This window comes from Haemaphysalis longicornis, unplaced genomic scaffold, assembly GCF_048455015.1.
Source record: "Haemaphysalis longicornis isolate Haplotype H1 unplaced genomic scaffold, Haemaphysalis longicornis Haplotype H1 scaffold_10, whole genome shotgun sequence".
Lineage (NCBI taxonomy): Eukaryota > Metazoa > Arthropoda > Arachnida > Ixodida > Ixodidae > Haemaphysalis > Haemaphysalis longicornis.
The window spans coordinates 100,394,278-100,455,225 of record NW_027526204.1 but is presented as its reverse complement, the minus strand read 5'-3'; the positions used below and the strand labels follow the sequence as shown (position 1 = coordinate 100,455,225).

General features: G+C 45.3%; 1 protein-coding gene across 5 annotated transcripts; it reads right to left on the bottom strand.

Moving 5' to 3' along the window:
• Positions 1–7,161: 7,161 nt before the first annotated feature.
• On the bottom strand, positions 7,162–47,854 carry LOC144158958 (uncharacterized). 5 transcript variants are annotated; one of them, XR_013320211.1, is made up of 7 exons: positions 47,606–47,846; positions 43,693–43,777; positions 34,883–34,997; positions 34,254–34,409; positions 30,700–30,924; positions 10,609–10,819; positions 7,162–7,304 (listed from the first exon to the last, which is right to left on the bottom strand). XR_013320211.1 is itself a non-coding variant. In XM_077690172.1 (4 exons), exons 2-4 carry the CDS (start codon positions 43,750–43,752, stop codon positions 7,206–7,208), a joined length of 315 nt encoding a protein of 104 aa, XP_077546298.1. In that variant the 5' UTR covers positions 43,753–43,777; positions 47,606–47,854; the 3' UTR covers positions 7,162–7,205. The 5 variants fall into 5 exon arrangements, 1 of the variants encoding a protein (XP_077546298.1); XR_013320208.1 differs by having other exon boundaries at positions 10,597–10,819; positions 47,606–47,842; XR_013320209.1 differs by lacking the exon at positions 47,606–47,846 and adding an exon at positions 43,936–44,387 and having other exon boundaries at positions 10,597–10,819.
• Positions 47,855–60,948: the final 13,094 nt, after the last annotated feature.

The window sequence follows — 60,948 nt, the reverse complement described above, 5'->3', positions numbered from 1 at the left end:
ATACAATACCCAGAACTACAACTTTTTCGGAGGCTGTGTTTTTGTTCGTGAACTTCGATTTCGAGAAAGCCCTTGCTTATATCGTTCCGTCCAGGCGGAACGCCAAACAGCGTTCCCGGCTCACAACTCCCAGTGAAGGCAGTCTGTGTGCATTTTTACCATACCGCTACCGCTCACTGTTAATTAGTAAACACCCTCAATAAAAACATCGCTAATTACAGCTTCGGCGACGGGCCTCGGGGCAAGCAACCACACTGAAATGGTCCATGTGAAAAGCTTGGCATACTGCTGAAAAACAATGCGATCACAACCATTGTCACTCGAGAATGTAAACACAAGCAGCGCGCCATCGCCTCCTGTACGATGATCGCGCTCGCCCGCTGTTTATTATTATTATTTTTTTGATAACTGTACAGACACACAACACACCAGCAACAAATGAAGCCAGGACGTTCTCGGCAGGAGATAGGTGACGACGCTCCGAGTAAAAACAGCCCACCACGACTTCCTCACGTACAAATGACGACTTGGCAAGACACACACGGCGCAGACGACTTTAGAGCCTTATCGGCCTTATGATGCACTGCATTCGTAACAGTTCCTACACAAACTTCGTGGACAAATCGCACACATCAAAAGACGCCATTGTTTCTTTTTCTTTTTTTTTACGGGTGCTTTCTACCACTAGAAGGCGCTCGTGGCGCATCCGCCCCACTTTCGTTAATGCGTGAAACGTTTCGATGCAAATGCTTACACGCGCAGCAATATTTTTACTTTTTATGATTATCCTTAATGCTACTTAATGCATAGACGGCTTCTGCGTATTTGTTTTTTGTTTTTTATTTTTGTGTGACGTCACCGGAAGTTTTGGCGTTACGGCGTTTTGGAGACGGAAACACGCGCCTGCAGTGTCAGCTACATGTTCCTCACATGAGAGTCAAGCGAAACACGCCAGTGGAAGTAGCCAGATTTTTGGTTCTTGAACATTTGGAGAACACTTATCCCAATCACCTTCAAATTTTTACGGATGGCTCAGTCGATCCGCACAGAGGGGTTAGTGCAGCGGCGTATATCATTCCTGATGCCCCGGTTTCCTGTGCAGAACGCCTGGATCACGTGGTGTCCTCCACTTAATCCGAGTGCATTGCCATCGCGGCTGCTTTGAGAAAACTAAGTCGTACAAGCCGCAGGAAGTTGTAATTCTGGCTGACTCAAAAGCAGCACTACAACTTTTGCAGCGGGGGATACCCACGAAAAATGACTGTCAGCGTTCCTTACGGCTTGTGCAAGAACTCAGCAGCAAGTGTTTTAATGTGCGGTTTCAATAGAGTCCATCCCATGTTGGCGTCAAGGGCAATGAAACCGCTGATCAGATTGCACGGAGTGCGCTGCAATTTGCACCGACAGTTAAAGGTTCCCCCAATCACTGGAACGACTTCAGGCGAACAGTGGCCGAACATTTCAAGTCTCTGGGAAATCCCTACCAGCCTTGCGTCACAAAGGGGCTTACAAGGCCGGAGGGAACATTGCTGTACCGCATCCGAACGGGCTCAGCGAAGACCATAGCATGGCTATTAAAGGTGGGCCTCGTGCGATCGCCTCTGTGTTCGTCATGTGCAGTGGTAGGGGATGTACACCACTGCGTAATGTGTTGCCCAGATCATGATGTCGAGCGGACTGCAATGCTCTCAGCGATTCGAAAGCTGGCAGCAGCACACAACACTCTGGACCACATCGTCTTTCCAAGGGGACATTGGATGCTGCGAAGAGACGTGTCACGCCTTCTCCTAAGCTTCCTTGAGGAGACGGAGCTGGCAAACTCGAGGTAAAAGGACACTACCATAGACTAATTAGGAGGAGGTAATTAGGAGTAAGCTAATGAGGAGGAGGAATATGCCAGGCGTTAACCTGGGATATCCAGCCAGGTTAACGCCGCCTGATCCGACAACCACCTCCACCATCACCACCAAAAAGCACAGCAGTCAATCTTTTTTACCGTATATTTATGTTTTTTTTTAGACAAGCGATATCTCACAGATATGTTTACAAATATCTGGTCGACACAACCTATCACTTAGAAGTTGGTCAAAATTTCAGATACGAAGGTAGGGTACGTAAAAGAAAGCGACAGCCTAGCCCAAAAAAACTTTTTTTTTTCAATTTTTTTTTGTTTATGACAGAACCGAAAAATTGGCTTCACCTGTTTGTCATTTTGGTGCAGTTTTTGTTTTCACGTATACTTCCATCAGAATGATCAAACCTTGTCATGCGCAAAGCCGCAAAGCTGGAAAAAATTGCAGGCGGCGAATATCGCGCATCACCCGCCCCACTTTTTCAATTTTTTTCGCGCTACCTATTCACGCCAAAAGAAAACGGATTGCAGCTTTAAGCTATTCTCTGCCTTGTGAAAAACTCAGAAAAATATCAGAAAAAACTAAAAAAATGCGTGTGTACACGCATACTCGTTCTCTGTGGAATTGCCGTGGTACGGAAAAAGAGCGCGAAATTTGAAAGCATAATACGTGCATGTGAATGATATGGGCATTATGTAGATACCGTTAGTAAATGCCAAAGAAGACCACCTCAAAATGGCCAAGAATGCATTGGAAGTATAGGGACCACCATGTGCTGTTAACGAACCACACCCGTGCCATACCATAGTTGAAAAGCAGGAGTCATCTCTGCCTGCTTACGTGATGAACCATAGGCGCGGAGCAAGAATATATAGGAGGTGAAACAGCCCATCGCGAAAAGCGCGGGCGAGCGACCGGATAATGTCAACGAAAACAAAGGCGGACTGCAAAGCTTCGTCGCTGCGACGATGAACAAGAAGGTAGCGTCACCTGGTGGAGGAAATGATAGCGGCGGCACTTCTTTTTCCGTGGCTGTGCAGCGCAATTGCGAAAAAGGCAGCCCCGCAGTGTCTTCGCCCGCGGCAGATGCCGCTAAATTAACGCATGACGAGCTCTTGTGACATTATCTGGCCGCGTTACGATGCCTCGTTTCACTTCCTATATTTTTCTTGCTCCATGACCAGAGGTAACCAAATGCGACTTCTGCGACGCTCCTTCAAAAGAATTGCACAGACCTCAAACGAAAAGCGGCAGCCCTTTTTTAATTGGTCACCTCCGTTAATTGTCCCAGAAACGAACTGTCAATTCAAGCTTCGAGGAACAATTCTCTACGGACGCTGAGATATTATTACTGGACGTTCACGCTAATTCCTAATGCCATATCTGCCGCTACGTACGCCACCAAATAGCGGGGATGTAATCATGACCTCACCGGGCTCCTATCTGCATTAACTAAGACGTTAGGCCTTTGCGCCCTCACCATCTGCTCCCGCCCTACTGAGAAGGCCCCCGCCATTTCGTCAACAATGGTGTAACTGTGAATATAGCTGGAACCAAACCGCTTCTTAATGAGATTAACGCTGCTCATCCTCAATTTTCACCTCCTGCTTCTTAAGCACAGCGTCTAAACAACACGGATGGGATCCAGCACAGCCAGTGGTACTTCCTCAGACCTGTCGCTATTATTGGACACCCAGCATACACTATGGTTGTCAACTGAAGGTAACCTTGCATCAGACCATAATAGCGTCAAACACATCGTTCGAAATCTCAGTTACAACGACAGGACGAGAGTCACCCGTCTTACCCACGAGGATGCGTTCCGCGAGGGCACTACCTCTTTACCCATAGATCCCGAACAAACGTTTATCATAGTTGATCAATAATATTACACAAAGTGTCAGGGTAAACGCAAAATTCATCATCTCTTCCATGCCGACTCCCAGCGTGGATTCTGAACTTCTACATGTCTGGTAGGAAAGGCGGAGCCTCACAAAACGATGGCCATGCCAAAGATGCAACCACAAACGCGGCACCAGAATTGTAGCGCCTAATAAAGAAGCCACTGAATACACCAGTCAGCTCTCCAAAAAGAATTGGCTTCAATTATGTGGCAGACGCCAATATATTCTTACCACTTGCCGGATATGGTCTTTGCTCAGGCACCTAATTGAGCCATTCTCGAGCTAGAACGATACCCAACGCAACACTGATGGCATGACAGGCTTACGATTTTTGGCGACGACGGCCATACCAGTAGAAGACGCTATGCACCCACCCCTTCGTTTTTGAAAAACAGGTAACTGTTAAAGTGGTTGGTGTGTATGTGGTTTAAACGTGTTCCTTGTAAGCACATCACACGTGTTTTGTTGTCAGGCAGTGTGCCATACATGCCATCTAGATTTTTAAGCAGGCCCCTGCAGTTCTATTGCGTGATATTGTGTCTTCGAATTATGTATAGTCAAGAATGACTGGAATGTGTGTTTGCGTGTGATGTTTGGGGGCTCTAACTTTTGGAGGAAGTTTTGTTATTTTTTCTTTAGACTTGGACGTTCCCGTTTTTTTGCACTACGATGCAGGCATGAAGGAAGCGGGGTCTCTTTCATAGTCTGATGTCCGGGCAATTACCGACGAATCGGGCTCCGTCGGCTCTGTACCTTTCGGGTGGGTGTGCCTGAGGCGTAAACGCCGAGGACGTCAGCGGCGACACGTGTCGGGCAGACGATTGGGCGAGTGGGAGCCGCCACGGGTTCCCCGTGTCCATCGCCTCCATTCCTGAAGGTGCGGTGGGGGATGGTGGAGCTCAAAGGAAAGCAGGTATATCTCACGATAGTTTTGCTTTCCAACGCAGCCGCTGGAGAAGGTTAATGTGGCGCTGTGACGGTTTGTACTGCCTCAGGCTACGCGGCAGAGGCGGAGGCAGGGGGATGTCCGACTCGCGGCCCTGGGTACTTTCCGAAGCCGAAAATCTTTCCGTCCCTCGACGACCTGCGCCCGAATACTTCGCAGAAGCCAAGATGCCGAGCCGCTTGTACGCTCTTGGTTTGGACGGTTTCAGTTATTTCAGGTTTATGCTTTTCTTTTTGAATTTCACTGTTCCACACGTTATCGAGTGCGCTTGATGATGGCCATTTCAGTTTGGGTATATAATCTCGTTAGTGTTGAAATTGTCTGTGGGGTGGTTGTGCTCAAAGTATTTTGCACACGTTCTTCGTTCATGCTAGTTAAGGCTATGCCCATACCGTTGGCACCTAAAGCACCGGCTAGGGTTGGGGACGTACACTGAAGAAAGCCTGCATTAACAAATTATTGTAGGATGCTCTGTAAAAGGTGAGTCTTCTATGTTTAATGTTTACTTCCTGATTTTTCCTGTGGATTGTGATTTTTTCAATCCATTCACGGCCTGGTAACGTAAGCCCTCAAGAAGATCGATGTCCGTTTAGGCCTTTAGATCGACTTCCGATATGACAATCTATGACATGCTTAGTGTTCTATGGGGAGTGAATTTTATTGCGAGATCTCCAATTACGTTTTGTTCAAGCAGCTTTTTTGTTAGCGCTTGATTTGTCAGTTGAACGCGAATTTCCCGTGACGTTAGTTTTTTTGCATTTTAGATGCTTGCTAAATCCTTTTCAATGAATTTCGCTATGAAGAAGACATAATTCGATGCCACTGGAGTGCTCTTGTGCCATTCAATGACCAAGAACCGGGGGGGGGGGAAGTTAAGTATTTGGAACAATAGGGTAGGTAATGCAGGAAAGTTCTCTTTGGTGGGGTTTTTAAAGGGGCTAATCATTTGTTTTAGAAAATTTTTATAAACTATACGGGAATAGAAGAAAAGCATGGAAGCGGTGTACGTATTTTCCGTGATGTTCGATGAGGCCTCAGAGCTCCCTGCCTGGTAGACAGGAAGGAAGCCTATTGACCGGAGCTTGACCAGTGCTCCGACGGCCACCATTCGGAGCTTCTACTCCCCACCTCTCAACCTATCACCGCAGTTGGTTTGACCATCATTTGGTGGTGCGGGATCCGCGGTGTCGCCAATACGGTTGCCTTGAAAACTCAGGTGCCTTGTGTGAGGAGTTCTAGATTTTGGCCGGTTGCTAGGTATGGTAACATAAAAGAAGAGGAGGCTTTTGAAGCATACCTTACAGTCATCATCATCGGTCCGAGAAATGTATTTTCCATATGCTCCAGTTAGCCACTAGAGGAGCTGCAATATATGAGTTTATTTCTACGTCTGACTCCCGTTAACTTACGTTTTGCAGGCAAGATTTTGAGTTGTGCGAAGTGTGCCACAAACATGTGTTCAGATAAACAAGCGAAACTAAAAGAGGAACCTAAGCTAGCAGGTCAATAAAATTACTTTCAGTTATCCGAAAATAAGTCTACGTTAGGTGGCCAAACAAGGTTTCTCGTATTGACGGAACTGCGTTATGTATGTCAAACAAGTTTGCACCACTTGAACAATCAGTACTGTGGCTTTTCTTTTCAACAATAACTGGCTTGCAGGTGCAATGTTGGTCTAGAGCTCTTTTTTCGACTGCTTTTACGTGCGCATTTGAACGTGCTCCACGTTATCCGAATTTCAGATTACAGTGATAAGTTATGATAAACAGGTTCTCCTAATATTACCCTTTGATACCCCTTCTTTCTCCGTTTTAGTAAGCACCTCACGCATAAACCGTAAAAAGCAAAGTAGAAGCCAAAAGCCCTGCTGACTACCAGCTAAGCCTGTCAGAGTAAAGCTAACGTCAACCTTCCATCAATACGGTCATGTATCGTATATAACAAAATATTTTACGATCCCTGCCTGAAGAAGGTTGAGAAAAATGCAAAAGCTCGGTCCAGTCCAAGGAAAGTGCGTCCAATCGATCGCCAAACCGTCAAAGACCCAAATCGCAAACGAAGAACGCGCCCATGCGAAGACCTTTTTCGGGCTAGGTATACTTATCTACGAAAGATGTTAATGTATAGCAATACGTGGTTAATCAGACACGGGAATACCATTCAACTCCTTCACAGGATTGATGCCTGTGTTGTCTTATCTTCTAGAACTGTTCCTTTTTAACGATTTCCAAGTCACCGCTTTGACACAATGGAGGCCTGGTTTCAAGCACGTTCCGTTTGACGAGACACTTTATCAGAGCTTTTCCGTCTACCAACCGGTGTATGGGGAAAAAGGACGCCGTCGGTCCAACTAAGAAAGGTTGCGCTTTACAAGCTTTCTCTTTAATAACCGTCTGCTTAGATTTTACAGCCATACATAACTGGCCCTACACAAAGGAGGAGCGAAGAGGTTGAGGAATAAACATTTATTGAACTGAATCAGTTCTTTTGTGGGAGGCCTCCTTAGTCCAGGGAGCCGGGGTCCTTGGTCCCGCGGCGGGCTGTGTCCTCCAGGATTTGTTGCTTGTAAGGGCGTGAGCTGGTCAGCTTGTCCTCCCAACCCTAGAAATATACATCCCGTTCTCAATGAGTACCGAAGAACGGCTAACGTCATCACCCTCAGAAAATCCTACGGAGACAACAAACCAGCGGTCCGCTACACAGAAGCTGCCAGGTACCCTCGAAAGTCCGCGCATGCCATCAGTGTTTTCAACAACCATGGCAAAGAACTCGTATACGCCACAATCCCAATCTCCGACACAGAGTCTGCAGGGGAAAGTGCCATCGCCCTATCTGTCACCACGGGCTCAGACTGCCTCACTGTCATCTCACACTCCAAAACCACCTGTCGCAATTAACAAGTAAGTGGCGTTTCTGTTCAAGCCATTCACATGCTAAACACTCTACAAAGACCCGCCCCATACCCCATTAGTAGGGACCCCAGTCCACGCATCCCTCGAGGGGAATGACGCCGCCCACACCAGTGCCTGCGAGTATACCTTCTCGGCCTTACCCTCGTTGGAAGACCTATCGATGACCTCCAGAGACGACATTCCAAGAAGATACACGGATTTTCGCGTCCATTACCGACTGAAGCGTCGCATTTACCCCGCACCACACCCCCAGATGACCAGAGAGGACGCCATTACCCTCAGACAGCTGCGAACTAACATCTACCCCACGGAACACTACTGGTCGCCATCCCCCCAACAACACACACATTGAATTGTCAACCCTGCCTCACAACAGACACTCGTTACGGTATGTTGTGGGCGTGCCGACAATCACCATCATGAACCCCCCTACCAAAGCCCACCCAGGAACAAAGAAAAGATCCATTTATAAACGAACACAAACGATTACCTGACCGGCAAATATGAAAACTGTTCCACTACTGTTGCCAGTGGCTCTTGGGCAAGCTTCTTTAGGAGAGTGGGTGACCTTAAGTTAGCACCGCACTTGATATCGCTCGAGAGTGGGTTTATTGCAGTGTGTGGCAAGCCAGGCCTTATCAGTTGAACACGTCTGTGGTGCTATGAGCTGAGCATTAGCCTGCCCTAAATTCATATATTCACGAAAAACTGAATGCACAATGACAAATCAAACGAAAGTAGCGCTACAGTTTCTCGGCAATTCCCGCAGCACCACCCATGAATCTTAGAAAAGAATGGTTGTGATTCCAGTCACTCTTCGCATTCTTTGCTGATTATGGTATTACAGGGGTGTGAATATAATTGTTAGCAGTAAGTTGTCTGAGCTGTGTAACCTCTTGCACATGGAATAGAGGTTCAGCTACAATTGTTGTTGGACGTGTACGGCAGCGCGAATAGGTAAGTTTGTATTCTGATAATCCTACAAGAAAAAATGAATTGTTTAGACCTGAATAGGATGTACTCAAACAAGCTCCTAAGCATTGTGTAAAAAATCGTTTAAGAGCGATATCAGGTTAGTATGCGGCCGTTTGATGAGAATTAGAACCGAAGTAGGAAATGCTGCATGGTGTTCAGTTGGTCGACATGCAAGCGAAAGGTATACAGTGAAGCGCCAAGCTGTACCAAGTCGGGAGGCAAGAATGGGATGCACAAAATTGTTAATGCAAAGCTTTGAATAGTGGTCTTGGTAAAGACGATGCAACTCCTACCCGATGCAACTAGCTTCAACAAGTGCAATTATGGACAGATGAAGCGTTATAAGAAATGCACGAGCGGGGTTCATGAAATCAAAAAGTATGGTTTTTGCATGTGTATTCGATCAGTTAATGTATGTTTAGGAAGTGCTATCATCACCAGCTATTGGCTGAGGCATTTAATAATGCAACTTGCTCAGAAAAAATTCACATGGTTTGCACATCGTAGTTCATGCTTTCTTGTTCCTGTTTCATGCGCCGGTGACTGTATTTACTAACCAGTCCGCGCTGTGCTTCACTTAGGCTTCGAGTTTTCGGTGTAAAAGGACAATTTCCTGTATTTTTTAATCACAGTAACGTGTGCTTGTGTCTTTGCTGATTATTGTAACTCAGGTATCATACCGTTTTACAGCCAGGTGCTTAATCGGGATTTGCCACGCGCCGCGGTGGCTCAGTGGCTACAGCGTTCCGCTGCTGAGCACGAGGTCGCGGGTTCGATTCCCAGCCGCGGCGGCCGCTTTTCTGATGGAGGCAAACAGCAAAAACGCCCGTGTGTACGAGATTTCGGCGCACGTTAAAGATCCCCAGGTGGTATAAATTAATCCGGAGCCCGCCACTACGGCGCGCCTCATCGCCTGCGGTGCGTCGGCGCGTTAAACCCTTCAATCAATCAATCGTGATTTGCCAATAAGCAGCCGCATCTGGTAACGATGGCAGAAATGGTAACTGAGGCTTGCTGTAGAAAGTCGGTAGGCAACTGTAGTTCATAAAGACAGGAGAAGCCGTAAGTTGATGAGGGAGAACTTCAGGAATAAAATAACGTAGCGCGTGTAGAAAATATTCCCTCAGGCTTACTTACGGAGGGCAAAAGGGTAAGGGCTGGGATACAATTTTAAAAAATTTGATTTTTAAGATTCTATGGATACCTAGACTATTTTCGGCATCCATAGAATTTCTCACTTTCCTATGTAAGTGAGAAATTTAGTTTTTTTGTGAGATTGGTTTCGCCGGCGATGTGAATTACTCAAGAATTTTAACGGTTGCGCCCTAATATTATGCACTTTTTGGAGGTTGAAAATGTTCATTGGTGGTCTTTGCGCAAATGTATAGCACTACTTTTCCCAAACAGGGATGCTTGTTAACGTCAATGGGTGTGTTTTGGGTGAAACCGAGGTCGGTCGCTATTAGTATTTTTTTCCTGGCATCTTTAGCACCTTACCACGAAAATATCCAGGGGAGAACAGAACAGTTTTACTCGGTCTACCTTTGTCTTTTGAGGCTGCCCTGTGAACGAATTCGTCCTCTGATTTTGGAGCTCGATGCTCAGTTTGTTTGCAAGCATCGCAACAGTGTTCCAGCTTCTCTTTCGGAAGAAATGGTGTTCCTGTCATCTGATTGTTATGTGGCCGACAGCCCTGCTTCAGCTAAATGACGCAGCTGGCATCTCTCTTGAGTTTGTTATCTCTTTCGACGGATTCATCACCCTTACGAAGACTGAATATCATATTAGACACCCTAGAAAATTTTCTTCAAAGTGTCCAAGCTGCCACGAAAAACTTGTGATGTCTTCACACCTTGCTTAACGATGTGAAATCTTCCAACTCCAGTAGACAGATCTTGGAGACCATTTTTAAGGTATTTGACGGTAGAACGCTTTGTATCACCAATTATAAATCCTTACAGCAGGGGGCGACTCAACATTTTATACAGAATCGGTTATAATCATACCTGAAAATGTACCTCTGGTTTTTAGGGAATGGTTGTTCCTAAGCATGTCTTGAGTCACTTTCTGCAACGTAGAGCGATCACCACTGCTGGTCCTTTTTCATACGCTGTGGTGAACTGCTTTGGCTGCAGGCCTCCACTTCACGCAGTCGGATAGATAGGCGAGCACAGTCCAAAGATGACAGGGCTTTTTTTCTTCACAGCAACTGCGCCCCATTTCGTCGGCCTGGAAAAATCAAATGAGGCGCTCAGGGACAGGTTCTGCCCATGGCCGGATCTCTCGCTGCTATCAAAGTGAATGAAACCGTTATGTGGCCGCTTTAGTATAGTGCTGTAGCATTTGGGCTTGGACTAGAGATGCCTGTGCCACAAGCAAAGTCATCCGTTTCCGTCTTGGGTACGCATTTAAAGGCCGAGAAGCTGATTTTTACAGCAGAGATGCTGAAGCTTTTGGTTCCGCCGGATATCGTTACCAGAAAAAATACAAGGAAACCACCCAGCGCACATGACTGCACCTCGTGAGAAGCGGGTGACGCTGGGTAAAGGAATATAAATACTTGGGAGTGTGGATAAACGAAGGATATAATTACTTAAGAACTCAGAAGGAGCAACTTAAAGGTAATTAAGGGAAAGCGAAATGCAGCTATAATGAAGCACAGAGATCTGTGGGGGTATAACAAATATGAAGTAGTGAGAGGAATGTGGAAAGGAGTAATGGTTCCGGGTCTCACACTTGCGAATGCTGTACTCGCTCAATATCAGACGTTCTATCCGGCCTTGAAGTGAACCAGAGAACAGTAGGCCGTTTGGCCTTATGGGCGCATGGAAAAACTACTAACGAAGCAGTGCAGCGAGATATGGGCTGGGCGGCGTCGTTTGAAGTTCGGGAAGCGCAGAGTGAAATATGTTGGGAGATGAGGTTAAGTGCAATGGATCAACGTAGGTGGGCAGCTGCGGTGTTTAGGTACCTAACTTGAAAAGCGTGGACACGCAGTGGTTGAGGAAGAGTAGAAGGCTAACGATGAAATACGGAAAGAACAGTGGAGAACCCAATAGAGCCAAAGTAACCAAAAAAGAGGCAAGGAGGATAGAAACGGATAAATGGAGAGAAAAAATGGAAGCTAAAACGTCGTTAGACATGTACAGAGCGGATAAATTGGACATCAGAAAGGAAAATTTCTACGATAATTCCCAGGGCAGTGATTTGCTTTTTTTAGTCTAGAGCAGGTTGCTTGCGAAATAAGAGCTTTGTGGGGAAGTATTCACAAAATGATGGTTATGCGTGGTGTGCGCAAACGAAACAGAAACTATGCTGCACATAGTGTTAGAATGCGAGGGTATCCATCCAAATATACATGAGAAAAATGTTCGGCTTCCATAAACCCTAGGATTTAAGGGTAGCACAGAGAAAGTTAACTTTAAGGCTGTAGAGGCGACGAAAAGAAGATTACAATGCTGGTGGACGAAAAGCAGAGCGGAATATTGCCTAGGGCAATTACCACCTATAACAGGAAAAAAAGTGATTTGTGCCTACTAAGTTTTTTGTGCCTGCTTTAAGCACAGCTAGTATTAAATCAATAGTATAAAACGTAGGTATATTAGTCCTTTTTGATAAGATGACACGTTATCACCCCGCCACAAAGGGTAAACCAATAGGAATCATCATCATCATCATCGGTTTCTTTTCAGCCCGCCTCCTACTTGTATTTCTTTGTGTCGCATTTGCACGTTTTAGTCTGGCTGCCGGTGCTGGCCACTGTGGCACAACTAAAGAAAAATGGCCAAAAGTAAGTAATCATTGTTTTTGCCTCTCGTGGAAAACAGACAGCATGATGTTCGCATGAGAGGTTGTAGTTTATCGGAATCTGAATTTCTGTTCAGCCGACCATTATTGTCGGTTTTAGCTGTGCGGCCCGGAACGTTTCATAGCTGCATGTGTTGGACAAACAGGGTCTTGGGCGCTTTGCTCTCTTTTGTTAACTGTGAAGTAATTACTTATTTCTGCGCATGAACTTCGGGGTTACCTTTTTTTATACGGAGGATGGTCTAACACGCCCAAATCACGTAGTCAGTCAACGCCATACGTTCGTCGACTCGCAACCCCGTAGCGCGCGAAGCAAAGCAGTGTTCAGCTTCGCACGCACCGATACCGCTTTAAAAAAAATGGAAGCGAACGTCTTGTTTTACGGAATGCCGCCGGGACTTCGCTTGAAAACTCGTTGACCGGACACGAAGCGAGGCCTGTTATCTTATCCCCTTCGACGCTGAATAACTTTTAAAAGGTGATAACGCGGCGCGCTTGCTGGGGTCAAAGGTAGATAACTGCATATTGTGTATACCCCTAGATATATTAAAGAACTGGTTTACTACTTTGGAATGCGTTCTAGCGCATAGTAGAACGCCTGAGATAGTGGATGACTAAAAATTAAGCACAGTGGCCTGTAGGCAGATTGGGGGGGGGATGAAGGGGGTCAAATTATGTCCGGCTCACGATGTCGGTCGGCTTTGCGTGAAGAATCCCAGACGGCGTGGAGGATGCGGTTGATGTTGGTGTGTGGCGGTGGCGTTATCCAATACTTCCAAATTATATAGCACAGTTGATATTAGAGATGCTTTCTTTGTCTTAAGTGATGGCTCCAAGCGCGGTGCTAGGTTCGTCATTTGCGGTAGGTCTTTAAAATGTGTTGAGAACCCATAATATAGAAGTTATACTGTTAATACATATGCCTCCTACCCAAAATTGCAATTTTTTTGAATTTCAGAGCAGTGCACCAAATTATGATGTCATCCTGCAAAAAAAAAGATTAAAGTGGTGACCTCATTTCCAAATGGTACAAGAAGAGCAGCAAAGAGTCGGCCTGTTTCTGCATCATTTGCTCTGTACCTGTCATCTGCGCCCAGGATGGCACCACAGCGATCAAGCCCCATGCAAGCTCCAGAAGGCACATTGAAAATGCTGGAAAGCTTCGGGGCCTCCACGGAAAGCATCGAAATTCTAAGCTTATTCAGGGAACTCTCGATTTCAGTGAATAACAAACAGACACTACCCTACGAGACAGCTTCGCAAGAGCTGAAACTGTCTTTGCTTTGTCCGTTGTGGCAAACTCGATGGCCTACACCTGGGGATTCTGCCACGTTCATGTACCCGAACGTGATCCTGGACTGTGAGGTTGCAAGACACTTCCAGTGGTGACAAAAAAAGTTGTCATACTTAATTTCTGGTGGCCTTGGCCCTTTCTTTAAGTCTCAAGGGGTTGATGAGCTGGTTCGGCCTCACGTTTTTTATGCGATCATGGTACATGCAATACCAGAATCCAGAAACGATCTAGAAGCAGGATGTGCTTGTGTGGTTTTATTCTGGTATGATGGGTGTATTGTAGTTGAGCATCTACAATCGTTCAATCTCGGCCATGCTACAGCTGAAATTATGTCTTGTGTTCTAGAATCAATTGCCGAGGTGCCAAAACAGAATCTGCTTTGTTTCTTTTCTGATGGACCAAATGTGATTAAAAGCTTAAAAAAGAAGGTGAAAGAACTGAGCCCTCACCTGATGGACATAGGAGAATGCACGCTGCGCAAAGTTAACAACGCTTTTTGGCCGGTCTTCAGGCGTTCTCGAATCATCTCGAGTCGATATTAACTAACATTCACAGTTATTGTAAGTCAGCTGCAAGAAACGCAGACTTCAAAGAAGTGCAAGCAAGCTTGGGTCTACCTGCCCTCGAATTCCTGGCTAACCCTTTTGCCTGGAGGAGAGCGTATTCTTGAACAGTTCAAAGCACTTCCCACTTTCTTTTCAAACAAGCAAACAGTGGGGGCTATATCTGCCAGAAGGCATGGACACCTTGCAGCAACATTTTCTGACAAATCCCTACAAGTAAAGCTGCTGTTTGTAAAAAAGGCTGTTAAACTCTTCAAGAACTTTGAAACGCTGTTCCAAACTCAGGAACCACTGCTGCACATACTGCACAAGGAAATGGTGCTCCTGACAAAGCAAGTTCTCAGGAGGTTCATGTGGAAAGAATCGTTCAGTGAGTGCAGCGGAGATGAAGGTTCTGGACATCCGTGAATCTGCAATGTGGCTGCAGAAGCCAAAGCCAGGGCAAGACACTGAACAGGCATTACGCTCTTGGCCTGCTTGCTAAATAAAAAGCATGTACACCCTTGCACGTTCATTCTGCATTGCTTGTCCTCAACACTTGCTCTCAGGGCTGCCGTTGGACACAAAGTTCTTCAGCCCTTGGAATTCTTAAACACAACACATGGATCATCTTCAGTACCTCTTCGACACATGTCACGCGCGCAGCCACAAGTTATTGCCGCAAGCGAAGTGCCCGTCTTGATTGATGAATGGAACGGACTGGTTGGCGAAGCATGTGATTAGGACAGGGAAGGAAGTTTAACTACGTACCGGAAAAGTGCATTTTCTATGAAAAAAGACAGCTCTGAAGGCTACTATTACGAAAAGCTGGTGAGGTTGGTAACAGCCAATTTTTATTGAAATGGAACTGCAACTCATGGCACTAATCGAATTTTGCTTCATTTTCGCTTGATGGTGGTGTGCGCACGGATGGACGCGGACGAACACTGGTAGGTGCTGAGGTACTCCGCACCGTTACAGGCGAAGGACTAAGCCGTTTTACTCTCCGGTATTGACTTACGGTCGTAGCCCAATGGGAAAGAGGACTGACACCAACTCTATCTAGTCTACCAGACACAAGCTCGAATCCTGCCGGTGCCTGTGGGATTTTTTGTGATTGTAAATGCTATGTGCGCGGACGCGGACGGAAAATGTGCGTTCCTAAGGTACTTCGTACCTGAAACCATGAAGAGTGCGGAACGAAAACATGAGAGCGAGGAATCTTTTCATGAAAAGGATGAACGCACGGTGCTCATCGACGAAAAGCATGACCTCCTCGACAGGGTGTCGTCACTCCAGTCACTTCGGGGCAGTGCTCAAGAATTGATTACTGTTGGACTGAGAAACAAGGAGATGAGGGAGGTTGAAAGTGGTAATGTGCTCCTTGAAGAAGCCAACAGAACTCTTCCAAAGGTGATGAAGGGTATTGATGAAATCGATGCAATCCTCTTGGAGCAGAAGTAAGAATGGAGGAGATCTAAAGACCAGATTAGAGCAGAGGTTTCACAAGTGTTGTGACAAACTCCTTTTTTGTGTTTTATTTCATCACAGCCAAGTGCGTTTTGTACGAAAAAGTAAACTTTGTTGAGAGGGCTATTTTCTTGTTTCCAATATTGCATTGTACCAAATCACTTTTGTAGTTCTGGGGAGGTTTAACCTAGTGGAAAGCGTCCAAGATAAGCGCATATTTCTCCAGGTAGTGTACTACCCAACAGGAATGCAGACACTAGGAGACGAGCTGTGGTAAAGCAGAACAAAAAGGACAAAGTGAGCGGCCCTATTTCGTGAAGTTGAGAGCTAACCAATAAAAGGTAGCTCCCATCTTGTGTACCTAAAAACGGCTTTTGAACGATTTACCTTAGTTTTTGCTAAGCGCAGCATTGAATAATTGCTGCACCCCAAATGCTCGGAAATGGTGTTACATCTGCGCCGAACCTGCTCCAAAAAGGCCTTTTGTCTGCTCCAAGCCTGATAGAAAAGGCACTTTTGCCTGCTCCCAGGGCTACTCCCAAACCTAGGAACCCTGTTCCACCCCTGATTGCTGCGCACTTTTGTTCTGGAAGGTTACGGTTGTCAGCAACTCCTTGAAAACATGTTATGGGGAGGAACTCTGGTATACTTGGATTTTGGGGGCACACCTGAGTGTTTCCACTCACAATAAAAGGATTGCGTAGGGTGAACAGGGTGTGGGTTGGTAAGACATCTGCTGGTGTAATTTTGCTAGGCATAATTATTGCTAATGCAGAGAAGAAATGAGATGTAGTTAACCACGTTGCATTCATTCTAGAAAGGGGACACGTATTTGTGTTACTTTCGCATTTCAGACAGAAGCTTCAGTGTGATGAGACAGCCCAAGACAAGCAAAACGTGCCTCCCAGCAACCATCATATCTGTGTATACTTTTTTTCATGGTGTTCCAAACAGTTCACGTAATTTTCTGGGCGTGAATTATTTAGTCACATAAATTTGTGCTCTGTTTATAATCACCGTGCACTCATTTCTGTATATACACCCTTTCCTGCTGTTGAACATCATTAAGCAGGGCGGAATTAGGTTGTATAGATTTGGAGTGTACTCGTAACCACCAATCAATTATTTCTGCATTTCTCAGATTTTTCGTTTTATTATTACCCAATCATTTTACTAAATGCAAATTATTTAAAGTCACGTAATAACTATTCTTGTAACCATCATTTGATCACCTCTGTGCTTCCAAGCTTTTTTTGTGTACTTGTGTTCAAACATTTATATAGGTGTGAATTTTTAGTCATTGAAATTTCTCTTGTCCTTGTATCTACCATTCAGTCATTTCTGTGTTTGCACATTTTTTCTTGCATTGTTGCTAAAGCCTTTCACTTTGTGTGAAATATTGAAGTAAAACTCTTTACTGTTGTCGCAACCACCATTGAATCATGTCTGTGTTTCCAAGCTTTTTTTGGTTATTGTTCTCCTACCATTTCACTAGGGGTGAAATATTTAACGTGTAAATTTCTGCTGTTCTTGTAACAACCATTGAATCATTTCTGTTCTTCCCAGCGCTGTTTTGTTTTATTGTTCCCCATTAATTTCAATAGGCGTCAATTAAGTAGTCATGTAAATTTGTCTAGTTGTAACTACTATTGAATCGTTTCTGTGTTTCTACATTTTTTTCTTTTGTTCCCAAAGCATATCACTTTCTGTGAAATATTTAGGTAGTGTAACTTTGTGCTGTATTTCTAACCACAATTCAATAATTTTTGTTTCTAAAGATTTTTTTCCTTTATTTTTGTCCTCCCGTTTCACTATGATTGAATTATTTGGTCGTGTAAATTTCTACAGCTCTTGTAAGCACTCTACAACCATTTCCGTATAACTCCTTTTTTCTAGGGTTAATAATCATTTTCCTAGATGTGAGTTTATTTAAAGTAGTTTATAATTGTGCGGCACTCGCAACCGCCTCTCAATCGCTTCTGTGTTTCCAAGCTGCTTTTGTTTTATTGTTCGCCAATATTTTCGCTGGATGTGAATTAGTTAGAGTTAAACTGTGAAAAAGCTCTTAAAACGGGGACAGCGAGAGAAGAAGACATAGACACGAGCGCTGTCTCTCACTGTCCTCGTTTAAGCGCTGTTTCAGTTTAATTTTGAACCAACTAGCCCAAACCCAAAGGTTGGTTAGATAGAGTGACGTAAATTTGTCTTGTTCCCGCAAACACCATTGAAATATTTCCGTGTCCACACTTTTCTTGCGTTGTTGTCCACCATTTAACTTAGTGTAAGATATTTCAAGTTGCATAACCGTCTTGCTCTTGTAACCTGGAATTACATGTTTTCTTTCTTATTTTTGCCAATCTTTGGGCTGTTTGTGACTTATTTAATGTCAAGCAAAGTTGTACTGTTCTTGTAATTATCTGTACCCTTTAAGAGAAGGCAGATAGGCATCAAAACTAAAGCTTTGGTGTTGGTGTTGCGAAAGTGTATCACATAATTTTGAAGTCAATATATACTGTTTTACCTAAACCCTTTTGTGTTTTATGTGTATATTGAAAGCTTTTTCTTCCCTGCGGTACTTATTTACAGCTAGCATGACAAGACTGTCATTTTAATTAGTTTAATGCTTGAATTGTTTCTCTGATAATTTATTAGCGGAAGGACTGTACAGCGTGCTATGTGGTCCAAACCTGGCATTCGATGACACTGGTGAGGTGCCTTAGTGTCAAGGTGAATTGTGCTGATCAGGACTGGTTTGCCGTTACCTACTGCTCCTTGTTTTGCGATGTGACATTTCTTGTGTGGAGTTGTGCTCCTCGTTCTTCTTCAAGAGTCTGGTCAGCTTGGCGCTTCACATATAAAATTTCATGTAGTAGGCAGCACTTCAAAAATTCGAACACATTACTCTAGAAAACAGGTGCCAAGTAACAACAAACAGTGCTTAATAGCTAGCAAGACTTGCAATTAAAGTGGAAGTGCCCACGACACGTTGGCAACCTCACAAAAGGGCTGGGAGAGGTCCCAAACAATGTATAAAGAATGTAAATTTAATGCATACATGTTCATCTCAACAGTAGCATATTAAGGTTGACTAGACATGGATTTAACAAACTAGTGTTTGTGCCAAAGACAGCAAAACAACGTATAGTCAAATCTCTACGTCTTGCATGGGTACCACTACAATATCCATAAGCTGTACCACTAAGGTAACGTCCCGTAAAAGGCATTTAAAAGTACCATGACAGGTGCATTCTACGATATCCTTCACGTGATTTGGACGGTTTTTTTGTAGTTGTAGCAACAGGAAATATGCGTAATTTTGACCCCAGCACTACGGATCCTGGACACCTTCAATGTCGACTGCTGACATCTGCAGGATACATGCAGCACGTAACACGGCATCTGCAGCACATACTGCCACGAAGCCAAAGACGACGAGTTGTGTTGAAGGAAAAAACAAGTTTTTTGGAGCGAACTTGTGCTCCCTAACTCATAAATACACAGGTGGCGAAACAGCAGTTAACAAAGTGACGTGTGAAAGCGAGGGTCGGCGAATCGAATGCCGCGGCGTCAGGCCGGCTGGTGTTTCGGCGCGAGTGTTTCTCGAACCGTCGAATTACATCGAGAACACTGTAGATCAAAGAAGATTATTCTAGGCTAGTGGCGTTAGGGCAAAACACTCTCCCTATGAGACAATCCGTGCGGCATAAAAAATAAAGAATGAAACAAGTGCTTCACTTGGCACACAGATAACAAATCCCGGCGCGGTCGGGTGGCAAAAACTAAACATAATGAAACAAACCCAATGCATTGTTCGTTTCAGTATCTGCAGCACATACGATAACGCGTGTAACCGACGAGGACGTACTCAGTGATCATTTAACTTTTGACAAGAAGAATGTACTACTCTCAAAGGCTTCCAGCACTCAAAAAAGAACACAAGTGGAAACACTTGTGGACCGATAACTTTCACATAAAAACCCCGAAATTACACGACCCAATAGCTTATTGTATTTCCCCCAAGTCCAATCTGCGAGTACTCAAGTATTGCATTGAAAATATTTTCTTCCCTCTTCCCATAAGTAAGGTCGCGTGCACGCTTATTTCAGGGCCTTCTTCACCTAAAAACCGTAAAAGTTCACCTCGCAAATAAAAGTCGTTCCCTCATTCCCTTAAAAACCCATAGTCTTCATAAGAATGCATATGCCAATATTAAGTTTAATCTTGGGTTCAGCATGCCTTCACATTCGTTTGCATACCAGAGACTTGATTTTGTGACCCCGACAAGTTAAGTGGTTTTCCACCTTACCAATCTGAGTATTGTCATTGCCAAACTGTTAGCCATGGAGGTACTGTGATTTTAGGTGCGGAGTACCTTAGGACCGCAATATGTCTGTCCGCGTCCGTGCGCATAGCATTTACAATCTCAAAAAAATCACACAGGCACAAGCAGGGTTCGAGCCTGCGTCCGGTAGACCACACAGAGTTGGTGTCAGACGTCTTACCCATTGGGATACGACCGCGAGTTGGTACTCGAGAGTTAAACGGCTTAATCCCCCGCCTGTAATGGTGCGGAGTACCTAAGGACCTCCCAATGCCCGTCCGCGTCCATCCGTCTGCACACCACCATCAAGCGAAAATCAAGCGAAATTTGATTTGATCCTTGAGTTGCAGTTTCATGTAGGGAATAATCAAGTTGCAACTCATGGCTCAAACCAACACGTTCCCCCACCCGACCAAACTCCACTTATTCTGGCCAACAATATACTACCCACAGTGCCAATTCTGCAACGCGCCCTGCACCTTGTATCACATGGTGTGGGAGTGCCAGCTTAACCCCTCACTTTCCCCGATATCTAATCCCTCGATTGAGCAGTGGGAGGAAGTGCTGGCCAGCTCTAGCCTCGAAGAGCAGCTTCGGCTGATCCGCCGAGCTGAGGCGGCTGGACGCTCCAACGGGGTCCTGAACTGAGGAAACCGCCCGCTTGACTCGTCTCATTAAATAAAGTTTATTCTCTCTCTCTCTCAAATCGAATGACGGTCGGAGCGCAAATCGGATGTCACTCGGGGCGCAACTTGGATGTCATTTGGAGTCCCCGTACTCGCACTCTCGCCATTATCTACGGAGTGGAGATGTTGCCATTTTTCTTTCCCAAGATGTCGCTTAGATGACCAGACTCGTTCTGACAGTTAATGTGAACCATTGCTAGTTTTGACCACCAATCCCTAATAATTAAATAACTTAATTCTTGGTTACAATCAATAAAACGTCAATATAGTGAAGTCACTCAGACCGTAAAAAGGCTCAGTGTATCCGTGTCTTCTTTCTGTCAGTATAGGCTCTGTTCCCATTGCTTCATTGTTGTAAATACCTTTTCGTTAGGAGTAAGTAGTTTTCCCTTGAATCGCAACACGGAACTGTTTTTAATGGTGGCATTAAAGTTCAACAGAATCGACAGCTGGGCTAGTTGGTATCCGTCCATCTCCTAAACAGCACTTAACCACACAACGTCGAGGGAGAGGGGACACAAGACGGCACTGACTCTCAACTAAATCTTTATTCGGAAGAAAACACACATGTGTACAACCTTACACCACACGTGTCGCTAAACGTCGCCACTACACAGCGGTGCGCCAACATTAGAAGTGCAGTGTTCGGAAGGCCTGCAGGCTCGCAGTTTGCACATATGCTCGATCAGGCCCTGTTAAAAGTGTCTTAATGCGGACGAAGGCTTGACAATCATCCCGGTATGTCTGTCTAGTGTCCAGTGCTGTTCTTATGATGCCACGTTCATATGACTGCACCTCTGCTTCAGGCATCATTACTTCATCATCAGACATTTTTTCAGGAGTGTTTTTGGTGTGGCAATCTTGTGTGGGATGGAATTGCACATTTTATTGTCTGTCAAGACATCGGAGGGTGACGCCTCACTATCACATTGCGCGAAATCTTCCGTCCTCTATGCTTAGCCTGTTGGATAACGACTGCCCTTCTTGTGCATCGCTTTTCCATTCACCTTCACAGTCTCTGTTCCCGGAAACGAAAACTGAAAATAAAATGGTACGGCTTTCGGGGAGCAACATGGAAGTACTCACCACTCCGTAGGCGGTAGTCCTGCTTCTGGCGGCTAGACTAAGCTCATTATCTTTCAACACCCGCCACTCTTTAACGAGGAGATCATTGCTGAGTTTCTTGCTTCAGTATAGTGAATTCTTGATTTTTTACCTTTGTTATAAGGGTTTTTTCATATAACCATCTTCACTATACAGGGAAAATACACCGAAGGTTATGAATGTAATATTGCAACCGCGTTTTGCTTTCACAATATTCATATGTTCATTATATGCAAGCTCATTCTGTCAAGGTTCTACTGTATCGCTCACCATCGTCTTCCCTCAGCGATTTCTTGCATCGTCTGAATGAGGCATTATCAATGCTAACTTTTGAAAATGAGCATGTTCCGATTGTAGGTTATTTTGTTTTTAACATACTTGACACTGATAGGACGTCTTGTAAAAATTACCCTGATTGCTTTACAGAATGTGGTTCCGAATCGCTGGTTTCGTGTTTAATTAGAGTTGCATCTCACGGAACCGGTACATATATTGATCACGTGTTTTCCAACGTATTGCAATGACCTTCTCCTTCGCTTCTTGACAACGACATAAGCGCTTATTTGTCTGTTTTTCTTACGTTTAAAAATATAACCTGCACAAAAATACCCGTTGCTGTAGTTCTGTTATCATTTCACATTCCTTTGTTGAGGCTATCAGTACAACTGATTCGGGGGGCAACTATGTCTATGTGCAATCCCGAAGCTGCATTAAGGAACTATTGCTCGTTGATGTTATGGCCGTTTCGCTGAACTGGCGTACTGCCAAATGTAAAAAAAACAGACGTATCCTCACAATCAATGCATGACAAAAGGTGTTTTAGAATGTTTAATGAAGAAAGTTAACACAAACAAAAGAATTAAGGGCAGACCCAACTCGGTTCTGTGTAAATGTTATAAGATGTACTGCAGCCTCTAAATACATCGCTTAAGCAAGCGAGAAAAGGTATGTCAAAAATGATTATGAGAACAATAAGAATAACCACGAAACGCAATGGTGGATCCCCAACTCTTTTATAAACAAGTCATCTGTTGATGCTCCTACAACCAAAATCGACTACAATAGTTCTACCCTCTTCAAGCCCAGACAAATTGGTAATGCTTTCTCAAGGTACTTCTGTTTCGTTTATACTAATCTCCACCCCCATGCGCAGTCTTATATTCCTCTGGGTCGTATAATGCAGTCAATCTTTTCTTCCCCAACCCAAAAACGCAAAATGAAGGGTTTTCAATGGTTGCTAATCTTATAAATAGAGGGCCTGGGTAAGATGAAATTTGTGTATGGCATTTATATTTGGTTTCAAATTTATTTTACGCCAAGCTGTGTCATATTATCAAGTATATATTTAAAGAATGGTCATTCCCTTCATATATAAAAGCTAAAGAGAGAGAGAGAGAGAGAATAAACGTTTACTAGAGCAAACGGTGGTCATTGACCGTCACTCGGTGGGGTGGGTTCGCCTCAGTCATGGTACCCTTGGGCCTTGGTTGCAGCCCTGGCACGGGTGACCAGCAAGATCTGGTCAGCGTGACGGGAGCTGGTCAGCAGGCGGCCCACTCACTCTTCTGGGGAAGGGTTTGGAGTGGGGGTGAGCGATGGAGTGTTTTATGAGACCCACACCATGTGCTAGGTAGTATTGAAAGAGGGACAGAAGTGACAGGTGAGTGTGTATTGGGTAGGGGAAAGAGCCTGGAGGAAGGGTGCGTTGTAATAGGTGTTTGTTTGTAATCGACGCCAGGTGATTGCTTCCTCCTTCGTTAGTTGAGGGTGAGGTTGAGGTAAGGTGAGGCAAAGGTTGCAGTTATGGTTGAGGATACATGTTATAGTGATGGGACAGCGGATATGGAGGAGGCTGGACCGTGGGTTCTGTCCCTGAGGGAAATGACCGGTGTGGAACAGCAGCGTGAGCCATCTCTTTCCAATTGAAGAACGAATGGCCGGGGGTCCAGACGATGAAGAGCTTGCGGAGGGTATTGATTGATGCGAGTATGGGTAAGGCGGGGAGCGAGATGCATCTACGTAGAATGTTATGGCGGGCTTGCCCGTAATCTGTTATAACTGTAAAGTATTCGGCGCCAGTAGTTGTGGCGACAGCGATGACAATTTCTTCGGCAGCGCTGGTTGATGTGGAGAGAATTTTGAGGGAGGTGAGAAGTGTGTCTTTTGTGTTCCCAACCGCCAGGGCATGAGCCTGGCGTGAGGGGTGGAGGGTGGCGTCGGTATAGCGAGTTTTGGGGTGAAAGTGGAATTGAGATCGAAGGTGTTTAACCCGGGAGAGTCGTCGTCGTCGTCATCATCATCATCATCATTATTACCAGCCTATCTATGCCCACTGTAGGGCAAAGGCGTCTCCCATTAATCTCCAATTATCCCAGTCCTGTGCTGAGACCAATTTATCCCTGCAAACTTCTTGATCTCATCTGACCATCTAAGTTCAGCCGCCCCCTGCAACGCCTGCCTTCTCTAGGGATCCAATCTGTTACCCTTAGTGGCCAACGGTTATCTTGCCTTCGCAATACATGCCCAGCCCACGTCCATTTCTTGTTAATTTCTACTAATATATCCTTAACACGCGTTTCTTCCCCAACCCACTCCGCTCTCATCTTCTCCCTTAATGTTACACCTATCATCTTCCGCTCCATTGCCCGTTGAGTTGTTCTCAATTTAGGTTGAACCCTCTTAGTGAACCTCCAAGTTTCTGCCCCGTAGGTGAGTACCGGTAAGATGCAGCTGTTATACACTTTCTTCTTCGGGGACAATGGTAGGCTTCCATTCATTATCTGAGAATGCCTGCCGAATGCACTCCAACCCATTCTTCTTTTTCTAATTATGTCTGCTTTATGGTTGGGATCCGGTGTCACAACTTGTCCTAAGTAGATATATCCGCTTACCACTTCCACTGCTTCGCCACCTATCTCCAACCGCTGTGCTGTCCCGAGGTTATTGATCATTACTTTAGTTCTTTGCATTGTAATTTTCAGGCCCACGGTTCTACTCCATTTGTCCAGTGCGGTAAGCATTCTTTGAAATTCACCCCCGTGTTACTTAGCAAGGCAACGTCATCACCAAATCTGAGGTTACTGAGGTATTCCCCGTTAACCCTTACTCCCACCTGTTGCCAGTATAATGTGATTACTTTTTGTAAACATGCCGGGAATAACATTGGGGAGATTGTGTCTTCTTTTCTGACGCCCTTCCTTAGAGGTATTTTACTGCTCTCCTAATAGAGGATGATGGTAGCTGTGGACCCATTGTAGATATCCTCTATAGTATTCTTACATAATGCTCATGCACCCCCTGGTTCCGTAATGCCTGGATGACTTCTGAGGTTTCGACCGAGTCAAATGCTTTCTCATAATCTATGAAGGCTATATATAGGGGTTAAGTATACTCAGCGCACTTCTCTATCACCTGATTGATCATGTGAATATGGTCCATTGTTGAAAAGCCTTTACAGGAGCCTGCTTGCTCTTTAGGCTGACTGAAATCTAAGGTGGCAGAAATTCTGTTGGCGATTACCTTGGTAAGTACCTTGTAGACGACTGACAGTAAGCTGATTGGCCTGTAATTTGTGAAGTCCTTCATTTCACCTTTCTTATGGACTAGGATGATGTTCGCGTTCTTCAAAGGTTCCGGGACACTCACAGTCATTGTCCATTGAGTGTACAGGTTTGCTAGTTTTACTAGTACAATTTTCTGGCCATCCTAAAGAGGCCTGCTGTTATCTTATCTTCCCCAGGGGCTTTGCCCCCTTTCATTTCTTTCAAAGCCTTCCATACTTCGTCTGTCATTACTGGTGGGATATCTATCTCCTCTGAACTACTTTCTAGTTCAACATTATCTTGGATGTCCCGGCTATTGTACAGATCTCTATAGAACTCCTCGGCTATTATGACTGTTTTATTCCTATTAGTGATGACATTGCCTTGCTCGTCTTTAGGTGCATACATCCGATTTTTCTCCATGCCTAGACGCCTCTTCACTGCTTTCATGGTGCATCCGCTCTTTACAGCCTATTCGATCATCTCCATATTATTTTTCCGTATGTCAGATGTCTTGCGCTTGATTAACTTCGAAAGCTCCGCTAGATCTATTCTAATAGTCAGCTGGAGTGCAGATTGAGATGGTTTGACGTTTCCTAATTAGATCGTTGGTCTCCTGAGAAAGTTTACGAGTATCTTCTCTAGCCATCGTGCCCCCGAGTGCTCACTCCATGATAATGCGTGTAAGATTGTCGCTGGCTTCCTGTGTCGTAAACTCTGCTTCATCGGTAAGAGCTGAATATCCGTTCTGCAGCGCGATCCTGAATTCTTCAACTTTACATCTAACTGTTAGCTAATTAATCGGCTTCTTTCGTACTAGCTTGCTGCGGTCGCTCCTCAATTCTAGCCTAATTCGAGATCTTATTATACGGTGGTCACTACACCTTACCCTTCCGAGCACTTACATATCCTGCACGACGCCAGGTTTATCGCATAATATGAAGTCGATTTCATTTTCATGCTCCCCATTCCGGCTCTTCCACGCCCACTTTTGGCTCTACCGTTTGCAGAAGAAGGTATTCATGATGCGTGGATTATTCCGTTCGGCGAACTCGACTAGTAGGTTCCCCCTGCTATTTCTACACCCCAGACCATAGGTCCCAACTGCCTTGTCTCCAGCCTGATTCTTGCCTACTTTAGCATTGAAGTCTCCCATAACTACAGTATACTGTGTTTTTACTTTAGACATTGCCCATTCCACAACTTCATACAAGCGTTCAACTAGCTGGTCGTCGTGGCTGGATGTGAGTGCTTAGCCCTGTAGCACCTTGAGCTTGTACCTCTTATTGAGCCGAATTACAAGACCTGCTGCCCTTTTGTTAATGCTATAATATTCTTCTATGTTGCCAGGTATGCTTTTATTGACTAGAAATCCCACTCCCAGTTCTTCTGTCCACTACATCACGGTAACATAGGACGTGTACTTTTTTCAGAACCGTAAAGGTTTCACTTGTCCTCTTTACCTCATTAATCCTTATGACATCCCATTAATGCCCTCTAATTCCTTGAACAACCCCTCTAGCCTCCTCAGTCTCTGGGTACCCAAATGGGTACCACAACCATAAAGGCAAAAGCTTTCCCCCATTCAAAACTCGCGCGTCAAAACTCGCACGCAAAAAGCATGCCGTGCTTTCACTAAGCCCCGCCAGGTGGCGCGATGTCTCCAGGCATTTCTGAAGAGTCAGGCTGCAAAAATGGCTTTCAACGGCGCGAGCGCTCGAATGCGTCCCCAGGGTAAGCAAAACCCAGAGTATCCAAATGAGTACCATCAAATTTCATTAGTTTTGTTTGCTTTTTTTCTTTTTTATTTTTTGCGCTTATTTCGATTAATAATGAACCGAATAAAAGTGTGCTGTAGCATTTTTGTAGCATTTTTGAAACATTGTAACATTTTTGTAAATATTTGTCCTTGCCTTCCACACGCAGTGAAACCCAGAGTATCCAAATGGGTGCCATCAAATTCTATTACTTTCCTTTGCTTTTTGCAATTGTAATTTTTTGTATTTATTTCTTTCGATAATGAACCGTAGAAAAGTGTGTTACAAAAGAGTTTTGCATTTGTGCGTTCCTGGGACTGCAGAGGCTAGACTCACTTCGCTAGATAAAGTTCTCGTGTTAAACTTTGCCAGGTTAGTATCTAAGGGCAGCTAGACCGGCTCCAGGGATTCATAGCACCCTCTGCTCTGCTCTGCTGAGAGTCGTCTACATTGGTTGAATTCTGGCTGCATACTATTAGGAATTTTGGATGCAGTGATATGGGACCGGATTGAAGACTGGTTGTGTTGAAGGGCTTGTGAAGCAGGTGGGGTCGGGTATCCGACGGCCTGAACGACGGGTCGGCCGCTAGTGGTAAGGAGGAATTTGGTTAGTTGGCTGTTGCATTGAGCTTCTAGGAGCTCTTGGAGGGTGTCATGTATTTCGAGTTGTAGGAAACGGCAAGTAGAGGATTGAGCGGGGGGAGGGGGCAAGAACTATTTAGAAAACTTTTTCAATTAGTTTGTCGACTTTCTCCCGTGCTTTGGCTTTGAGGGTGATGTATGGGGGGATATGTGATGTGACTGATAAAACGTGCTTGAATTAGTCGTATTGCATTATCTTCTTTGAGGCCTTGACGTTGGTTTGTGAGGCGTTTGATAAGATGGGCGAGTTGGGTGACAGTGGCTTGTCGCTGGGGAAGACTGCCGCGCCAGAGCCGTCTTGATGAAATTGCACTCCGAGTATACGAAGGGCGTGTACTTTCTGAATGGGTGTGGAATCGATTGCTGGTGCAGGGTCGGTTGTGGGAACTGGAGGTTGCCCACGAGTGCGGGAGTGGAGGATTTGGAGTGGTGACTGGCTGGGGTGCCCACATGAGGCCTCGAGCGCCTCGAGGTCGGAAATGAACACGATGGTGTCGATGGCTTTTTGAAGGGTATCTCTTGTGCCAGGAGATCCAGTGGTGGTCCAAAGAGTTAAATCATCAGCGTATAGGGAATGGTGGAGACCAAGAATGGTTTGAAGGAGAGGTGGGAGCTTGAGGAGGGCAATATTTAAGAGGAATGGTGATATAACCGAATCTTTTGGGGTTCCTTTGGGAGGTGTGCGAAATGTGTCGGAACGAAGTGGTCCAATACCAAGGGTGGCAGTGCGGTCGGTGAGAAAGTACCGTACCTAGTTGTATGTACACGGACGGGACTGGGTTTCTCGATGTTGATCTGTAGAACATCTTTGATCTGTAGAACATCTTGAGTTGAGTTGTTTGAGCGGAAGCCAAACATGGCGTGGAGGAATAGGTCGTTGTCTTCGAGGTGAGTAGTGAGGCTTATGTGAACCACGCGTTCGAAGAGTTGGCTGAGACAGGAGGGAGGGAGATGGGGCGAAGGTTGGAGAGCTGGATTGTCTTGTTGGGCTTAGGTATGAGTGATATGTCTGCGTGCCGCCATTGCGAAGGGAGGTTGCCGCTTGTCCAGTGGGTGTTGAAGAAATCCATAAAGATATTAGAAAGGTGTTGGCCAAGCTACTGGTAGCTTTGTTAGTTATGTGATATTGGGCGGGAGCGGTGTTTCTAGTGAGACAAGGGAGGGCTTGGTCAAGTTCGTGCAGCGTGAATGGGCCGTTAAGGGCAGGATTTGGAGCGGCGGTGTAATCAGCGTGGTAGAAAGGAGAGGTATTGCTGTCGGTACCAAAATGGTGATCATGAGCTCGTTAAGTAGGTGATCGATCAAGTGAGGATATTTGTGAAGACGGCGAACCGGATTTTGGGCGGCAGCTTTGACGGGTTTCTAGCCAAGAAGACAGTGGAGGAGGTGCCACGTGCACGTAGGGCTGAGTGTTCCGGGGAGCTGGTCGCAGAAGGTAGGCCAGTCTGCTTTGTGAGGGGTGAGTGTAGATTGCTGCTTGTTGAGTCAGGGAAGCAATTTAAGTTTTCATGAATGGATTGTATTTTTGCCTCCCCTATCTACGAACGAGCCCCCGCGAGCCTCCCATAGGAAAGATGGGAGTCAGCCAAGGGATTCTCCACAGCAAGAGGAATTGTCTTGAAATGCTTCTTGACACTAGTGATGAATTGTGAAGTCCATTCTTCCAGGTTGGGGATAGTGTCTGGGAGGGGTTCAGAATTTTTGCGAAAGGATTTCCAGTCGATGATTGTCGCTTGAGCAATGCGATGTTTAAGCGTGAGGTGGGGTATAGTGATAGGGATAATGTGAAGATCGCTGCCCCTTGTGTCTTCAAGGAACTGCAAGTCCACGTAGGTAATATGCGAGTTTGGGGTTAGTAACTCGTGATGAGCTGTTGCCCTTTAAGTAAGGTTCCCCTCTTTTGATTGCCTTATGATGCCCCCTCGGGGAGCGGAGCCTTGAAATCACATAAACAATGAGAGGAGTGGTGCGAGAGGTGCGAATTACGTTGTGGATGAGGTGGTCGATGGCTGTGAGGGAGTGGGTTGGAGGGCTGTAGATGTTGAGAAGGGACAGGTTTGGGTCCTTCGGGTGGGAAGTAAGAATTTCCAAAAAGGTATGAGCGATGGGCGATAATATATCGTGTAGTTGGGCGGCGAGAGTCTTAGATATGAGCGTGGCGGTGCGGTGAGTCGGATCTTGAGTTTATGCTTCGCACCCTCTGAGTTTTCATAAGGGGGTGTCAGATTCGCGTCGGACCAAAATGTCAGGTTGGTGCTGCTGGGTATAATGGCCGAGTTCAAAGCGTTTTCTGAAGAAAGGGCGGCAATTTCACTAGAAGATTGCAACCGTGGAAGCGTTACTCATCGGGAAGGGGTGTTATAGAAGGAAGTTGGTCGTCGCTGGCCTGATTAATTTTGGGCCTTTTGGGGTTGTAGGGTTGTTCGAGTTCAAGGCAATCGAGGCTGTGATGAAGTGATTGGAGAATCTGGGCGATAACGGAGTGGCATTATTTTAGGGCTGTAATTCGGGCCGTGATAGTCTCTCCGAGCTGGACGATTGATTGAGTGGTGGTGGCTACTGTTCGGTTTACTTCAACACAAGCTACTTGTATTTGGCTGCATATGATCGCCGAAAGCTCTTCAGTAGTGATGGTTGGTGGGAGGAGCCGTAAGGTTAGATGAGAGCGCACATTGATCAGCTTGAATACGATCTTCGTGGTGGCAAACGCTCTTGTTACTTCGAGTGCGTGATTCTTCCTCAGGGGCTTCTATGCGTCGTAGAAGCATCGCGTTTTGATTGCGCAGCTGTGCGAGGAGGCCGTCAGTGGTGGAAAAAAATGGGGTGGAAAGTGTGGTGTGTGTCTGTGAACGGTAGTGTGGGTATGAGTGGTCGATTGCGTGGAGGGAAGGGAAAGTAAAGGTTGAGTACTGGGAGCATTGCGAACGGCCTGTGACCAACTCACCGTTGTGGTATTTTGGGACTGATTTGTTGTGGTGTCATGAAGCTTGCTATTGGAGGTGGAGACTGGGGGCTGCACTGGATGTTTTCACTTGACCACGGGAGGCGTTGGAATCAGGCGTTGGGGGCAGTCCTTGGAAGCGTTGATGTGGCGAAGGTCACACAGCTTGCAATGTGCTGAGCATCGATGGTCATCGGTGGGGCTTGGAGTTCCGCAGCTGGTAGAGACCTGTTGGTTAAGGTATGGGCATACGTCCAGCAGATGGCCGACTTCTCCGCACAGTCCGCAGAACTGGACGGTTCTTGGAAACAGGCGGAATGGTAGAATTCCAGCTTTATAAGCAACAGGCGAAAAACAAAACGGTTACTAGCTACCCACCGATTTTAATTCCTTCGTGTCGTAGCAAACTAGTTGAATTTTTTTTATAACGTTTCACTCACAAGTTGGCAAATTGAAGTTGCTCAAAAACCGAAACACGTTTTTCCGCCCAGGAAGTTCTACTGATTTAGCTTTGCTGTCTCTTACTACGTAAAAATGTATCTTATCGAGAAATTTAGTGCGACATGGTTTTTATCTTAGTAAATTTAAGGGCACAGTTAATCATCAGGTCTTGTTTAACAAATATGAGTCCTATGGTATAACTTGTTCTGCGCTAACATACTTAAAAATGACCTATTTGTCCGACAACACAGTAAACGTGACTAAGACCTTCTCTGCAAGAAAGCAAGTTAACCAGGGTGTACCGCAGGGTCATTATTACGTTCCTTGCTTTTTATTTTATATGTTCATATATTCTGGATTTTCTTAGTTCCTCTAGCTGTGGTCACTGTGTTCTATACGTGATGACACCCCCATATCTTCATCCGACAAAGCTATTGGTACTCTTCAAATTTAAATCTTGCATTGGCTATCATTACGAAATAGTGTAGGAACAATCACTAAGTTATTATTCCTACAAAAACTAAATTTATGGTCTTTAAATACGCCCAGAAGTCATTATGCTTTCTTCCCGATATACAACTTGGCATTCATTTGATTTCTGGTTCTATTGATGACGTGTTTGGACCAGTGCGCTATATTTTGCTGTCACCTTAACCATCTTAAGCAGAAGGCTGTATTCGGTATTCATCCATCGGTCAAAGCAATTATTTTCCCGCGAAGCACTGCTCGCGTTGCATTTTCTTTTTATTCATAGTCACAGTAATTACGGTATCATTTTGTAGGCAATGCATACGCTTTTCTCTCCTTATCAATTCGATGCATGGATCTGACTGCCTGGCTAGCGAGTATGCCGGAAATTTTCACCCAACGATGGACCGGCTGAAAGCGAAACGCGCTGCCAGGCGAGCCCAAGCGACAAAGATTTTGAATGAGGCGACAGCTCTCATAGGGAGCAGTTGCTCTGACTGAATAGCGCCCAGAAAGGTGATGGACAAGCTCACGGCCAGCCGCGAGAAGTTTCGCAAGATCGACGCCCAGGTCGAGGACGCGATCCCGGCCGAGGACCTGGCAAAGGAGGACAGCGCAGTATGACGACCAGACGCTCGAGGCTCTGACTCGCCTTAAGTGCCGGCTCGATGGCTTCAGCGTCAGCAGTAGGGTGCATGCTGCCCCTCGGCTGCGATTAATGCGCCACATTAATACCCCAACGGCGGTTCCATTCCACATCTCTGGACCTCGTCTACCACTGCTTACCATCAAGCCTTTTCATGAGGACATGTATAAATGGACGTCGTGTTCGGAGCAATTCAACGAAGTAGTCTACATCATCGAGGCTCTAACCACCAGCGACAAGTTTCACTACCTCCGAAAATACCTGGAAGGTGAAGCAGCAGCTGCCGGACAACCAACAACGGAGGCTGCTATGAGAGTGATGTCCAGCTGCTCAAGGACAGGTTCGGCCGGAACACGTGTATTATACAATGGCATTTTAGAAACCTCCCCTAGCTACAGTAGGTGAAGTTTCTCTCGGAGGAGAAGGTGCTGCGAGGGCTTTACGACTGCGTTCAGCTGAATCTCCGCTGCCTCAACGTGCTGTACGTCCCCATGAGCAGCTTCTCGGCAATGCTGTACGGCGTTTTGCTGGGGGTGTTGCCGAAAGAAATAGTCGTGGCATTCCAGTGACACGAAGTCTTCAAGGTGATACACAGGGAGCACCGCCTTCTGCTTTAGTGGGGGCAACCACAACGTCTTGCTAGAAACTCGAGCAGTTCTTGCTATACATACGAATAGAGCTCGAAGGAAGGGAGCATTGTGTTCCAGCGACGTTTTCCTCGAGCAGCCGTGGTTACCACAAGAAGAACGTGCCCTCGTCATCAGTCGTACATGGATATTCGACATATTCAATATCAGTCAGTACGCACTGTTCCTTATATAGTTCTACATATACCAAAGCTTACACGCCACTCCGGCCCAATAATATCCTGCCCGTGAATATTTTGTTGCAGTGTAACTTCGTCATTGTATGCTCCAAGTTGTTTCATATACACCTGGCGTCCCCATTTCTTGCATTTGGCCTATTTCAGACTAATAATGTGTAAAGATAGGTGGATAACAAGATGTTTTTATTTCCCCTGGCTGAATAATTCAGCAATCACTGCAATTTTAGTCTGAAAAGAGCTAACTACAGCTTCACAATTGTGCACTTTTCATTTGCCTTGATTACGGAAGTCAAGTGTTTATATGTGTGTGTATTTATGACAACTGTGACAACTTCATTTACTGTGTGTAAACATTACCATCAGGTGTCTGCGAAATGAGGGTCCCGCTACAGTCGTTGTTCCTGGGACTCTCATCCGTATTTTTGTGATTTCGTAAGTGGTACTTTTTTGGAACAAATAAAATTTGAATTTGAATCTGGCTCTGAGATTTGTCTTACCGAAAACATTTTGCGGTGGAGATTTGATAATATTTTATGTCAGAATTATACGGGGCTTGTTTTCAAGAAAGAGAGAGCCTGTTGGCGGGGGAATGTAAAATGTGTGCATAGGGGCTATTGGGGCGGAGCAGATGGCCGTTCCTATAACCGTGCAATATTTTTCCCTGGCCGTGTTTTGTTTACCTTCCTGCAGCGGCGACCAGTGACAGCGTGTGGTTTGCAAAAAAGTAGATCCCTAAAAGTGGTGAAAGCAAACTAGGAATTAATCGTAAAATGTTCTGCGTAAAAAGGGAACAATGTGCAACTGGTAAGAGGGGGAGCTGTAAGCAGAGGCAGTAGTTATCACGCCGCTGAAGCACTCGGATGCCACCGAACAGGTGCGCAATGCGTAAGGAAGGCCATGGAGGGTAAAGTCAGGCCTTGCCAGCTTGGCTAGCGCAGGGCCTAAGTATTATCTAGAACAGATTCAGTCTTTCAATTATCCGGCTCGGGAAGATGGACATGGTCAGTTCAAGAAATGGCAGGCAGCACCAGAGAAGGCATAGACAAGTCTGGCAGTTCTGATTTAGGCGCGGACAAGCCATGTTTCTTTCGTGTTTTGGCAAAAGCAAACCAGGTAAGGCAAGAATTCCAAAACATGAAGCACCAGGCAATGATAGGTGTGGTGATGGAGACCCACCGAATGTTCTGGCTGGACAGCTGGAGCTCGGGAAGCAGAGGCGCGCCTGGCGAGGTTCGTCGCAGCTGGGCAAATTCGCAGCCTGGAGGGCTCGGCCAGCTCACGGAAGGCCAAGAAAGGCCAAGACCATACCAGGAAAGGCCGTACTAGGGTAAACTGGAAAAGGAGATCTGTCAGTTGGGTGAGTTTTTAATTGATTCATTGTCATCAAACAGAAGCCAGACGATGGACGAAGAAAAATAACACCGTATGTGAACTGCGCCCGCTTAAAAGTCATTATACTACTCTACTACTAAGGGTACGACTCTGAAAACCACTCGGAAAATTGGCTGGAAAAAAGGTCACATAAATTACTTACCAACAAAAAACATTCTGAATGGGTTTTTAGGACTGTTTAGTTCAACGGCACTGAAGAAAAATTGTTGAATATCAAATAAAGTATTCACTTCATTGAAGCAAAAATGAATACAACACACAAGGAAATGGTTTACCCAGCATCGCCAATGAGTTATATTACAATGGTTAAATCGAACTTAAACTGAAAGCAGTATACAACATGCTAAGCCGAAAACGAAAAACAAAATAATTCAGAAGAAGAAAGCTTTACTTCATGCAACATATTCACTTGCCTCAAGATGCCTCATTGCCATTAGTGCCATGGCATGGTCACAGGAAACAGCAGTGTTTAACACTTGTGCCTTCTGACACGCAACAAACCACACCTCACAAATATAGTTGATAGCGCTGCAAAAAAAGAACAAAATAATTCCAATGTATGCATGATATGTCTTACTATAACATTTAAAGTATTTCCGGACACTTGTTACGACAGCAAGTGTCGAAACTGAAACTGTCCTGGTTTGGCACTGCCATTTTCAGTAGCCGGCCTCAAACATTCGTATGATCCACTCCATTGGCTGAAGCGCCTCCCACAGCAGCAATGTTGCATTTGCTCCCTCGCTATACTAATACTTCTTTTTTGAACAGAGACTAGAATGATGTACAGGGCTTGAAGGATAACAGCCACTTCTAAGTGCTCTCTCGTGGTATGCTAGCAATATGTTGTATTTTTGGTAGTAAACGCTTGAGATTAATGGAATGCAAAAAATAAGCAGACACGGAGATACGAACATGCATAGCAACGAGCATGAACGAGGACACTGATACTCACAGGCGATAACAATTTGAGTTTGACACCAACAGTCAGAGTAACAATAAACTGAAAGTGAAATTGAAACCTAAAACTAGGTGATATAGCTAAGGACTACTGCGAAAATCAATACCGACGTGCCGCTGTGGCTTAATAGTTCTATAAAAGTTCAAGGAGCTGCATTATGCACTTTGGGTCCGTCTTTCATGGAAAGGCAGGCCCAGTCGTAGCATTTGAATGCTAACTTTAGATAATTCCGCTTTGTTAACGTGTAAACGCCTATGTTCGCGCGTACGGTTTATCACAAGGCCAAAATAAATAGCGAACGGTTGTTTACTCACTATTCCCACATCCGCTAAGAACGATTCAATAACTTCGTCAACCATGCTATTAAGTAATCTTTCAGTGCCAAGTAACTCTGCGGCAAGTGGACGAGGCATTCAGTTCACCGATCTTTGGAGCCTCAGCTGTGTTTCAGATACGACGCCGCCATTTCCCTCAGCTGGCTTCCGGAAACACGGGACAAACCTACGCTCGTAGTAAATAAAACAAAGGCATGATTGGTTCTGTTTTCCTTTTCGAAGTTTTTAATTGCGCTCAAAAGAGGTGGCGAAGGAAATAGGCTCAGTAATATTCTGCAAGCTGGGTACTTTGGTTAGCACAACAAAGAAGAGCGCCAGTTCCGTATCCGGCACACGCCATTTGAAAAAAGCACGAGACACCGGTGGAAGCTTTCGGAACCGTAACTTTGCGCACCATCCTTGTCGTATCGGCAGAGAACACTCTTTTCACCGCAGAATATATTTTTGGCAACGGAAGGGTAAGTGGGAAATTATAAAACGTTAATTACCTCCTCTCACCGTTGATGTTTCCCCGCACGTGATGCCCGTATGATATACTTGTCCTGAGTGCGCCATGTTATGCATATTTTTGACGGATGTAGTTTTCTTGTTGGATTTACCGTACAAACTGTGATTATAAGTACAGAAACAAACAGCGACTAGTTATCGCAGCCTTCGGAAATCTACCATAATGACGTCGGCAGTAATCAGCTACTCTGTTCGCTCGCTTGATCCTCTTCTAGTAGGTAATGTGGAGGGGTGATTAGTTCTTGGCTTCGCCGCATTGCTGCCGAGCCGATGCTAACAACGTGATGTGCGGAATTCGGCGATGTAGCATGCTTATTTATCGCCTCCTCCTCTGTGGTTCATTAAAGGGCAGAAGTGGCGACTTGTGACACTTCCTCAAGACGAAAACATTGAATTCAATCCAAACTCCAGCTGCATTTATGGATTTTTTTCTCTGAGAACTTTTGAGGAGTAGACAGAATTTTTTTAGTTCATTTTATGTTCTATAAGTTAACCGCACTGTAAATACGACCGAAGTAATATTAAAACGGGAAATGAAAAGAAAACCAACGATAATGCAGGTATAATATTCCAGCAATATTGCAGATTAGAATGCTGGTGGGCGAAAATCAGAGAGGGGAATATTGCATAGGACAGCTAACACCTGTACCAGGAAAAATAAATATTTTGTGTCTAACAGGTTTTTTGTGCTTGTCCTAAGAGCAGCGCTAATACGAAACAAAGAGTATATAACAAAGGTTTATTAGTTTTTTTATGCAAGCTGAATGTTTCACCCCGCTACTAAGGGGATACCACCAGCAATCATCAATCATCGCCATCATTAACTGGTAATCAAAAAAAGAATGCGAATGTATCAGGTTTTGTTATTCAAAACGAACTAAAGGCGCGCCATTTACGAATAGTATTTCAGCTCAAACTATTGCACATGTATCAAAAAATAATAAAATGTACTATATTTGAATTACAGATGATCTGTTCGTTCTCGGTGTAAATGTGGGCACCGAATAGTGTGACAGAGATCTATAGTAGTCGGTACAAGCTTGAATTACTGAGAACAGTTTTGAGCCCATACATTCTGGAACTCAAAATAAAGCAAACTGGTAATTGAGTGCATCGTGTGATCTGTCTGGTGCTTCATAAAGGATTTTCATTCCAGATGGGGTCTGCGCCAACTTGTCCTTTTACTCACAGGGTTGAAAATATTGAGCAAAAGTTGAGGAATCTGGACCATGCGGTGAACTCTCTGACAAAGGACCCTGAAGGGTCAACAAATGCCCGCAATGTACAAATGTTCTCCCCGGTGGCGGAGATCTATACTAATCGGTACAATATTCCCGGAAAATTGGTAAGTTTGAATTACAGAGAACAATTTTGAGCCCATGCGTTCTGGAACTCAAAACAAAGAAAACACAAATTATTGCACCGGGTGCTTTGTCTGGCGGTCCATAAATTATTTTCATTCCAGATGGCGCCTGCGTCAACTCATCCCCTGACTGACTGGGTTGAAAAAATTGAGCAAAGGTTGATGATTGTGGATCATGTGGTGAACTCTCTGACACAGGACCACGAAGGGGCAACAAATGCTCGCAATGTTGAAAGGTGCTACCGAGCTCAGGATCCAAGCTCCATTCCGAAGAATGGTGAAGCGAAACACGGCCATCGCTGTGATAATTTAAATATACTAGACACTGGAATGACAATGGAGATTGAAGAATACCAAACTGATGGAGAAAACGAAGAGCCCATGGAGGTGGACCCTTAATTGGACCCATGGAGGTGGACATAATTGATCAGTGTCCATCTCTTAGTTGCTTCAAGAAATCATTGACTCCGTTTGTATTTTCCGTGTGATGATGTCTGCTTACGTTTTTGTTTTGCAATGTAACCGCGGTTTTGTACATCATATACGTTTTTTTTCTATATATAATCCCTAGTACCTATTCATACTGCGTGTACTTTTTCTGCGTTTCTATAGTAGTTGAGATTGTTTCTGTTTCCCTGTTATGCAGAATGCATCGAGTCAGGAACCCAGACAGGTGCAGTTTGGCACCTTTTGTTCCTGCTTCTTTAGTTTGCTGTATGTAAGAAAGTGAGAATGCTAATAAACAAACAAATAAAAAATAAATAATTACATTCACCTACTTTGTGTTTTCGAACTGTGTGCACTGCAGTGACTGGAGGACCCGGAAATGTCGCTGCTTAGAAGGCGGTGCCACAGATTGCAAACTGGACTCAACAGGGTGAGATGCTGTGTTCCCCACCAGCATCTTTCAATATTGTTACTAAAACTGTTTACAAACTTTCAGCCTCGTTCTTCTCTTGCTTCTAGTTAAAACCTTCAGTTTTTCGTCATTGCACTAATGAATCACTACACTTTTTGTGCGCGTGTCTTAGCTGACAGAAATGTTTTAAGGCGAAGCTTCGATGTCCTCACTCATGCCGTAATATGTCAATACGCACATCGCTTTCGAAATTTACCCGGCACCCCTACTTGCTCGTTCTGGCGAGGTAACCCAAACATAGTCCACACAATATGGGCCTGCAATCGACATCCGAAGTTGACCCCCATCCCCAATCCAACTCTAGCATCCTGGGAGGCAAGTCTGGCTGACCCCAGCGCTGCGACACAGGTCCTGCTGAAGTCCAGAGCGGAGGAAGCCAGGGCCAGGGCTTCCCAAGAGGGAGACCTGGACTAAGGGTGCTCAGGAAAATAAAGTTTACTTCCAACCTTCCTTCCTGCAGGAAGGCCAACTTTCTCTGACAGTGATGATGAACGATTGTGATTGAAGTGAAACAAAAATGCTGCCCATGGCCGGAACAGAACCTGGACCCCTCGCTTTGTGAAGCCAGCTTCTATTCGATTGCTCCATTTGGACGCGGTCGAAGCGGATGCCAAGCAGCAGGTAGCGATTCGAGCCGTACACCCCAAACACAAACGCTTGGTTTACGGAGTGCACACCCGGGAGTTGCAGTCGGTATTCTAAAAAAGTGGCGCGTACTCGCAGTGTCGCATTGGTTGACCAAGGAATCCGCCAGTGAAAATTTCGCTATCGACCATTGTCGTCGTTAGAGGGAGGCGTGCATGGTTTTTACACTGCTCACCACCGAAGTCCGCGCTATCATGTGTTTCTTAGGGAGCCACTCGTGTACCTTGGCCCAACTGCAACCTGGTTATGCCATGACGGCTTCCATGAGCGGCGTGCATTGGACCTACACTAATCATTCTGGATACAAATTAATTGTTGACGTCATGTTTTGGCACTGAATAAAGGTGTCATGTCGCTGAAAGAGAAACGATACCACCGTCTTTATTATAGTGATGGAGTCATGGATCAGGAGTAATTAGGCTCACTAGGTAAAGCTCCCCAACAGTTTCGCCTTTTTGATATATGCAGAGCCTACATATACAGTGTAACACAGATGTAGTGTTGGTGGCAATAGTAACATTCGTAGTAGTCGCAGAAGTAGTGCAACTGTTATATTCGGAGAGCATATCGAAGGTCCAACCTAAGGTGTGTGTGGGGAGGGGACCTGAACTTGAGTTACGGGTGACTCTTTAGAAGAGCTGCGACCCCTTAGGACAATTTACGGCGACCGGTGTGTTGCACGAGGGTGTATTGCAGGCAGGTGCAAGCTCACTTTAAGGATTTGAGCGTGCCAGTGAGCATGCCGGCATTAAAGTACGGCAAGAGCTCTCTGGTGTGCCGTAGTGAAAGCGCGCCGGTAATCCAAATAGGGCCGTTCCCAGGTTGGAAGGCAAGCCGCCGAGCCGGTCCCTCGACCAAGGTAATGCTTGAATTTCTGGTTGCTGCAATTCTTCAGTGTTTCTACCGAGCTTCCCGTGGAATAGCAAGGTAAAACAGCATGACTTCGAACGTTTATAAGTAAGTGATTAGATACAGAATGAGTAGAAAAACTGACGAGTTCATAGAATTGCCTTTTTTCTAAAACACGGTGATTTGTGCCAAAGAATGTTCAATTGTTAAAACACAAATAATCGTGCTGAAGGACAGATTCACACGCACAAACATACACGCACTCTCATGTATACATACGTTTTCGCACCTGCGATAGAGTGCTCTCGCCATGCGCAATCATGCCCAAACAACCCTTTGAGCCCTTTTTGTGTTAGAACCTGCTAGACGATGGATACTATCTCCTGTTGTTTGTCTTCTTGCAATAAAATAGCGATCGTAAAACTGGCCCCCGTTGACCATAACCAGAAATGTATCTGTCCACGTGTTTCGAGTGTGAACGGGACGGCAACATGATAATAGTGTAAGAGCGTATGAGCTTTGGTAGTGGAACGTATGAGCTTTGGTAGTTAAAACAACAAAAATGCTGTTTAAAAAATTGATCCAAAGTGCGCGAACCGAACAATTAACAACAATCACAATGTGCAGCATTCAATAGCGGACAACGGCTGAAGTTCGCCGGGTTCCATAGGCGTGGCGCCGGATGGTAACAACGACTTCCCCCGTTGTTTACAAGGACTAACTGGTTGCTGTGGGCAACAGATATGGGCGTTGATGCCGTACTACATTAAAGAAAATTGTCCCTTGCATGCTGCAAAAACAATAACGAACACTAGAAAATTTAAAATGTCATTCGGGAATTCAGCCCGCTTTTTTTTTTTTGCTTAAACGCTCGCCGTCACAGCTGACGCCTGCACCACCGCATCTTTGTGATGCGAAAGTTTTTCGATGTATTAATTGATTTCGCAACGCCACTTAGCTATTACCCGAAAAAAAGTTACTTCATCGCGTGGAACTAAACCTTGGTAACGGTTGTCCGATTTTTAAACAAAAATGTTGCCAACTGCCGTTGCGATATTGCTATGACACAGAAATTACGCAATGCCGGGCAACCAGGGCTGGGCCCATACAAACATGGCGCTGCACTATCACCGTCGTGGAAGTGGACGTGCTATTGAGGTGGGAGTTTCGAGGTATCAATCGATTTATTTCTCCTTATTCGTCCGTTTTTATACCCAAATAGTGTTAATTATTGCTCTGGGTAGTGAGTGACATTTTTTAGAGTAATCATTCCTAATGACAAGTTGCCTATCAGTGAACTCTCTTTGTTCAATACGTTTCGTACATTCCTTCGGCTAACAGATTACCGCCAAAGCGGCACGCCTCATCGTTGTTACTGGTGGCGTAAGTCTAAGGCAGCCTGGGGCACCATCAGATTTTCATTTCTGATAAAGTTCCTGGAGAATTTCCTGGTCTTGACAGCTTACGCCCAAAAGCGGCACCCTCCCCGCCCCCTCGAAGATATGACTGGCGTCCCTGCGCAGCGCCCTGCGAATTTCTTCAGCCAAATAGTTTCTGCCCAACAGCGGCAGTCGTGGCTCCGTGATTTGGCCGCCCCAGGCACCCACGGAACCTAATTCAAAACGCCTCGTCTATTGTTTTTGGCTTAACAGCTTACGGGTAACCGCGGAATGCATTCTCGTAAACATTAGTGTTAGCAGGCTGAAGTAGCTAGGGTCACCTACTTAATTCTCTTGTTCAAAGGGCCCCACCAATTCCTCATTTACAAAGCTCACGACTAGTAGTTGCACTACTCATTGTAGATATGGTAGGCTTCAGGCTAATACAGCGAGGGGCACCGTGTTGCGTTATTTTCCGGATGTTCTGGCGACGGTAAAGCAACAGACGAGGTAGTCTGGTTTTATCTTTCCCGCTATCTCAGTCAACTGTAAATCCGCAAACTATAGCTGATAACCATAACCATGATAACCATGATAACCATGATAACCATGGTTATAGCTCTAAAAACAATAACGGCAGCTTAATTAGTAGAAACTGTGCGAGCAATTAGTAAAAAGTTGTTTAGATCCACAGGCTCCGCAATAACAAGTATACACCGCCTTAAATGTGTTTCTAAGTGTCTAGACGTACTTCAATATTCAATTATTAACCTATTTAAAATTACGCGAGGAAAGCGACCCTTCTGACTTTATCTCTGGAGTGCTTCTTTGTGTTGTGGTAGGAAAGGGAAGCTTGAAACTTTATTCTTTCGTGAGTTCTCGTGAATGCTGGTTGTTCTAATCGGTGTACTCTCGCAGGAACAGTAAAAGACAATGAGAAGCGACGGGAGGCATAACAAAACTCAACGTCCACCCCTTAGAACTGCCTCGAGCTTCGAGAACTTTCTTTTTACCCCACCTTCTAGCTACTACAACACGAACAGTGCAACCTACCGATGGTTCGTCAAAATAACACCCTAACGCTGGCGGTGCCACCTGTAAAAAAAAACTGCAAACGATGTTTTTGACGCTTGTGGTGCCACCTTTCAAGAAAAACTGCAAACGATTTTTCTGACGCTGGCGGTGCCACCTATCAAGAAAAACTGCAAACGATGTTTTTGACGCTGGTGGTGCCACCTAATAAAGCTCGCGCGAAGTGTTTTCTTTCCAAAATAAAACGGCAAACGCGGATTTAACGGACCGAAGAAAAGCACTACTTGTCGGTGAGCATAGCAGAAATTCAAGAAGAAACCTTATTAGCGAATGGAAAGGAAAGAGTGCAAAACAGTACAAGAAGAAAGCACGAGCTGTGGGACACAAGGAATGTACCCAATCGGGCTCAGTATATTGCGAACATAATTCACTGACACAGGCTTAGACCATGATCGCGGACGTTTACTGCATTAAGGAAAAATTTTAGGGTGTAAACAGCGTTAGAACGACGAGTGAATACTGGAGCTACCCTCAGGTAACTTAGAAAAAAGACAGAGCTCGTAACTCCGCTAATTCACTCTGAAATGGTATATATCGCACTCAACGACTAGTGAACTACCACAAGAGTGGTGGAGAAAACTCGCCCTTTCAAACACGGCAACCCCAATAGTGTTGAGTGGCCTACCATTTTGAGCGCCCCACTCAACATGAAAACGTACCTTATATGGGGCATAAAAGCAGGTGAAGGAGTTTACATTTTTTGTTGGAGTAGCCTTTCTTCTTTCGCCTTTTTTATTTAGGAATACAGCCGTGTTACATCGGGAAAGCATATTTAGACATCCACAGCTTTCATTGATTGTTTAGTTAAAAAATACTGTTACCCATAACCCTCACGGTTGCACTAAACGTGATATCGTATAGCAAGCCTTAGCTAAAGAACAATGCTGGCAACATGAGTGACAGAATCTGCCTACAACTATGTGAAGCTGACTATGTGCAGGAGCCGAAACAGCTTGACAGTCAATGCTCCCCGTTATTCAGGAAACTTTGCAACTAACTAGACAGCCGGCCGTACCAGTTGAGTCAGACTGAAGACCCCTAGCAAAAATATGCGCAGTTCAACTCCGATTAAAGTTTCTCTCTCTCTCTCTCTCTATTTGTCTCTCTTTATCTCTATACCACAGAAGACTCTGCATAGAAAAAAGGTAAGCAAAGGTCTAAATAAAAACTTACGTTAATCGTTATCCGAGAGTTATAACGTCGGCCGTTCCAAGAGACTCCCGGAAAGCCCATCACTCCGGCACCATATCAGTCAGAGCTAAACACACGAAATACAATAAAGAGGGACAAAACACTTGTTTTAAACTATAAACGTTTCGATGCAAACTAATCATGTGGTTATTTAAACCGAATTTAGTGGAAGGTTTCAAGCTCATCGCCACTTTTTTTGTGAAAAAAGGATAACCAAGGCAGTACTTGCGTAGACAAAAAGGGCGGTTGTCCATATCCTAGTGAAATATTAGAACCAGAACACCAGTTTAAAATTCTTTCACTAGGGTCCTGCAACTTGACGCTCAGCAGTCTGTCGCATGCGCTCCAACGAACGGATGTCTGTCAGTACCACAGCACACACTATCGTCCAGACGGAAATCCTATGTTTTCCGGCTTCCGTTCAGTTCGTGTGTGCGCTCCGAATTCCGGTTTCATATGAGTCAACCTCTCGCAGAAGCGATGTTTTTTTGCGAGAGAGATTTCATGCTCGGGGGAAGCCGACTAAGCCGGGTGACGAGGAGTTTCTGAAAAAGCTTGGTGATAGACTGGTACTAAAATTTAAACACGGCTCTGCAGCTAGACCTGAACACGACTCTTGACAGCTGCCTCGTTTTTTAAGAATTTTGAGCCAATCCTCCCCATCATCAGCCTTTTTATATCCACAGCAGTAGGAAGGATTCTCTCATTAACGGTGTTGCTTCTGAATTAAGACCTGCAAACACAGGAGTGCCGCAGGGCATTATATTGGTTGCATTGCTTTTTAATTTTTATATCAACGATGTTGTTAATATTGTCGTAGAAACCAAATTTGTCACTTATGCGGACGACATGAGCCTCTTTCTTACAGGAAAACACCTCGGCAACCTTATAGAAACCGGTAATGCACTGCTAAATAAATTAGATGCTTGGAGTAAAGGCAATTCCTTGACCATAAATGAAAAGAAAACGAAGGCTGTTCTGTTCCGTGCCATACGAAAACCTGTTGAGATAGATGTCGGCCTGAGACTTCGGTCAAAAAATATTGAGTTTGTTCGGGTAGTAAAAAGTCTTGGGCTACTTCTAGAAGAGCACATGTCTTGGAACGACCAACTAGAAAATGTTCTGAACAAACTGTCTAAAGCAGTAAGTATGATGTGTAAATTCAGACTTTTTTTTCCCTCAAAAAATAAAACTGTTACTTTATAACTCCCCTTGTTTACCATGCCTAACGTACTCATATTTGGTTTGGGGTACAACAACGAAATTAAATATAGAAAAATTGTTACGAATTCAAAAGAAAGCCGTTCGTACAATTGTTAATGCCGCGTATGACGCCTAGACGGAACATATTTTAAAGTCCTTGAACCTATTACCTGTAACAGAACTTTACCACTCCACACTTTTAAAACGACACCAACTAGCTCTTCAGAATAATGACGCGTTCATGGGGCAACTTTCCGGGCTGAAGGCAAAAGAACAAGCGCTAGAGTTGCCGGTAAATGAACGTTGGAAAATTCCAAGAGCTAGAATGAAGTATGGGTAGGAACGAATTCAGTATCAATTACCTGCCCTGTTAAATGCCATTGAGTCGTCTTGTAGCAATTAATAAGCGGTTATTTTACTCATCAAAGAGCATTTTTTACTGTTGCGTGCGCATTTTGCTTGTTTGCATTTGGCTTCTTGCTTGTTAAGTCGCTTTTTTGTGTTGATTTTTGTTAATATTGTCAATGCCGCATGCCGCCTGTTGCACCGGGGGGGCTGGGGCTAGTCAATCTGTTTTTACGGCTTTTTCCCGGCTGCCTTCGCGCGAGAGTGATTTGTTTGTTGTTTTTTTTGCGCAAGAATAAAAATCAAATCAAATCAAAATACTTCCAACTTATATCCAGTACGGTAAGAAATGATTTTACCACCAAAATTCTCTTCATCTTTTAGTCGAACTCTTGATGCATTCTTGCTTTTATTCGAGTTTCTCAAACCCGACTGTCTGATAGTTTCCTAATTTCCGCTAACAATATCAGCCACACTCACCAACGTTATTAAACTTTGAACTACGATACCTTCCGCGTGTGTTTGCTTCTTAATCCAAGACGGTCGCTACCTACACCTAAATCACTCTCCTACCATTCTACTTTATGTTGCTCGTCAGGCCAGCTAAACGTTGCCTTCGAAGTGCACGAAAAGTCCCTGCACAATGAGCGACTACTCGGAGTAGGATTTCGTAGGCAGCATATTGTTGAATACTTCTGTGATTGTCTAATGTTCCATGGCCCATGGTAATTTTACTCTTACTGTATCTTTAGTGGCACGCATCATTGCTGCTAAGTTCTCCAAGGTAGTAATGTCTATGCACATCTTGTATAATTTTATTTCCCAGCCTAAATAGGGCGTTATCTACATGCCTACCTGAATTCGGGGCCCATACACCATGTGGTCAACGCTTTGACTAAGCGCTCGCAGTACAGTTCCTGATGCAGTCTTTGCACGACGTCTCTCGATTCACTGACCGAGGCTATCCCTTGTATTCTGAACCCTTCCTCCACCAGATCTTCCAGCCGAGGAGACCCTTGAAATCAATTTTCCTATGCATAACCATTGCCCAATTTTCCTCTCAGCGGTGTGGAGTAAGCAAATGGAATGATGGAGGGAGTCAGAATACAGCCTTATGTCTTTCGGGAAAATCTCAATGAACACAAATATCGCGCGTCTACATTGTCCACACTGAAACGGAATTGATATTGCAACAACATTGATGAAATAATCTCAGTTTGGCGATAGACTATGCCCAAATTTAAACTGTGTCTCACTTTACTAGAGTTAACAGCACTGAAAATTCGTTTGGTTCACAAAGTACTAGTATTAAATATAAATGACGACTTCTACCATTCAAAGCATTTAGATGCTTCCCCTAGAAGATGCCGTAAAGAATTTCTGTTTGATAATCGACCTTTGTGTGACACCCTTTCTAACAGCAAACATCCCACTCTTATTAGGTACGATTACTGTGCGCGTAGCGTACATTCGTCGCCTACGACCTGAAAAGTCATTGGTACGTGTCCTCAACTCCCTGTTTTCTCAATGCGCCCGTCTACGGCGATGCCTGTGGACGTAGAAGTTTTTCTTACTGAGAAATTTTATACAAACATGTTGATAACACTCCGCGGTTTCAGCTATTTTTGGGATCATAGTATGCGTGATACCTGGGTAAGTAGAGATCCCTAAATATGGTTGCTTCATCGGTTGTTGAAAGCGTATCGTGTCGGGTATGCGGTTAACTAGAATGTTGGATCGAATGGTATACAACAGAGAGTCAGCAGATGGGTCTGTCGTTCTTAAGCTCTTTAAAATCCTACTTCTTGCGAGTTAGCATTAGGTTGGAAATCTTGTAGGATAGGTATACAGTATGTGTTGTAGAAGTCCGAGGAATATTCGGTAGATTTCGTAGTACGATATCACTATTCTTCACGAAACTCTAGCGTAGTCGCCTGTAACTTCTCTTTTTACTGTTGAGTGCCTTTTGACTATCTTTAACTATGGCTCGAACCATGCGAACGAAGCTAGTTCTTTCAGTATTCATTACTCACCTAACACTGCTAGAGTAACATCTGCATGTAACATGTCCCCTGCTTATGTTACCTCATTCACTTTCGTTATGCTTTTAGTTCAAAAACTGAATGCACACATTCTATCTCTTCGAATAGCAAGCTTCTTTTCATTCATATAACCTTAACAAATGCTGTCATTGTGGATGACAAAGAAATGGCTCCAATCCACGCTGTGAAGGTGGTTGGAAAGAAACGCTACAAACAACACCCACAACAATTGCCTGTGCGACGTCAGTTTAATTCACACATGCGGATCTACAAAGAGTTAAACCAGAGATTCTGCCAGCCATTACCTGGAATTCGAGAGGGCGGCATCCCGAACGCAGCAGCGTCGGCCACGGCCGGGATAGAGCGGTGGACACCGCTGTTGTCGCCCTGCCATGCTTCGGCGGAAAGAAAACGGAGAGGAGCGTCTTCCGAAGGGTTAGACAGCACAGCCTAGCCATCCTGATTTGCTAGCTCGGGGCTACACCACCGCGCGACACAAGCGCATACACCGAAACAATTCGGCATGTGAGCATAGGATTCCCATTTATGCCTACTTAAACTGGTTAGTTTAGGAAGTTTGAGAATTGCGAGAAAGGTGAGGGAATGTTTATAATCTCTATTTATCAGAACCAGTTGCTCCTTTCGCCTTTTATGATACCTCTTAAAACACAACCGAATTGGTATTCTCTCATTTAGAAAACAGAGTCCCATTCGTGTCAAGCAGTGCGCGAAAGGTGGCGATTGCCTAGCGGCCAGATGTCTGTATGTGGTTTGTACATTTTGTTTTCCCGCCCTGCAAACCAATCGTTAACGTATTTTTGCCGTACTACCACTTAATTCCGTCGGTTGCGGGTAAACTACAAGCAATAAAAAGCATGCTTATGGGTAAACCCTAAGCATTAAAAGGCCGGAGATACTACTTCAGGAAGGAATAGTTTCGGTTAAAGGCTCTGCGGGAATATTTGTGATTTGCAAACGTGTGGTCTGGAGGAAATCATTGGCTCAGTAAGTCTGCCCAACACTCGTGCTTTTCATAAGCTATTCAAGACAACTAGGCAAGAAAATCTATCAGAACAGAGATAATCAACCCGCGCTAAAACACCATGCTACGAGTGGTCAAATCCAAATCTGCTCTTTCAAAAGAGCGAATTTTCCTTAAAACTTCTTTCGAAAGCATCCCGAAACACCGTGGCCTCATTCAAATTTAAAGGAGTACTGACACGAAATTTCAAAGCTGAGATAACTATGTAAAACGCTTCCTTTTTATCAGGAGATATCTCCCAGCAAGTTTCAACAGCAACCGTTCAGCGAAACATATTTAAAATCCATTTTAATCTTCGCCCGCACGAGAAAGCCCAGAGCGGGCCGACGTGACATCATCTGCTACGTGCCCCAAACTGCCGACGTCGGGGCTCCCGTGACGAAGCCGACGCGCTGGCTGTGGTTGGCGCGCGCTGCTCGGGCGTGTGTACACGTCATGGTTTTGGGACTGACGTCATGCTGCCCGGGCCTGTGGGGACGGCGAAGACCTCGGCCGGTCTGGGCGCGCGCGTGCGCTCGCTCCCGCGCGCTTCGAGAGAGGCAGCGATACGGCAAGAATGGTGACGCCATGTCATACATGCTGTCATGGCGGCCGCTCGGCGTTTTTTTGTCGAAACCGAAACTGGCACGAATAAACGACGGCGTAAATGAATGTTTACGCTGCGCTCGACCGTCTAATCTGTCATTTAATGATTAGTGGGCTGGTAGGCACGCATAGCAGCGAAAAAAACGTAACAAAAATTTCGTGTCAGTACTCCTTTAAGGAAAATTGTCCACTGTTTCCGTTTCATCACACTGGTGGCAGTTTACGAAAAACGCCACACTTTTTCGGTTGTCCGGCGTGAACTTTCACATATCAACGACGAAAAACGGTTTGTTAGTAGAGAAAGCAACACTTCACAGACACGTAACAGCGCATCTTGTATGGGCGCTCGAAATAAGCATGTCCATGTATTGGTACTTTCAAAAGCAGGAATATTAGGTTCTCGTAAATACTAGCATTTATAAATTTTACAACCCCCCGCTAAATATTATTGAAAAATATTGATAATTACTGGAAATAAATTTGGCAGGTAATACTAATTTGGACAGCCGAGACCACGGATATTCAGAAATTAGCAGTGGCTTAGCTCGGCTATGCCAGGATATACGTAGCGTGAGCTAAGGGTTCAGCTGGTTTTTCCTACCTTTCCTGGTTGTGCAGGATTAGCTGATTATCATGCTTACTGCTGCTAAAACGATTTCCAATCCAATCCAATCCAATCCAATTCAATTCAATCCAGTCCAGTCCAGTCCGGTTCAGTACAGTCCAGTCACTGCTCCTCGAGCATGCGCAGCACGGCTGGGCACAAGCCACACGAAACGGCTATCAAGCGGCACCGGCGCAGCGGCAGCCTTGGCTACTGCGCAACGGAGTCGGAGAGATAGGCACGCGCCGGCGCCAGTGCGTTTGCCGCGGCTATGACGTAACTCCTCTGGAATGCGCAGACCGGCGAATGTGCAGACCCCACTCTCTACACACCCGCACTCAAATTGGATTGGATTTAAATCCAACCCAGTTCAATTTATTCCAAAACAATCCAAATCTATTCCAATCCAAGCCAATCCAATCCAACCCAATCCGAGCCAAGTCAATCCAATTCGATCCAAACCTATCCAATGCTCCTCGCGCTTGCGCAGAACGGCCCTTCACGGCACTCGCGAAACCGCTCAACCTCGGCCAGTGTAGCTTACGCCACAAAACAAACAAAGCCGGCAGGATTTAGGGGGAGTTTCTCGAAAATGAATAATGGCTTTGCCATCAGTCTGTCAATGAAAAAAATTGGAAAATGTAACAATTTTCAGAAAAGATTATTTTGTAAAAATATTGAAAGAAATATTCCAATAAGTAGCCACCACGGCTATGTTGAAGTCATTGACAGACCACAGAGTGCAGCACGGTGAGGACGTCTACAAGGGGTCCACGGGTACCATATTTCGCCACGGGTTCCTACGAAGTTTTCGGTCAGGAAGGGTATATGAAAACAGGACACAGTTTCTGCGAAGTAATTTACAGCACGTCTGGAATATTGGTTCGTAAAATGTTTTTATTTGGCTTTTGGTGGCTTCTAGTCAATCTCTCGTCATTCAACTTCATATCTTCTGAAGCTGACAGAGGTGGGAGAGGGATGGAGTCTAGTTGAGAGTCGCTAAGTGCCCAGATGCAGAAGTGTGCACGGAGTCGAGGATCTTTAGTAACCAGGATACCACGGTAAGGAATACTCAGCACAAATGTCGACCTGGGGACCGGACCCATCCTTCAAAAGTCCTGCTTTGACAATTGAGTTCGTGGTACAGGGGAGCCAAGTGCCGCCACCGGCCTCGCTCATGGAGTAGGCACTCAAAGAGCACGTGACCCGAGTCGGCGGGTACCCTGCATAATGAACAAAAATGTTACGAAGACGAGCATGAGCGTGTCCGTAGAATGTCACATATGTAGGGGGCAGAAGTGTGTTTCTGGCCGTCGAATGAGATTGGCTTGCATTCTCGTGAGGTCAAACGGTCGAGGAGCATTCAAGCATCCTCGTGGCTTGTCTGAAAATCGAACCACCTTCTTTACCTCTTCGTGGTCTACCTTGTTCTGAAACTCTTAGGTTCTGGCGTAACCATGAGCAACGTGATCTCACTGCGCCTGCCTTGAAGATCGCGACGTGGCAGCAAGTTGAGCTTCTCTGACGCCGGCGATAGGGGGGTTTCCCGGGTTCCAATGAATGTGGACACGGAATCATTATTGTACCACGGTAACGATAGCAGGAACGACACCCTGAATTATGGCCGATTGTCTGGATACACGGTGGACACCGTTTGCAAGCTGCGCTGAGTCAGTGAAAATATTTGTTAGAATCGGTCGTTCTGTAGTTTCATAGCTGAAGAGTACTTGAAACATAGCTAATGCTTTCGCTTTCAGGTGATCGAGCCAGGAGTAACAGGAATGAAGTTTTCTTTCAGTTGGCATAATGTATGGCGTTAATGCGCTATTTTCATTAAAAGACGCATCCGGATAATAGAGTTGACTCTGTTGGCATAACTGTGGAAGGGAATCTATGTGCGTTTTAAGGATGGCTGGGCGCCACCTGGTCTCTTGCGGTGTTTATGTGTGGCGGAATCGAGCGTTCACCAACCAACTGCAGTATATGTGAAGATGCAGGGGAATTGTAATTCGGATAGTGGCAATCTCAAGGTACCCACTATCACTGAGAATGCTTCAGCCGGCATGGGGTGTCTGTAGCCGTGCCACTCGGGTAAGCTTGTGTTGCTCAATAAAGTTTCGAAAAGTCAAAATGATAATCATAGCACGAAGCTGATCAATACTCCAAGCATTGGCGTGTTAGTGGCCACCCTCCTGCCGGCGTCGTGGGTGGACTCAACGCTGTCGATTTTACACGAGGTTAATAACGCAATTGATAAAAAGTACACCCCGTGAGATGTAATCAGCGGTTGAACTAAGGCACAGAGGTGAACTTTGGAAAGGCCGCAACCTTGCGGCAATCAGCTTGGTAAAATACTCATGGAATGAGGATTTGTTTCCTGTTCTCGATGACGTAGCCATGGAGTGTGAGGTGCATATGTACTCTGGCCTTGACAGGGGGTTTAGTAATCCAAATGGCGCGTTCTGGACCCCAAATGGAGAAAGGCAGGGCCATAAATAAGTTTGAAATGCTTGAGTCCCATGAGTAATATGGTGGAGTCCCTTGAGTAATTTGCGGAGCATTTAAAATGGCTGAGCACATACGAGGTCGCCACTAGATTTCGAATCTGGGATGAACGTTACGGAAGCTACCGTTGGTCGCAAAGCCTGCCGTGGATCATTTTCGCTTGTGCATAGTACGATTGTAGCGCCATCCTTACTTTCTACGAGTATTTTCCCATTTGTGTGCGCACTAGTGGAGGCGTTTGTAGTACATTGAGACCAGAATGGGCTATTTGGAAGCCTAATTTCTCTTTAGCCCAGGACGATAGCTTTGGATGTCTTGTGTGATAAACACGGGGGACCAGCCTTTCTTTGCCTACTGCTTACGTGCTCCATGGGAGCTATTGGAGCCGGTAAGATGAGCAGCAACTTGGTGCGGCTCAGGAAAAGTTTTCAGAAACATTGCCAGAAAAAATGCTTGCTTAAAAATTTATAGAACAACTACAACATCAAGCACTATGCGCCTGGAATGTGTGTAAACAAAATCACTACAGTAAAATGCAAGCTTCAGAAGTTTGACGTGAAGTGCTGCAGAGATTTGTATTTACGCTTCGTGGCCTTCTTTAAGGCATAGTAGCAAAGAAGGGAAAGTTGTCATGGCTCGTATATTGTGGCAAAATCGGGAATGCATACACAGAAACCCGCCTGTGCCAGTGGTGCTCCATACCTACTCCCATGACGCCTATGGACAGTCCGGTTTAGCCAAACATGACAATGCTGCTACTGTGGAGAAAGAGACAAGCCGCCAAGACCCGTTCTGATGCGTGCTTTAAAGAACATGATCTTGAAGATGATTATGATGGGCACGAGGGAGGAGAGGCGTCATCTTTTTCAACATCCTCCCCCGCACGAAAATGTATACAAAATTTCACAGCGGGCTAGCGTCCATGGCCGTAAAGCATTCCAGTAGACAGGCATCAAGAATTCATGTCCGTTGAAGCTAGCAGGTTCAGGGACCTCGCCGCTTTACTTCCACCGATGAAATCGATGCTTTTTAGCCTGCCGAAGCCTAGAACTGTGGCCTCGATGAGCAGCTTCTGAACCGTGCGTGTAGGTGACAGTCCTCGAAACGACGAATTCTCCACTGCTTGTGGATCCAGAACGCTTTGTTCGCCGGCAGGCTTTTCCGTTCTTCACAGAAGTTTGCGTTGTTTGTAACGTCTTTAGAAACATCGGGGAGTGCTTTTGAATCGAGGGCATTGTTTCCTTTTGACTTCCCTTTCGCTAAACTCTCTCTGTCGTCATAGGGCTGTTCGCGACTGTTGTATCACCCGCATCTTGCCACACCGCATCCATTGGTGCCGCTTGCGTCTTACATGTACCACGTTGCGAAGCAAACCACTCCTAAGTTTATTCTCTATCAGTGTGGGTGTTCCGGGTCTGCCTTTCGGGCGGCATTTCAGGGGTTTCAAGCGATCTCGTAGTTTAGGGAACATAAACATGCGCGGGCGCTCTAGACACGTGGTAGCTTTTTTCTCTTGCCCTTGATGACCTGCTGCTATCTGTTTCTTGCGATTTTTTGTAGTCGGACACTTTAACTGCCGAATTTCTCATTTTTGCCGTCTGATAACCAACGGTCCAGTCGTCAACGGTGTTTTCCGCTTGGTCTAGTCTCTCTTTATTCAGACAGAAGAATTTTACTTTGCTCTGAGCAGTTATCGTGTCCGTTAGATGGTATGAAGTATTTGCGGCACAGCCCCCAAGACAGCCCTCCTCCATTGAAAACATATCTTGCAAATTGAATGCTGTATTGTAGTGGCATATGTGATTTGGGGGCAACATTGTTCTTTTCATTCGCTGTTTCCATATTTTCCGAATCTATATCTTCATCATTTCGGTGCTGTCGGAGCTCTGACAAAATTCGGGCTTTGACGGACGCTATGCGAACTTGTCGGTTAGTTCTTGCACGGGCGATCTTCATTTCCAGTTTAACTCTCGCCGATATTACCCTGCCTTTAAAATCAAAGGCGTCAAACATCTCCGATTCCAGCTTTTCAATGTCGAAGATGTTTTCATTTCTCGGTTAATCTAGTCCAGGCAATCGTTTCGGTCAGTCAAAATTCTTAACAGATCAGTTAACTCACCTATAGGTGGTAGCCCGATGCGTAGAAAGTCTTCAACCTGGCCAATCGCATCTATAAGTCGCTCCCGGACGATCCGCCGTCCTTATATGAGGGCCTCCATGGTTCAGTGCAGCGTCGCGGACGTCAATATGGCTCGCAATCAGACTCACGGGGCAGAAGTCGACGTCGTCGTACCGGGAGTTACGCAGCCGCGAAGGTACATTTCATAAGTCGGCAAAATTGCAGCCTGTATGGGGTCGGCTCGTTTCGTGTCCTTCTTTAGCTGGTCCAACCTTTCTCAACGGGTTCGCTGGAACGGCGGCTTCATTTCTCTTCACGAGAGGTAGAATGCGGTCGAAGACAGTAAGACAAATCCGCTCGGTGTGGTTCACCTCTGGAGGTCCCTTGGGCCCGGGTTTCTTGCACCAAAATTGTGGAGAAAGGGACGAGCCGCCAAGACCCGTTCTGAAGAGTGATTTTTAATGGAACATAACACTGGTGATGATTATGATGGGCACGAGGGAGGCGAGACGTCATCTGCTTCAACAGGTACTTCACCTGCATATCTGGAAGGTCGTCTGATCAGGGCGAAAAGAATTATACGGATGCACGACTCATGCCGACCGCCGAAACTTTTTTGTCGGTTTCAAGAGACAACCGCCCAACTTACCGCCGAAATATTGCGTTGGAGAAAAGCTGTAATCACAAAGCTGTGCGTCAACAGCTGTCGCTGTAGGCCGTCATAGCTTGGGCGGATGACCGGTGCATTTTTTATGGAGTCTGCAATTAGGGACGGGCATTTTGCTGCCAACCGTGCTTTGTGAATTGTTTTATATATGCTGTGTCGCCGGCCCCCGGTCATGCTCTGTAATCACAACCGGTGCTGAAAGGTAGGCTCAACAAAAGTTTGCCGAGAGTTTAGTTTGACATCAGGCCGCACCAGGTAGTTCCATTTCATATGGAAAGATCCTAACCCGGTCGTACGTCAGGCTAGGCTTTTCTGGTTACATCGATAGTGCTGCCGATTCACCTGGTCTCGGAAAAGGACTGCTGTCCAAGATAAATACACGAAGACCAAACTTAGTCGGGCCTTCAAAAGAACATTTAGATGTCGTCGTTTGCTTGGGCGGCGAGCAGGGAGGATCTAGAAATGGGGCGGTCTGCCAGGTTGTAAAAGGGAGCCTGTACCATAATAGGCGTGCAATAGGCCCGCCGCAAATTCCTGCTTTGTGAAAATGTTATCACAGGACTCGATGAGTAGGTCCAGCCTGCATTAACAGGGCCGCTTGAGCGCCGATCACCGGACCGTATGTTCTCATCAGGAGATTTCGGTCGCGCTGGGAGGTTTATGTAGGCACTAAAGGCACAATCACTGCGAGGAGCCATCAAAGCGGCGGCAGGGGTTGCAGATACGTTCGCAATTCAGGCAGGTTGGATTGGATTGGAGTTTTATGGCACATAAGCAACTAAGGCTATCATGCGCTGAACAGGTGGTAGTGTTTTTACTTTTGTGTGTTTGCTTATTTCTGGAACATTTAGAGCTTGTTTAAGAATTTCGCATCCTTTAGAAAACCAACAAGGGAGGAAATTTCAACAAAGGCATAGTCTCCTATGAGTACGCAGGATGAAAAGGGATGTGTTGTTTGTAAAACTGCGGAAAATGTTTTTTCCTGATGGCCTCAAATTTCGCACATGAGAGTAGGATGTGATTTACTGTTAGATTTATTTATTTATTTATCAATACTGTAGGTCTTCTGCAGACCCATACAGGAAGCGGGCATAAAACATCCCAGGTATCTGATTAGATACAAAGTCAAGGAAATACAATATTTCGAGGGACGATACGCAGAACAGCGGAACACTTACAATAGCGAGTACATCGATAGTACTTTGGTGTTCTTCCCATACACGAGAAGAAGAAACAAAAATACTAGGAACCGCGTTCTACGCATGACAAACAAAGTATGTACAAAAAGTGCAATACACCACTGCGAAACACATTTTTTGCTATCACAACAACAAGAACAACAACAAAAATAACTATTCAGGCTCTGTTACCTGCTCCACAAATGAACAAAATTGGTCAATATTTGTAATATTAACAGCTTCACTTGGTAGCGCGTTCCAAGCGTTCACAGCGCGAGGGAAAAAGGAATATTTCAATACATTGCTATGCGCACTGAAGGGACGTATGCATTTATCGTGGTTCGTCCTACTAGAACGGCGGCCAGGCGGATGAATATAGTCGTCTTTACAGATTTTAAGGTGACCGTGAAAAAGGAGATAAAAAAACTTCATGGAAGCAACGTGACGCCGGCAAGACAGAGTTGCTATGTGCGCTTGATTGCGCATGTCCGTTGCACTGTCGCGCCATGAGTATTTTGAATAGATAAACCTCAGGGCCCTGTTCTGCAGTCTTTCAAGTTTGTCGCGAAGGTAGTTTTGATGAGGGTCCCACACTATACTTCCGTATTCTAGAATGGGCCTGACTAGGGTTTTGTAGGCGGTTAGTTTAACTGCTGAAGGTGCTTTGCCCAATTTTCTACGCAGAAATCCTAATTGTTTATATGCCTTGGCGCATGTATTGGTAATGTGCTGTTCCCACTTTAAGTCTTGCGAAAATGTGACTCCCAGATATTTTACCTTGTCAACTTTACTAATATTAAAACCATTAAGGCTGTACACGAAAGACAAAGGTCGTTTTTTCTTGGTTAGGCTTATGAACGCGGTTTTAGACACATTTATTTCCATTCCCCACATCTCGCACCATTGGGAAATGTTTCGTAAAGAAGAGTTTAGCTTTAATTGGTCATCAATACTGCGTATTGTACTGTAAATGACGCAGTCATCTGCGAAAAGTCGCAATGTTACACCCGGTTCCGCACAAGAAGAGATGTCGTTAACGTAGATAAGAAATAATGTTGGCCCCAAAACAGACCCCTGAGGTACACCGGACAAAACACTGAGGCAGTCAGAATCGATGTTGTTTAAAGTTACATACTGGGAGCGATTGGTTAAGTAAGCCGAGATCCATGCAATTACTTTACTATTAATTCCAAATGATTCAAGCTTGGATATTAATTTGGAATGAGGCACACGATCGAAAGCTTTCGCAAAGTCTATGAATATTGCGTCAGCCTGAAGTTTGGAGTCAATTATGCCAGCGAAGTCATGCGTTATTTCTGCAAGTTGCGTTACCGTGGACAGACCCCTACGGAATCCGTGTTGCTTTGGGTACAGCATATTGTTAGACTCTAAGTAGTTTATAATGGCTTTGTTGAGGATATGCTCCATTAATTTACAACAGTAGGTCGTTAGCGATATGGGTCGGTACGTGTCCACCAGAAATCTGTTACCACTTTTATGGATCGGAATTATTCTTGCGCGTAGCCAGTCTCTCGGAAGTGCACCAGTTTTCAGTGAAAGTATAAATATTTTAAGCAAAAAAGGAGCAAGTTGTTCTGCATAACGCCTAAGAAACGCATTTGGGATTTTATCTGGACCCGGCGATTTCTTAGCATCAAGTTGTAAAAGCAGGTTCAAGATACCTTGTTCGGTTATCTCGATTTCCGGCATGGCAGAGTCACGTTCAACAAGCGGCCCTTGGACTGGGCATGCTTGGGTGAATACCGATTGGAAAAAAGAATTGAACGAGTTAACTATTGCATGCGTATTTTCAGTGACAATGCCGTTGATTTCCATCTTACGGATTGGACTGTCCGGCTTAGCAAGGTAACGCCAAAATTTTCTCGGTTGTGCCGTCATAAAATCGGTTAGGGTGTGTGAAAAAAAATTGTTCTTCGCTTGGCGCAACAGGCTTTTAAATTCTTGGTAAAACTGGCTTATTACAGCTGGATCGCATTTACGCTTCCGCATTCTTTTCAGCTTCCGTTTGATATGAATTATTTCTCGCGTTATCCAAGGAGTCCTTCGTTTTGTCCTCTTACGTTTCGTAGGAATGTAGGTTTCTTCACAGTGAAAAATTGCTGCCTTAAATTTTAACCACAAGTTGTCAACATCATCAGGAGGTTCAGCGTAAAAATCGTCTAACTTCATTTCTAGGTAATCAATAATGCTTTCATCGGCCGCTCTGGAATAGTCTTTAATAAATACATGTGAATTTTCATTGCCACTTTTTACCGGGCTAAGATTGGGAAATTCAATTAGAACCAGTTTATGGTCAGAGATTCCATCTTCCACCGTAACTTGAGCATTTATTGAGCTAGAAATTAAAGCAAGATCTAAGATGTTGGAAGCAAGCCCTTGAATGCGTGTCGGTTGCGTTACGCATTGCGATAATGAGAAACTTAGCATGGTATCTAGAAGTTGCTCGCAGCTATTTGCCTCTCTATTGCTGACGGTTAGGTTATCCCAATCTATTCCTGCCAAGTTGAAGTCGCCAACAAGTACTAGCTTCGTCCGATCATGCATTTTCTCGAGAAGATAGTTGTGCAATTCCGTAAGGTAAGATTCAGGTGCCCCAGGCCGTCTGTATACTCCACCTATTAGTAGAGGCGTGGTTTGAAATGTGACAGTGCACCACAGACTCTCATGGTTCGGTATACCATGTTCTTCCTGGAACGCTAGACCATCTTTTATAGCGATAGCCACTCCGCCTCCGCGGCTATCACGGTCTTTGCGAAGTAGGCTATAGCCATCTGGAATTATTTCTGAATCATGGATACTGGCATGAAGCCACGTCTCGGTAATCACTAAAATATCAGGCGCGAAAGCCAGTAAAATCTCCTCTAGTTTATCCGTTTTGTTCACTATACTTCTGGCATTAAAACATAACAAAGAAAACGACGGCGTACTTGCTTGGCTTCATGTACTTGAACTACTGCCTTCGTGGCCAGCAGTTTCGGAACGCGCCGGCTGCAGAGGTATCCTTTTTCCAACTTGGCTATCCCAAACGTACAGCGTGTCGTTTATTTTCAGTTTATCGAAAAGAAGCACAACCTTATCGCCGCTGTCTCGGTTAGCTTTTGAGGACTCCCATAATTTCCTGCGTGTTTCACGGACTGCAAATGAAAAATCTTCGGACACCGATATGTTCGTGCCTTTCAACTTTGAACAGTTGCGCAGTATTGCCATCTTTTCAGCAAAGTCATAAAAACGCAATATGACGGGACGATCCCGATTAGCGATTCTTTTGCCAACACGATGAACGCGCTCCACGGTCTTCACTTTAACTTTCAGCAGATGGCTGAAGATTTTGTTCTCGACATATTTCCTCAAAGACGCGGGGCCTTCATCGTTATTTTCTGGTATGCCGTATATCACGATATTGTTCCGGCGGCTTCTGTTTTCCAAGTCGTCCATTTTACTGTATAACTGTGCGACTTGCTTTTGAACCGCATTAACAGTTGCTTCACACTTTTCAACTTTTTCCTTACAGTCGTTGAGTGATGCCAGTGCATTCTCAATGAGAGACAAGCGTGTTTGGACTCCTTGCATTCCGATTTGAAGTTCAGATTGGGAAGCCTTAATTTCTGTGACGGCATTTAAAATCTTCTGCAAAACATGAGAATCGGGACCAAGATTACCCTCTACATCAGAATCGGGACCTGGGTTTTCCTCTACGTCGCCGCTCAGAATTAGCAATAAGGTAACTATACGAGACGCATCCATACAACATGACCACAAACAGCCGGGGCTCGGCAACACCACAAGGCATGCACAGCTAGTTCTGAAACACTTCGTGAAACGATTTTTTTCACCAACCTGTGCATAGAAGAGCACGAAATTTAGCATCGTGCGCCTGGCGGTGCCACCGAGCCCACTGAAGCTTGGACGTAGGCGTTGCCCCAATTTATGCTGCTCCTCGTAGGTCGCGGGGGTTGCTGGGCTGCCGAAACTTCTATCGATATGGACCACGTGACGCTTCGCCGAGTCAAACCGGGGAAGCGATATGGCTGTAGCAGGGGCCAGGCCAACTTGATACGATGCTGTCGATGTCACGGATGCAGTGTGCCCCAAAGGCGCCGGAAGCGAGGCATCGCCGCGCAAACCAAGTCCCAGGAATACCTGTGCATAGAAGAGCACGAAATTTAGCATCGTGCGCCTGGCGGTGCCACCGAGCCCACTGAAGCTTGGACGTAGGCGTTGCCCCAATTTATGCTGCTCCTCGTAGGTCGCGGGGGTTGCTGGGCTGCCGAAACTTCTATCGATATGGACCACGTGACGCTTCGCCGAGTCAAACCGGGGAAGCGATATGGCTGTAGCAGGGGCCAGGCCAACTTGATACGATGCTGTCGATGTCACGGATGCAGTGTGCCCCAAAGGCGCCGGAAGCGAGGCATCGCCGCGCAAACCAAGTCCCAGGAATACCTGTGCATAGAAGAGCACGAAATTTAGCATCGTGCGCCTGGCGGTGCCACCGAGCCCACTGAAGCTTGGACGTAGGCGTTGCCCCAATTTATGCTGCTCCTCGTAGGTCGCGGGGGTTGCTGGGCTGCCGAAACTTCTATCGATATGGACCACGTGACGCTTCGCCGAGTCAAACCGGGGAAGCGATATGGCTGTAGCAGGGGCCAGGCCAACTTGATACGATGCTGTCGATGTCACGGATGCAGTGTGCCCCAAAGGCGCCGGAAGCGAGGCATCGCCGCGCAAACCAAGTCCCAGGAATACCTGTGCATAGAAGAGCACGAAATTTAGCATCGTGCGCCTGGCGGTGCCACCGAGCACATTCTTCGCATCTCGGTATATCTTGTTTCATGAGGAAAAAGTTATGTGTCAGATGAGTGTGTCCTATGCGAAGGCGGCATAGAATGATTTCTGTGAGGCGATCTTCATGTCTGCTCGTTTGCCC

Excerpts from the sequence above, each read along its gene's own strand:
- LOC144158958 (XM_077690172.1), bottom strand. The coding sequence starts at position 43,752 with ATGGGCTTTCCGGGAGTCTCTTGGAACGGCCGACGTTATAACTCTCGG. Across the intron at positions 34,410-43,692 it reads ACTCTCGGATAACGATTAAC|TTTACCCTAGTACGGCCTTT; the intron begins GTAAGTTTTTAT and ends CTCCTTTTCCAG. Across the intron at positions 7,305-34,253 it reads CTGTCCAGCCAGAACATTCG|GGTTGGGAGGACAAGCTGAC; the intron begins GTGGGTCTCCAT and ends GTATATTTCTAG.